General features: G+C 39.2%; 1 protein-coding gene across 1 annotated transcript; it reads left to right on the top strand.

The window, feature by feature from the left end:
* The first annotated feature begins 19,865 nt into the window (after nt 1–19,865).
* DNAJC12 (DnaJ heat shock protein family (Hsp40) member C12) lies at nt 19,866–54,929 on the top strand. Its single transcript, XM_003409288.4, has 5 exons — nt 19,866–20,477; nt 28,319–28,397; nt 36,085–36,224; nt 49,064–49,268; nt 54,409–54,929. Exons 1-5 carry the CDS (start codon nt 20,400–20,402, stop codon nt 54,501–54,503), a joined length of 597 nt encoding a protein of 198 aa, XP_003409336.1. The 5' UTR covers nt 19,866–20,399; the 3' UTR covers nt 54,504–54,929.
* Nucleotides 54,930–72,089: the final 17,160 nt, after the last annotated feature.

Below are 72,089 nucleotides of genomic sequence, written 5' to 3'. Positions count from 1 at the left end.
ATCCACAATGAACACCCATGGAAGCAGCAGTCAAGAAATCAAACAACATATTGCATTGGGCAAATCTGCTGCAAAAGATCTCTTTCAAGTGTTGAAAAGCAAAGATGTTACTTTGAGGACTAAGGTGCTCCTCATATGCATGCAAAAGCTGAACAATAAATAAGGAAAACAGAAGAATTGATGCCTTTGAATTATGGTGTTGGCAAAGAATATTGAATATACCATGGACTGCCAGAATGAACAAATCTGTCTTGGAGGAAGTACAATTAGAATGCTCCTTAGAAGTAAGGATGGCAAGAGTTTGTCTCATGTACTTTGGATGTGCTATCAGGAGGAACCAGTACCTGGAGAAGGACATCATGCTTGGTAAAGCAGAGGGTCAGCGAAAAAGAGGAAGACCCTCAATGAGATGGACTGACACAGTGGCTGTAACAGTGGGCTTAAGCATAGCAATGATTGTGAGGATGGTGCAAGACCGGGCAGTGTTTTGTTCTCTTGTACATAAGGTCACTATGAGTCAGAACTGACTCAATGGCACCTAATAATAATTACAATTAGTAATTATATGTGTGTTTATTTTCTACTTAAAAATTGTGAGTTTCCCGTTTTGCCCTTTCTACTTTAAAATTGTGAGTTTCCCCTGTTTTGCCCATGAGTATAGAGGCCATGTCTGTTTTGTTCATAACCATATTCCTATGCCATAGCACAGAACCTGAAACATACTAACCCATTGCTGTTGAGTGGATTCCGACTCATACTGACCCCATAGGACAGATTAGAACTGCCTCGAAGGGTTTCTAAGACTATAAATTTTCATGGAAGCAGACTTCCACATCTTTCTCCCATGGAGCAGCTGCTGGGTTCGAACTGCCAACCTTTCGGTTAGCAACCAAGAGTTTAACCACTGCACCACCAGTCTCCTTGAAACATATTCTCTCATTGCCATCAAGTTGATTCTGACTCATAGCAACCCTATAGGACAGGGTAGAACTGCCTCATAGGGCTTCCAAGGCTGTAAATCTTTACAGAGGCAGGCTGCCACATCTTTCTCCCATTGAAATATATTAGGTGTCCAGTAAATATTTGTTTAAATAAATGGATGAAAATGGTTTAAGTCATTGTGCTGCAAAGTGGGAAAGAAGGCATAGAGAAGAAAGGCAGGAAAGATATGGGTAGGTATGGGTGGCATTCCAATGAAAAACTTCCTCTCCTTTACCCTTGGGTAATGAGAGAAATATAGTCACTATGAGTTAGAATTGACTGTTGGGAACAGGTTTGGTTAATGAGAGCAAAGCCCAAGCCCACTGCCGCCAAGTCGATTCTGACTCAAGCGACCCTATAGGACAGAGTAGAACTGCCCCATAGAATTTCCAAGGACCGCCTGGCGGATTTGAACTGCTGACCTCTTGGGTAGTAGCCATAGTACTTAACCACTATGCCACCAAGGTTTCCAATGAGAGCCAAGAACAAGTGTTATATATAACAATGGAAAGAGCACTAGGTGGCATCTCTGGAACCCAGTTTTTTCTTCTATAAATGCAGGAGTTGGACTAGAAGATTTCATGCAGCATTTGAATAGGGGGGGCAGTTTCAGCAGTCACATTGACTGGGGACCACTATGGGCATTTAATATATGTTCAACACCAGGAGTACTAGAAGTTCTGTGAGATATATGAGATAGTCCTACACATCGTGTCACCCAAAGTGCCGTTGTTGAGAAACATGATGATAATATGATTCTATGAAATCTACCAGGCATGGCCTGAAATCCACTATTTTGTCATACTTCCTAAGCTACCTTCCACACAAATGCTCGTTGCATTTAAGTTAGCATAGTCTAAGACAATCTGCTTGATTTATAATAAGAACTTCAGAGTCTAGATGATAAAAAATACCACGGCATAATTGATATTTGGGGCATATATTTCACAGGAACGATGTGGAGAAGCATTGTATTTCTTTATTTGTTGGCTTCTTCTCTTCCTTCTTTGAGAGGGCAGTAGTTTTAAATGAATTGGCAAGCATTTCTCCAAGAAATTCAGAGTTCTGTTATTCTTCTCTAGTAGATGTGCTGCTATGAGTCGGAATTGACTTGACAGCAATGGGTTTTCTTTTTGGTTTTTTAATAGATGTGTAGGTAGATGTCAGTTAACATCTGGGAAACTAAGGCTAAAAGCAGAGAAACATCAGGATTACACAGAGAATTCTTCTTTGGGTAATATTGGTAATTTTTTTTTTTTCCTAGCCTAATGTTTTACCCACCAGTTTTGACTACCTAGTTATAGTAATTAATAAGACTGTATTTGCTCGGTAGTCTGAGCTTCACAACTAAGGTTCTTTCCTGCTCTACAATTCTATGTTGTTTAACAAAAAAAGGGTAGAAACAACCCAAATGTCCAGCAACTGGTGAATGGATGAACGAAGTGTGATATATCCATACAATGGAGTATCATTTGGCCATAAAAAAGAATGAGGTACTGATACACGCTACAACATGCATGAACCTTGAAAACATTCTGCTAAGTGAAAGAAGCCAGCCACAACAGACCACACATTATATGATTTCATTTACATGAAATGTCCAGGAAAAGCAGACCTATAGAGAAAGTAGCTTAGTTAGTGGTTGCTTAAGGCAGGGAGTGATGGGGGAGGTAGGGCAAAGGAATGATAGCTACAGGGTATGAGGGTTATTTTTTTTCGAGGTAATGAAAATGTTCTAAAATTGACTGAGGTGATGGTAGTACATATCTGTGAATATATTAAAAACTATTGAATTGTCTCTTTAAATGGGTGAATTGTGTGATATGTGAATTATATCTCAATAAAAGTGTTTTTAAAAATATGAAATGGTATTCGACATCATTTATAATTAGAGAAATAAAATCAGCAGCAAACAACTATTTTCACCCATTAGATTGGCAAATATTTAAAAGTCTGAGAATAACTTAACATGGTCAGAGTCTGAAGAGGTTGGTGCTCTTGTATACTGTTGACAGGAGTATGAATTGAGACATCTTTCTTGGAGGGAAGCTTGGCAAGATCTTTCATGATTCAATAAACTTATACCTTTTGAGTTAGCCATTCCACTTCCAGGAATTTATTCTACTGTATTTTATACAAGTATGAAAATAATTATTGCAACATTGTATACAATAAGAAAAACTGAAGACAACCAAAAAGTTAATCAATATAAAAGATTGAGTAAAATAAATTGTAAGCCAACGCTCCTTGGAAACCCTATGGGGCAGTTCTACTCTGTCCTATAGGGTCGCTATGAGTTGGAATCGACTTGACGGCACTGAGTTTTTTTAATGATGGAATACCCTGCAGCTATTAAAGGAGTGAAGAAAAGTACAGAAGTGTATATATAACATGCTGATTGTGCAAAAAAAAAAAAAAATTTTGCACATGCATATATATTTTTTCATTTTCATAAAGAAGTATACACTAAAAACTAATACAAATGGCTACTTAGTTGAGTGGGCCAATGAATAAGGAAGACCAAAGAAGAATTGATGCATTTGAATTATGGTTTTGGAGAATCATATTGAATATACTATGGACTGCCAAAAGAATGAACAAATCCGTCCTGGGAGAAGTACAACCAGGATGCTCATTAGAAGCAAGGATGGTGAGACTTTGTCTCACATACTTCAGACATGTTATCAAGAGGGATCGGTCCTTAGAGACCATCATACCTGGTAGAGTAGAAGGTCAGCAAAAAAGAGGAGGACTGTCAACAAGATGGATTGACACAGTGGCTGCAACAATGGGCTCAAGCCTAAGCACGATTGTGAAGATGGTGCAGGACCAGGCAGTGTTTTGTTCCGTTGTCCACAGGGTTGCTATGAGTTGGAACCTAGTAACAGTTGAGTGGGAGCTAGATGGATGGGAGATAGAAGTGGATGTGAGACTTTTCACAGAATATCTATTTATTTACTGAGCCATGTGAATGTCTACCTAAAGAAACTTAATTAAAAAAATTAAGAATATGATTGCAATAAAATAACAAGGCTTATTCACATATGCTAAAATATAACATGTAGAAGATATATCAAGTGAAAAAAACAAGTTGTAGAACAGTATTTGCAGCATTCCTTCATTTATTTATTCAATTAAACAAATACCTTTGAACCTCTGTTATGTGTTCTAGACCCTAAGGATATGGAAGAGAACAAGGCAGCCCAGATTCCTGCTCTCATGGAACCTATATTTAGTAATGAATAAGTGGGTAAGTAAATACATGAACAAGGTAATTTCAAACAGGGATAGAAGAAAGAAGAAAATAAACAATGGTGATGGTGACTTAGGTTGGAGAATAGTTGTTCGATGTGGGTCACGAAAGGCCTCTCTGAGGAAGTGACATATGTGGTGACACTGGAGTGAGGAGAAGTAACAAGTGGTGGGAAGACCTGGGAGAGGAGAGTAGTCCAGGAAGACACAGTAGCAAGTGCAAAGGTTCTGAGGTTGGAGGAAACTGGGCAAGTTTGAAAATCTGGGATACAGTCTGAATGGCGGACAAAGAGTAGTAGGAGATGAAGTAAGAGTGGTAGGTAGGAGCCAAATCATTAAATCATGGCTTTAAATAAAAGAAAAGATATATATATATGTTTATATATAAGTTGAAAATATCTGGAAGAATACATAGACTCTTATTAAAACCAAACCCACTGCCATCAAGTCTCTCCTAGCTCATAGTGACCCCCCTAGGGTTTCCAAGGCTGTAAATCTCTAGGAAAGCAGGCTGCCACATCTTTCTCCTGCACAGCCGCTGGTGGCTTTGAACTGCCAACCTTCTGGTTAGCAGTCAAGCACTTTAACCACTGCACCACCAGGGCTCCCTAATCTTAATTAGAATCTTGCTAACAGTGGTTATTTTGTGTGTGGGAATCGGCTATGGGGGTCAGTACAATTCTTTCATTTCCTATCTTGGAGTATAATTTGGATTTTTAGTGTATTTTAAAATGCATAAGATAAGAAAAATGTCCCTAAAGAAAATATATATATATATTTTTAATACCAAGTGCAGAGCAAGAATCAAAGGAAAGTGAATAGCTCACCCAAAACGGTTGATGATTCCTTTGGTTGTAGTCCCTCTAGTGGCGAGCATCAGGTAATGCCGGTGACCGTGTCCAAGGCAAGTATGCTACGCTGAGAACTAAAATGTCTTTAATAAAACTCTGCAACATTCAGCAAAGTTTGAATTCCCCTTGAAATTGTGTAATCTGATCTAGGAAATAAGACTGGAGGCATTATTCCCTGTTCTTCATCATAGAGAATGTGACCCAGATGGAGCTGGGCTCACAAGGACTCACAAGGACACATCAGTTGGGCCCTGAGATATAAAGACAATAGCTAGGACAGTCTTGGAAAATATCTTTTAGGGAAACTTTCTCATAAACCAAACAGAACACAAAAGACTTTCCACTCTTATCTTTTTCTATTAGCATTTAGTGAATAAAAAATGTGTTGGACCAATGAAGACCCTCTTGTCGTTACTGAAACCTATACCAATGATTATCAAGAAAGATGATTCAAAATGTAGAATCGCGTTGATCTAGCAGTTTTTAGCCAATCGGTGAAACGATGAAGCTGTCAGTGATTTTGCCCATTTGCCATGTTACTATATCCTGATGATTCCGAAATGTTCCTCAGATTCAGGCAGACTTTAGCTCTGGCACCATGCTTGTCTGCTTCCCCCTTTTGCCTTTTTGAATATATGCCTAATAAAAATTTCTTTTTGCATTACTAAACTTAGTGATGTGTTTTCCCTACAACAAATCCTTGCCAAACGGTGGATGGGGAAAACCCCCAAATCACTACAGTGATCACTACAGTCACGTATAGTACACCATGAACAAAGTCTTTAGTTTTTAAAATTAAAACATGAGGAAAACTTCCAGTGTGATTGTCTTGCCACTGCATGGCTTAAATATCCAGGCTGTAGTCACCATCTCTTCTGAGCCTTTACTCAGGCCGGTACCACCCTGTCGTCTCTCCCTCTGGACAAAGCCACCTCCTCTTCCCCTCCTATAAGGCTTCCCTAACTACAGCTTGTGGTACCCACTCCTTAACTCAGCTTCCTAGCACTTCCTGACCAGGATAATAATACCAAACCTGTTGCCGTGGAGTTGATTCTGACTCAAAGTGACCCTATAGGACAGAGTAGAACTGCCCCATAGGGTTTCCAAGGAGTGGCTAATGGATTTGAACTGCTGATCTTTTGGTTAGCAGCCGAGCTCTTTTACCACTGCAACTCCAGGGCTCCAATAACAATATTAGCTAACATTTATGGGGCTTTTACTAGGTACCAGATACCAGGTTAATTCATGGTATCTTGTTCAATCCTCAAATCAGACTGAGGGAAGCGCTATTATTATCTCCCTTGCTAGGTGGCAAAAATAATTTGCACTTAACTATTACCCTAAAGGTTGGCGGTTTGAATCCACTGGCACTGCCATGAAAGAAAGGCCTGCCCATCTGCTTCTGTAAAGATTACAGCCAATATAGCCCTAAGGGGCAGTTCTACTCTGTAACACAGGGGTCAACATGACTTGGAATTGACAGCAACGGGTGTACTGAGGAAGAAGGGTAACCTGAGGCATAGAGCCATTAAGTCTGATTACTGGGCTGGTAAGTGGTAGCTTGGATTTGAACCCGTCTGTCTCTAGACCACATACATTTAACCATTAAGCTATACTTGAATGGACTGTTTTCTATTTGGATGGATAATGAATATATATTTAATGAGTGTGGATCACAGATCATAAACTCAGGTGTTTATAGGGGCCAAGACACGAGTGAAGAGAACTTGATATAATATTTTTTATTTTCTCAAAGAAAGATATTTGCTCGAAACATGGAGTCTTTTTTTTATTTGCTAAAAATATGGATCAAGAAATGTTTCCTTTTCCTTTTAACTCTATCTTAAAAATATAAGTGAAATTATGATAATGCCTGGCAACTGACACTTGGCCTCTCAGTATCAGCAAACAAAAGGGAGTTGGGCGACTGTGACAAATTCAATGTCACCAAAAAAAAAAAAAAAAAACCCGTTGCCGTTGAGTCAATTCAGACTCATTGTGACCCTACTGTACAGAGTAGAACGGCTCCATAGGGTTTCCAAGGAGCACCTGGTGGGTTCAAACTGCCAACCTTTTGGTTAGCAGCCGTAGCACTTAACCACTATATCACCACGGTTTCCTCAATAGCACAGGCTCCATCAAAAGGTAGTATTCTCAGCTTAAAAAAAAAAACAAAACACCTTAGCTCTAGCCAAATATCACCACTGGGAATGGCATGTATCAGAGCTTCCAATTTTTCCAAAGGAGGTAGAAGTCTGTAATTTTATGTAAAATATCTTTAAGTGTTGGCAACTAATTCACAATCTTTTAGGAACATGGTTTGGGAGTTCTTTGATCTGTGGGTCATGGGTTCAATTTTGTCTCTTTAACTGCAATGGAAGTTCCTTGTAGGAGTCGCTAGAGTTCATTCCTTTTATAAGTCCCATGACACTAGGCATGTAATATGCACTGAAGGAACTTTTGCTGAGCCATCAATCTGCTTATGAGTATTATTCTATATCTAGATTTCACTTCCTTTTGGCAAGCATTGATTTGGCAAGCTTTCACACAATCAAATGGTTTTGATGAGTTTGTCACTGAACCAAATGATTCTGTGGAGGAAACCTAGGACATAGAAAGCATTTGTTAAAAGTTTCTTGTTTTTAGCCCATCAGTATTTTCTGAGTATCAGATGAATATTCTTGGTCAGGTCACACCTTGCTGTATGTTAGAATTACTGGGAGAACTTTAAAAAAAATAGCCATGACCCACCCCCAGAGAATCCATTTTAATTGGTCTGCATGAGGACCTTAGCATTGGTGTACAGTTTTTTTAAGTTCACCAAATTGTTCTAATATGTAGCCAGGCTAGAGGACCACTTATCTAGGTTCTGGGAATCAGGACGCAGGATCAGAGAATCACCTCATATCTTATTTATCTACTGTATTACTAAATACTCAATTGCAATTCTATTTGAGGAGAGGAATAAACTGAAAACGTTTCCTGGACATACTTAAGTCTCTTTTCAAGAAATTTTGTTCTAATTGTTTAAAATATATCTGTTATGGAATAGAAGACTCAAAGTAATAATTTGGTGAGTTCTTCTGTTAGTAACAAATGGCATATCAATCACTTTTCTGTATTTATTAAAAATGAGTTACTTTTTAAAAAATAGGGAATACATACACGGCAAAAACTTAAAAGCTATGAAAGTATGCAGTAAAGTTTTCCTCCCATTCCTGTACCAGCCATCCAGGAGGCAACTACTGTGATGAATTTCTTGTATATCTTTCTAGAGACATTATTATGATAGTTCTAATAGTTCTTTTTGTGGGGCGAGAGCTTCAAATAGAGGATAGGTATCTTGGATCACTCCCCTTCTTTTTGACAGACTGTTGAATATTTCCTTTAGAGTAAAGGTGCTAAGGTCAGAGCTAAAGAATGATCTAGTCTGAGTTACAGAGCTTGAAGGAGTCTGAGGTCACTTGCTATTCCAAGTGTGGCCCATGGATCAGAATCTACCTTACTTGGGAGCTTGCTAGAAATGCAGAGTCTCAGGCCTCACCCAGCTCTCCTGAAGCAAAAGTTGCAGCTTAACCAGATCCTCAGGTGATTCGTGTATACACTGAAGTTTGAGAATCTGGTCCAATCTCCTTCCTTCACAAATCAAGGAAGTGTGGCTCAGCAAAGACCTCATAGAAAATCGGGTCTCTAATTCCTTGTCCAGTTCATGTTCTAATATGTCAAAATTATGGCCAATTTGATGTAGTGTTTTATGCATTTTCTTCATCATGGGCTTTGGAGTCAGATATACAAGATTCAAATCCCAACTTTACACGGTACATAGTACTACCTTTTTTTAGTAGTACCTTACTCAGAGCTACTCATAGCGACCCTATAGGACAGAGTAGAACTGCCCCATGGAGTTTCCAAGGAGCAGCTGGTGGATTAGAACAGCCAACCTGTGGGTTAGCTGCCAAGAGTCGCAATCTACTGGACGGCAGCAAGTTAGGCAGTGGTTAGTAGTACATAGTAGTAGCTCAATAATGGTTATTGTATTTCCTGTTCCTATTATTTTTAACAATGGGATTAATAGCATTTGTCACTGTGCCTGATTATAACCACAAAGCAGTATCTCAATAGCCTTTAAAGAATCATTTACACATTCTGTTCTACTCTGACTTAACAGAAAGACCCTTTTTAAAATATATCCTGGCTCTCGTGTCAGAATGCACTTTTGCAGGCTTGCTGCTGGCATTGTGCAGCACTGACTCATATATTCAGGCATATTTAGAATGTTCGTAAAAAGTATTTCAATTATCTGGGTTAAATGAAGATGACCAGTACCTTGGAGAATAATTTAAAAATAACATGATGTAGAACAAAGGTTTTTTTTTATTGTACTTTAGATGAAGGTTTATGGAACAAACTAGCTTCTCATTGGTACACATATTATTTTATGACACTGGTTAACAACCTCACGACATGTCAACACTCTCCCTTCTCGACCTTGGATTCCCTATTACCAGCTTTCCTGTCCCCTCCTGTCTTCTAGTCCTTGCCCCTGGGCTGGTGTGCCCCTTTAGTCACGCTTTTTTTTTTAATGGGCCCATCTAATCCCTGGATGAAGTGACTTCGTTACTGAGTTAAAAGGGTGTCTGGGGGCCATATTCTCGGGGTTTCTCCAGTCTCTGTCAGGCCAGTAAGTCTGGTCTTTTTTTGTGAGTTAGAATTTTGTTCCACATTTTTCTCCAGCTCTGTCTGGGACCCTCTATTGTGATCCCTGTCAGAACTGTCAGTGGTGGTAGCTGGGTACCACCTAAAGGTACTGGACTCAGTCTGGTGAAGGCCGTGGTAGTTGTGGTCCATTACTCTTTTGGATTAATCATTCCCTTGTATCTTTAGTTTTCATTCTCCCTTGCTCCCAAAGGGGTGAGACCAGTGGAATATCTTAGATTGCCACTCACAGGCTTTTAAGACCCCAGACACTACTCACCAAAGTAGAACATAGAACATTTTCTTTATAAACTATGTTATGCTGATTGAACTAGATGTTCCTCAAGACCATGGTCCCCACAGCCCTCAGCCCAGAATTTGGTCCCTCAGAGAGTCTGGATATGTCTACGGGGCTTCCATTGACCATGTCTCTGACAAGTTGTGCTGGCTTCCCCAGTATTGTGTACTGTCTTACACTTCACCTTTTTTTTTTAATTTTAATTAAAAGAAAAATGGAGATACAAAGTATTTTTAAATGAAAGACAACAGTTTTTGTTTTGTTTTTTAAGACAGTAAGAATCATTCGGTCATTTACCATCTCATCTCTGTGAGGCATCGAGGGAGGAATTGTATTTACTCCTCTCTGTTTTACAAATGAAGAAAACGAAACACAGGGAGGTTAAGGTGCTGGCAGGCTCCACTTTCTTTCCAGTGTATCTTCAGCTGAAATAGATCAACAGATTCTGAGGAGCAGACGCTGAGAGCCCTGAGCTAAGTCGGAATCGAGGCCCTTCTATCAGAGGACACCACTGGGGTCCAGGATCCCAGCATGAGCCGGTAGCAAGGCGCCTACTAGTGCCATCGAGCGCCTACGTTGTGGAAAATCGGGCATGGCCGCAGGCAGTTTCTGGAACTTGCGCTTTGAGTGTTGGAGGCCCGGACAGGAAAAACCGCAAGAAAAGGGGCCAATTGGTTTTGCAAGACAGGATTTTGGCGCGGGATTGGAAGGAAAAGTGAGGTGGAAGAGCGACACCTCTGAGAGCGACGCTAGCGCCCGCCCGGAACCCACCTCTGAATTGGGGCTTCCGGGGCTTGCAGCTTCTCATCTTTCAGCTTTTCTGCTTTCATTTGAGCTGATTTTTAGTTGGTCCCTCCTTCCCACTTCCACACTATTTGACGGATAGGCGCACTTCCGTAGGGTCGTTTCCCTGGAAATCAGAAGTAACTGTGACGTCCACCGTCGCCCGGTTAGCGCCACTCCCCGCGATGCCCTGTGGGAGTTGTAGTCTCTAGGCAGGCCAAGGCTCCCGGCCTGGAGGAGGCGGGGTATTTTTTCTGGGCTCCTTGATAGTGAGTGTGGCCCCTGGCTCTCCGCGCCTTAAAGTCCGAAGAGCTTTAACTCTGTTAAAACAATATACTTCGTGATTTCTTCTGTATAATTTACTGTAGTTTTATGGTTTTCGTCAACGAGCATATGTAAATAAAACAAATATTTGCTCTTAAAACACTAAAAAAGCGTGAAAAAAAATACAATGAACAAAAATGCCAAGTTGACTACACTGATTTTATACAAACATGTAGGAAAGGTATAAAATGAAACAAAAAGGTCTCTCTTTTGCCCCTAACCAGTTCCCTCCCCGAAAAGTAAACAGTTATCTGTTATTTTGGGGTTGTTTTTATACCCAAATTGCAAATATGCATAATATTAAGAAATGCAGAAAAGAGGTAGTACTACACTATTCTACACCTTCCATTTTCATTTGGCAAGGCACCTGGAAGATCTTCCCATACTTGGACATAAGGAGCTATTTTAACCGCTTTTGAATAGTTATGTAATTGTTCTTCTTGCTGATACTGTAATTTATTCATCCGCTGCCCTCTTCTCCACCCCACTGGTGGGCATTTTGGTGGTTTTCACTTTTTTTTTTTTTTCCCTCTGTTGCAAACAATGCTTCAACAATCACCTTGAATATATTTTAGTGTATATCTGCAGGGTAAATTTGCAGAGACAAAATTACCCAGTCAAGGGGATATTTGCTTTATAAAAGTCGATAAATACTACCAAAATTGCCAAATTGTACTAATTTACACCCTCATCAAAATAGTATAAGAAAGTGTTTATTTCCTCACACTTTAGGATTTTTGCTGATCTGAGAGGTGAACAACTTTATCTTTCTTTGATTGATTTGCAGTTTCATAATTATGAGTGAGGCTGGACTCTTGCTCATGTTTATTGGCCATTTGGGGCTCTGGTGGCCGCAGTGGTTAAGTGATAAGGCCTCTAACCAAAAGTTTGGCAGTTCAAATCTATCAGACGCTCCTTGGAAACACTATGGGACAGTTCTGCTCTATTTTCTAGGGTCGCTATGGGTCAGAATTGACGCCACGGCAAAGTTTTTTTTTTTTTAATTGGTCATTTATATTTCTGTAAACTATTCATATTGTTGGTCCGATTTTTAATTGTGCTGTTCATCTTTTTCTTATTGATTTGTCTGAACTTTTTGTAAATTAAGGAAGTTAATTTCACAGATTATTTTCCCTTGAACATTATTTGCCTTCTCATTTTGCCTTTGCAATTTTTAGCCACACAAATGTGTTTAATTTTTCTATAGTCAGATTTATTAATTTTTCTATGCCTTCTGGTTATTAGATTACCTGTAATTTATTTAGGCGAAAGGGAGACGGGCTTTAGCTTTATCATTTCTCCAAAAGATTAACCAGTGGTCTCAATGTGATTTCTATTACTTTTATAATTAAGGGGGAGAACCCAGTAAACATTAAAAATATACTCTACCATGAGATTCTGAGGCAGCTTTTAAAGTTAGTTTTGGGGAAAAGAGCAGAAATTCGTAAGAAGCATTTGCTTTCTCCAAGCACCTGCTCCTCTTGTATTACTACTTTTTTGAAACAAACTAAAAAAGGTTGTTAAAATGTAATTAAAAACCAAACCCCTTGCCCTCAAATCTATTCTGACTCATAGTGACCAGTAATGAAAAGTTTACTAATCAAATGACAACTTAAAACCTAAGAATAATTGAAGTAAAATTCCCAAACTGAAGTATTACGTGTGTCCGTAGATAAGGCAAAATTTTCCCAAAAATCATCCTTTAAAAAAAAGGCAGGTGCCTTATATCTGTTACCTTACAAAATTTCTCATACAATGGGAAAAAGCATTATTCCTAAATTAAAATAATTTTCCATAATATTTTATTTTAAATATGTAGGTTTAATTAAGTTAAATATTATAAGAGGGTATAGAACATTTTATGGGTATATAAATTAAGTTAAATATTATAAGTAGGTATTTGATTATTACATATATACTATATACAGATTATTTTATGTATTGTATACATGGAATATTCTATTATATATAGATTATTATACATTACAGATAAGGTACTATATATACATATAGAGTCATAAAATATATATATGTATATACGGCCCCAAACTTTTTTTATTTAACTCATTGGTGAAATGTAGGGTTCCCTTTTATTCAGATGTGTATAATGTATCCTTGCCATTTTGCTATTGTTCCATCAAGGATTTCGTGTGGAGAGAGCAGTGCAATACTTTACACTTAAAAGAAGTTCTGAAGTATGACGGTTATTTAGAAAAATGATGAAAAGTATCAGAAGAAACAGCTAAATTGTTTTAGTATTTGCCTCTGGGCAGTAGAAGATGTGAGGCAGGACTTCTGCTTTTTTGTTATAAACATTGGAATACTATTTGTCTTTAAAAACAAAACCAAAATTCATGAACTTGTATAACATTGATACAAATAAAAATTATTTTGAAAACTGGAATGTGATGTTTGTATTCGTTTTGATAATAAGAAAAACAAGAGGACTGTTTTTGGGGTGCACTTCCTGTCACTATTTTCTTTCTCTGCAACTATGAAATTGCACTGCAAGTATTTTCATCAAGGGTCTGATCAAACTCAACATGTTTATCAGGGAGACTTCTACTGGCTGGGCAGTCAAAACAATTAAAAAAGAACAAAAACAGAAAGGCTTGAAACAAGATGGGAAGGAGCTTTTCACTGAATTCTGACAGTAAAAATAAATATGGAGCTGGCAGAATGAGGAAAATGGGCAGTAATGATGTGCAAACCTGCAACATAATGTAATCATATAATAAAAATAATATAACGGTCACCTTCACTGGGTGTTTACTGAGTTACCTTTAAGGACCAGAAATATATTTAATATGTCCTGTAATCACCAGTATTGAAATTTATGTGTTTGTGTGTGCCAGCATAGACAGACTCTACTGTATTTCAGGCAACCTCAAATCGAAACTTTTAAATTGCTTTTTTTTCCCGGATATTTCACTCTGATGTCTGATGTGTTTCTCTCAGACTCTTGCAGTTGTCCCAAAGGGTGTTGTAGGTTGGATGGCGCTGAGAAGGAGAAGTCATTCAGTTTGGTAAGTAATATACAGGAATCTCCCTCTTTTCAAAAGTTCGCTTCAGGCTACTTTGCTTTTACAAAAAGATTGACATTTGTACCTGTTTTTGCTAACCGAAAAAACTCTGAAGAGGATTTTCGCTTTTACAAAAAAAGGGGAAAAGTGGAAATAGCGTTCAGCAGTCAGCTGTTAAAGAGGCAGCGCGTCATCCTGTCCCTCCCAGGGCACTCTACTTCTCTGCTGAGTTCGATAATTCATTGCAATGGCCACACAGAACTCACAGACAACTATCTTAATCTCAACGATTAAGAGGTTTACTATGGAAGTAACAGGTTACAATTCAGGTTCATAAATGCTCAGTATACAGTTCTTCCATCAGGAAAGCTCTTTTCAGCTGTGCCCATGCCTCTCTCTTGCCCCTCAGCCTCTACCCTGCTTGGGCAAATGTTACAAAGCTCTTTTAGCTCTCCTGTTAAGTGCCCAGAGGCATGCTATTCCACCAGCAAGCCTCCTGCCCCAAGGCACTCAGCTTTCTTGCTCCATGGGTTGGGAAGCCCACCACACTGTCTCTTGCTTATCTACTGGTTCTGCTGCCTCTGCTGCTGCCATTTCTCTGCCGCTGCTTCTCACCATCTTGCCGTCTTCAGTGTTCCAGCTCTCTCTCTCTCTGCCCCCTGGGTCTAGAAAGGTCTCAGAACAGGCATCCCAGGTTAAAAGGACATGGTCTGCTCCTAGCTCTTGTTCCCTGGTGGTGGTGAGATCCTCTCTTCCTACCCCTGGGATGGCTCATTTCAAGCCTAATGGGATGGCAAAACTGACCAATCCCTTTGGTGGGTCACAATTACCTCATTTGTACAGTCGCATCCAATCACTTGGGTGAAAGTTATAAGGCCATGGCCAGAAAGGCCACACAAAAGTGAGCCACCATACCGCAGTAAGTCTCAGTACTCAGTGAATTTTTCCATACCGGATGTTTTATACCTTAAAAAAAAAAAATTAGACTTTATTTTTAGAACAATTTTAGGTTTACAGAAAAATTGTGCAGAAAGTACAGAGGGTTCTCATTTACCCTTTTTCCCCTGTACTTGTTTCTCCTATTAACATCCTGCATTCCTGTAGTACATTTGTCACAATTGATGATCCAATATTGATTCATTATCATTAACTAAAGTCTATAGTTCATTTTAGGGTTCACTCTTTTTTTCTTTGTGTTATACAGTCCTATGGATTTTGGCAAATGCTTAATGTCACATAAGGAGTCCCTGGGTGGTGTGCAAACTGTTAAGCACTGAGCTGCTAACTGAAAGGTTGGTGGTTTGAACCAATCCAGAGGTGCCTGGAAAGAAAGGCCTGGTGATCTGCTTCTGAAGGATCACATCCATGAAAACACTATGGAGGGCAGTTCTACTCTGCAGCATATGAGGTCACCATAGTCAGGATCGACTGGCTAGTGTCATGTACTCACAGTTATAGTATTATACAGAAAAGCTTCACTGCCCTAAAAATACTTCACCTATTTGTCCCTGCCTTTTTTTTTTTTTTTTTTAACCTACCAGTAGTGTATGAACATTTTTTCAGGCATTGTTTTTCTACATCTTTTACTAGAATGCTACAGTATGTGGATCATTATGTGATGGTGGGACATTTAATTTTTTTTTCTCAAAAATTTCACTATTATAACTGTGTTTTGGTAAATGTAACCATTATTTATTGTTATATCTGTGTGCACATTCTTTTTTTTTTTTTTTTTTAAAGAGCTTAAAACAACACACATCTATTCTTTTACAGTTCTGGAGATCAAAGTTCGAGGTTTTGCTAGGGCTGCATTCATTCTGGAGGCTCCTTGGAAGAATCTGTTTCCTTGCCTTTTTCAGTTCCTAGAAGCCACCCACATTCCTTGGTTTCTGCCCCCCTTCTTCATCTTCAAAGCCAGCAATGGTGGGTCTTTCTCACATGTGGTCACTCTGGCTTTCTCTTCTGCCTCCTCTTCTACTTTTTTTTTTAAATAATTTTTATTGTGCTTTAAGTGAAAGTTTACAAATCAAGTCAGTCTCTCACATATAGTTATATACACCTTACTCCATACTCCCATTTACTCTCGCTCTAATGAGTCAGCCCGCTCCCTCCTTCCAGTCTCTCCTTTCGTGACCATTTTGCCAGTTTCTAACCCTCTCTACCCTCCCATCTCCCCTCCAGACAGGAGTTGCCAACACAGTCCCAAGTGTCCACCGGATACAAGCAGCTCACTCCTCAACAGCATCTGTCTCCAACCCATTGTCCAGTCCCTTCCATGTCTGATGAGTAGTCTTTGGGAATGGTTCCTATCCTGGGCCAACAGGTTTGGGGACCATGACTGCTGGGATTCTTCTAGTCTCAGTCAGACCTTTAAGTCTGGTCTTTTTATGAGAATTTGGGGTCTGCATCCCACTGTTCTCCTGCTCCCTCAGGGGTTCTCCGTTGTGCTCCCTGTCAGGGCAGTCATGGGTTGTGGCCGGGCACCATCTAGTTCTTCTGGTCTCAGGATGATGTACATCTCTAGTTCATGTGGCCTTTTCTGTCTCTTGGGCTCATAATTATCTTGTGGTCTTGGTGTTCTTCCTTCTCCTTTGCTACAGGTGGGTTGAGACCAATTGATGCATCTTAGATGGCTGCTTGTTAGCATTTAAGACCCCAGACTGTGTGCACATTCTTAATTGCATTCTTTGAATAAATTAGTAGGTATAGAATTGCTCAAAGAACGTGAAAATTTTTAGAAAGGTTGTACCAATTTCTTTTTCTGCCAGCACTTTATGACTGTGTCTAGCATTCTTTGCTAACTTTAATATGAGAATATGGTGGTTTGGGAAGAAGAACTTACAAGTTGCATTTAATAAAACATGAATGTTTTACCAGAATTCCTTTCATAATCATCTTCCTTTTTGTTCTTCAGAACAACATTAAAGTGTTGCCCTGTCCTCTTGGTGGAGAGTGAAGGAAAAATACTTCTTTTTTTCTAGTCGGGGTTGTTCAGTCTTTGAAGGACTTCATATATTTTTAAGGCTATTCATCAGTGACCCAGAAGACCTCCAAATACCTCAAGGAATGTGGTAAAATTTCCAAAACGAAATGAATTGTACATTGTTTTAAAATTACATACAGAACTTTTAGTACGAGAGGATATATAACGAAGGATTAGTAAAAATAGTTCTTCAGCGCTTTTTTCTTGCTTCTCTTCAAGAAGAAGCCCTAAATGAGGTTATATATAGGAGGGCTAGATGAAAAAGTATTATTTTTCTCAGGTTGAGTATTTTGTGTGGCATTTTTTTTTTCTAAAGTGTTGTTGGGTGCCATGGAGTGAATTCTGACTTGTAGTGATCCCATGTGACAGAGTAGAACTGCCCCATAGGATTTTCTAGGCTGTAATCTTTTAATCTTTACTGGGGCAGCCACCAGGTCTTTTCTCCCACACAGCAGCTGGTGGGTTAGAACCTCTGACCTTTTGGATAGCAGCGGAGCACTTGCAGATTTGCACCATTAGGGCTCCTTGTGTTAAATCAGTTAAAGTATTGTATTCCTTAAATCATAGAGCTGAGATGCATGGCCTAGGGCCACAGTGAACTGACCCACCCTAGGCCCAGACCACACCCGGACCCACTCTAGGCCCAGACCACACCCCTGAGCCCAGAGAAAGCCAGCTCAGCAGAAATGGCCCAGCGATCCTACAAGGCTCATCATACAGTTCTCGTTCTCTGTCCTATTTTATTCTTTTGTGGACAAATCACTACTTTAAATGATCTTGTTTTTGCGTGTTTCTTGTCTGTCTCTCGGCATCAGAATGTAAGCTCCATAAGAACCGGAACTTTGATTTGTTTACCGTACCTCTCCTTACAACAGTGCTTGTTTGTTGAATGAATAAAGTATGAAAAAAAAAAAAAAACAGAGCAATTTGCTATCTCAGTCTCTTTCTAAGACAGGGAGCAAAGCCCGTGAGATCGGAGGGTGCCTGTTTGAGGAATAGCAAAGAGACTGGTGTGGTTAGAGGAGAAGCAAGTCAAAGAGAGATAGGCTATACTACCAGAGAGGTAATAGGGGGTTGGGTTGGAGCCTAGGGACTTATTAAGACAAGGAACAGAGGGGCTGCCAAGTCTGCAAACAAAGTAACAAGAAATGGGCCAGAGGACAGAATCAAAGCCATTCCCCAGAACAATGGGGCAGGGTATCTAAAAATAGCCTACAGACAGACTTCTTTAAAGTTGCCTTTCAGAAGCAGCTGGAGAAAACCAAACCGAGGGACATGTGCAGAACATCCACCTGTGACTGCTGTGTGACCTTCCACCAGGGGCGGTGAGGGGCTGCAGCCCCAGGTGGGGAATCGAACCCAGGGAGTGAGAGACTGTGCAGGTGTGACACCCCATAATAAGTCCTGCTACGAATCCTAGAGGCCTCCGGGACAGGAGCCACCTTGGAAAGCTGCAGGCACATTAGTTAACATATCCCTGCCTGTGTCTATGAATAAACATGAATCTTTTCCTGCCCAAGAACTTTTAAAAACCCAGGCCAGTCTTCTGTTCTGTGAGACAAGGGTAAGCGTTGCTCTAGGCCCTCCTCATCTCTGCTTGCAAGCCTCTTTGATAAAGCTTTGCTTGTGTGGAAAACTCTATGTGCCTTACCTGCTCATTCTTGACCCGTGACAGGCAAGAACCTTATCCCGGTAACATTTCCATCTACTCTTAAAGTATTTTAAAAATCATGAAATATTTTTAACACTTATAGAAGCACTCACTACTCAATTAATAGATCTTATTGTTTTACCATATTGCTTCAGTTTTTCTCCTGTATCTTAGGAAAAAAGGAAAGAAGGCTAATTTGGGAAGCTTATGGTGGCCTAGTGGTTAAGTACTACGGCTGCTAACCAAAGGGTCGGCAGTTTGAATCTGCCAGGAGCTCTTTGGAAACTCTATGGGGCAGTTCTACTCTGTCCTATAGGGTCGCTATGAGTCGGAATAGACTCGATGGCACTGGGTATAAAAATGGAGAGTCAAAAAGCACAGAAGTTTCCTAGATACATCCAAACACTTTGAGGGACTGAATGGCTGGGGCTGGGGGCTGGGGGCCATAATCTTGGGGATATCTAGGTCAATTGGCATAACATAGTTCGTAAAGAAAATGTTCTACATTCCACTTTGGTGAGTAGCATCTGGGGTCTTAAAAGCTTGCCAGCAGCAGTCTAAAATACATCTATTGGTCTCATCCTGTCCAGAGCAAAGAGAAATGAAGAAAACCAAAGACACAAAGAAAATACTAGCCCAATGGACTAAAGGACCACAAGAACCACAGCCTCGACCAGCCCAAGCCCAGAACTAGATGGTGCCTGGCTACCATCACCAACTGCTCTAATGGGAATCAGAACAGATAGTCCCGGACAGAATGAGAGAAAAATGCAGAACAGGATTCAAATTCACATAAAAGGACTTAAATGGTCTGACAGAGACTAGAGGAACCCCTAAGACTATGCCTCCCAGACACCCTGCTAACTCAGAACTGAAAGCACTCCCGAAGCCCACTTTTCAGCCAAAGATTTGACAGGCCTATAAAATAAATAACACATGTGAGGAGCGTGCTTCTTGGTTCAACCAAACATAATATTAGAGACCAAAAGGGCAACTCCTGTCCAAACGCGAGAGGAGAAGGCAGGAAGGGACAGAAACTGGAGGAATGGACACAGGGAACATGGGGTGGAAATGGGGAGCATGCTGTCACATTGTAGGGATTGCAGCTAGTGTCACAAAACAATATGTGTATAAATTTTTGAATGAGAAATTAACTTGAGCTGTAAACTTTCATGTAAAGTGCACACAAAAACACAGAAAAGAATGAAAATTACTACCCCCCCCCCCCAAAAAAGGAGAATCATTCTTTATTAACTCGCAAGAGAAATGGTTCGTTTGCACTGCTTAAGTAAACTCAAACTACATATCCCAGGCAGCGCTGCAAGTTAGGCACGTGGGCTATTCTTTTCCCCTCTGTAAACAACCAATGAAAGGTAACGTTTGCAAAGGTTTAGGATGACGTCTGGCTGTATTGACTCTGGCCAGCCTTAAATCTGCTTATTGCCGTTTGGAACGTGCAGCTCAACCTGCAATCAGATTTAAAGAGGCTTTTTCTGTTAATTCGCAGCTCATTGTGCTTCTTGTTTCAGAGGGAGGAAAAGCTGAGTTAATCGTCTCAATGGACGCAATACTGAATTACAGTTCGGAAAATAATGAAGATTACTACACGTTACTGGGATGCGATGAACTGTCTTCGGTAAGACAGTGGTAAATGCCGTTCTTTTTCCCAACAGCATTTCAAGTTTTTATTTAAGGTTTAAACTTTGAATTTTTAATTCCGTTGCCTAAGAACCCAATCTTGTATTATTTTCAAGTACTTTTGGCTCAGAGAAAGTTAAGGATTTAAATGTGTGGTGGGACTTTACTTGAATAGTGTCCTGTTGAAGTTTTATGGAAGCTTCTGATTAAATATGTGTATTCTGGCACATGGCCATAGACACTATTTGCCAACATACTAAGAATACACCTTTGAAATTTTATTGTAATTGTTGTTGCTGTGTTCCTTGGTATACAAAGGCTTTATTTTATTTTGGCAATTCATACTATAATTAAGATGAAATATAATTTTCTAGTAGGTAGTGATTTAAAAATGTTTTATTAAAATATGTACTTTTATGTGAACAGTTAAATCACGAGCCAAGAAACATCCTTTTTATGTTAATATCTCAATTTGTGTGACAGAAATTACTTCTTAAAAGTGTGGCTTCTGAAAGAAAACAAGTTTGAGAACTTGTGATTGTTCACTTTATCTATAAAAGAACGATTTTTTAAAAAGTCCCCCCTCAAGCAATTACAAAGTTTGTAGAAAAGTGTAATCCTACCACCCAAGGGTAACATTATTAATATTTTGACATATTGATCTCTATCTTTCTGCCTATATATATTTTAAAGGGATGTTTGGGAGCATATTGTATACACTCTTGATTCCTGCTTTTTTACCCATTAACATTGTAACAAGGATTTCTCCATGCTATTAAATATTCTCCATACACATTTTAATGGTTGCATAATGTTTCATTTTACTGTTGTACCACAATTGAATAATTCTCTTATTATTAAATGTTTAATTTATTTCCAGTGTTTTCAATACTGCTGAAATGGATATGAAATACAAGGACTAATATTTGATTGTTAAATGTCTTATTTTATGTTTTGTCATTATTAAAACATAATTATTAACATTAATATTTAAAAGCAGAATATTTTTATAGTTGCCCTTGTTTCAAAAAGGCAGGAGTTTAGTAATGAAACTTAGTTTTCTTTTGAAAATGGGTTGTGATCTTGGACACAAAGGATTAAAATTTCTATCATCAGTCTTCACCATGCTGAGGAAGGTATCTTAGATACGTTAAAGTTCAAAAAAGCAAAAAACAAAAACCTAGAACAGGTTCTAATCCTCTTTTAGCTGCACATTTCTCCTCTAGAATAAAATGTTACTCTTATTTACTTTGATGGTGATTAGCTTATAGAGTTGAGGTAGGTTATTACTGTTTTTAACATATGTATTATTCACACTTTGGGTTATACTATTGCCAAATATTTTTAATGGAACTATTTAAAATTAGAGGAAAATAATTTAACTTCATAAGTTTCATGATTTGGATTTTTTAAAAATACTGTGATGATATGTTGTAAAGTTAAGGTTGTTATCTTCTCATAATAAATTTCTTGACCCATTTAGTCAATCTTTTTTAGCTAGGTTATTGTCTTTTCAGTCTACAAAGAAGTAGGATTAGTTATGGATAGACTCACAAAAATGATCTCATTGTTTATTTATAATGTTTATAACTGTCATTTCATGGTTACAATTATGGTTATACTTCTCTGAATACACTGTGGCATATATTGAAAGGAAAATGAAAGCATTGTCTCAGTATTGCTTTTTTTTTCTGGACACATTACTGATTCTGTCAATGGCGTGGCATGCCTTGATAAAAATTCTTTATTTAAAATGAAGTGATTTCTGCAATTTTGGCACTCCTTTTTGTGTGTTTCATTCCCTCCTTTTTCTGTGTATCCTTCCCATTTAGAATATTTTAATGCTATGTAATGTGACATTCGTTTTCTCAATTTGTGTTTGAAGACATGTTTGGGAGGATATTGTATTTTACTTTACTTCAAATATCCCTTGATTTGATGCTGTAAAATTCACTGAAACTCTTCATACTTATAAGTGATTTAACAGTTATAACTTCAAAGCAACTCAATATTTTAGTTCTACTTATAACATTAGAATTGAGATGCCCACATAATACTTTTGTTTTGGTGTGAAGTTCTGCAACTTAAAGCTTGCCTTGAAAATTAATTAAATTCAAATTAAAATCGCATATTTTCTAATGGCTCTAGTATACTAATTCTAAAAATTTTTCTTCTTAGAGGCTTTAAAAAAAATCACCCTTCACGAATTGAAAATACCATCATGGGTATAAGGAATGAGACAAATTTCCTACTTTATGTACATGGCATACATAAATCATGGGAGGATTTCCATGCTATTGAGTAGAAAACAACATACTCCCCATTTCAAAATAATTTACCAAAGCTTGATCTGAAGTCACACAGCTTTTTCTCCCTGTATCAGATTGCACACAAAAGGCTACAAAACCCTCTGAAGTCCTTATTGATGCATATGCCATGCACTAGGAGGCTAAGGTATAATCTTCCGTTGTATGGATATTATTTGATTTTTTAATGCTTGGTCACTACTTCAGTAGTAATGATAAGAAAACTTCATGTAAATATTTTGGGCTTGAAAACTGAACACAAACCCAGATAAATGGAAACATCCATTTTTTTCCAGCTCTCACTTTGTTGTAGTTATGGTGGTGGTTTTGGCTTCATGGTGATACTGTTTATTTAGAACTTGGTAAATTTATCATATCCTATAGCTCATGTGCTTTTTATTTTGAAATTATTTTTTAGTTGAAATAATTTTTGACTTTCACAAAAGTTGCAAAAACAGGACAGAGATTCCCTGTATACCCTTCACCCAGCTTCCCCTAATGTTAACATTGTACCTAACTGTAGTACAATGATCAAAATCAGAAAGTTAATGTTGGTACAATCTTATTAACTCAATCAGGGGCTAGCAAATGTTTTCTGTAAAGAGCCAATAGGCTGGGCCAGGAATAGGGTGAGGCAAGTGGGACACCTAGGATGCAAAATTTAAAGAGGCACTTACTCTCAGGTTTCTGCACTTGGACCACACTGCAAGTGAGTGGTTCTTTAAATTTTGTCCCTTAGGTCCCCAGTTTGCTTCATCCCAGTCCTATCCCTGAGATAGTAAATATTTTAGGCTTTGTAGGCCTTTTGGTCTCTGTCACCGCTGTTCAACTTTTGCCTTTGCAAGAAAGCAACCATAGATGCAAACAAATAGCTATGGCTGTGTTCCAATAAAACTTTATTAAAAAAACAGGTTATTGGCTAGATTAGGCCCGTGGGCCAGAGTTTGTTTGTTGACCTCTACTATAGATCTTCCGACTCGACGGCACTGGGTGGTGGTGGATTTACTATAGGTCTTATTCTAATGTCATCAGTTTTTCTTCTAATGTCTTTTCCTGTATGTAATTGTCTTAGTTTTCTAGTGCTGCTATAACAGAAATACCACAAGTGGATGGCTTTAACAAAGAGAAATTTATTCTCTCACAGTTTAGGAGGCTAGAAGTCCAAATTCAGGGTGTCAGTTTTAGAGGAAGGTTTTCTCTCTCTGTCGGTTCTAGGGGAAGGTCATTGTCATCAATCTTCCCTGGTTGAGGAACTTCTCAGCGCAGGGACCCTAGGTACAAAGGATGTGCTATTCTCCTGGCTCTTGTTTCTTGGTGGTATGAAGTTCCCCATTTCTCTGCTTGCTTCTCTCTTTTGTATCTCAAAAGAGAATGATTTAAGGCAGCCTAATCGATGAGTCGGAATCGACTCGATGGCAATGGGTTTTAATCTTATAGATTGAGTCCTGCCTCATTAACATCATAGGTAGGATTTACAATACATAGGAAAATCACATCAGATGACAAAATGGTGGATGGTCACACATTACTGGGAATCATGGCCCAGTCAAGTTGACACACATTTTGGGGGGACACAGTTCAATCCATAACGGGGACAGAGAAATTTTCAAGTTTTAAAATTAAAGTTCTAAAATCATTTCATACTCAAGATAGAAAGTGTGGAGTATGAAGAAAACACAAAGAAAAATGTTAACCCAAATACTTAACATTTTGGAGTATGACATATGTATGTCTTTTATGTATACATCTGTACCATATCCGTGTATGTGTATGTATGTATAAGTGCATTTATATGTATATATTTACATGTCTATTTGTATATGTCTTTGGAGCCAGATTACTTAGATTCAAATCCTAGTTCTGCCACTTACTAGCTGTATGACCCTGGGAAAATTACTTAACCTTCCCATGCCTTGGCTTCCTAATCTGCAAAATGGGAATAAAAATAGTACCCATCTCAAAGAGTTACGGAGATTAAATGAGATGCTACATGTAAAGTGCTTGGAACAGTGCCTGACACATAGTGAGTCTCAATGAATCTTAGCTATTATTATTATCATTATTTTATTATATACAGCTATATATATCTATGTTAAGGAGCTCTAGTGGTACAAAATGGTTAAGCACTTGGCTGCTACCTGAAAGGTTGATGGTTCAATCCCACCCAGTTGATCTGCTGGAGAAAGACCTGGTGATCTGCTTCTGTAAAGATTACAGCCAAGAAAACCTTATGGGGCATTTCTGTTCTGTCACATGGCGTCGCTATGAGTCGAAATCAACTGGATGGCACCTAATCACAACAATAGATATATGTTACATAGTCCCTTTTGAGGTAAAACATTATGGATTTATTTTACATATAATGCTTTGTAGCTTACCTTTTCTCACAGAAATATAGTTGTATAAATTTTCTCATGTTGTTAAAAGTGTTCTACAAGATGATTTTGAATGCCTGCAAAGTGTTCCAGTCTATGACTACATTACAATTAATTCTTAACAAATATTCTATTATTGGACACATAGGTTTTTGTTTCAAATTTATAATACTGTATTCATTGAACCTTCTTATAGCTAAATTATTTTTCCACCTTTAATATCTACTTAGTACAAATTCCTAGGATTGGGATTCTTTTATATCAAAGAATAAGAAAAAATTAAAGAACTTTTCACATATATTGCCCAGTTGCTTTCCAGAAATTGGCACCAAGTTATAGCCTCACCAGGACAGCATGAGAGTATTCGTTTTTGTGCACCCTCAGTAACACTGTTCATTATCATCCTTGGGATGTTTTGATTTATTTGATTACAAGTAAAAGTTGGACATTTTTTGTATGTTTACTGGCGGACAGGATAGGCAATTTTCCAGACCATTGGACGTTGGGTCAGGAAGGTGGGATTCAGTGGACCTTGTTATGGAGGGCCTCAGCTGCCCATGGACTGCTTTTGGCACTGGGCACATGGGGTGGGAAGCCAGAATATAAATAGAACATGCCCAAGACAAACTAACTCACTTTACCAGTTTACCCAGAGCCAGCCTTATATAGGAGGCTTATGATAAACTTTGTGCCAGTAAAGCTATGGAAAGTAACGAACGACTGATATGGACTATTCTTGTGTTTTAAAAAATATTTGCAAATTGGAAAAATACAGAAAATATAAAGAAGAAAGTAACAATCACACATTAGCACTACCAAGAATTAACTGTTTTGGCACATTGGTTTCCATGGACTAACCAGAATATTTCCTAATGTGTTATGAATTAAAAAATAACAGCAATAAAAAAAAAAAAACACCAAACCTGTTTACCTTAGATAGATAGGTATAATTTCATTCATTTATGTAATTATAAAACCCCCATATGTATATAAATGTGCAGATAAGAGTCTTAAAGGATATAAGCTCTTAATCTTGGGGGCAGGGGGCAAAGGGGACTTTACTTTGTATTGATGGAAATTTTTCAAAGAGTGTGAGTATTCATAAATTAATTGTTAATTAAAAATGCATACTACTAGACTTTTTAGACACTATAGAATATTTAATATTTTAAAATTTAGAAGCCAATCTAATTCTCAGTTTTCTTTGTTATGTAAGCAGGTTATAGTGGTGATGGTTAAAGGGATTTCCCAGGAATTACAAACACACAGTTAGTTACAGTTCTTCACAGGAAATCTGTCCCTTCCTATTGTTCTAAGGGGTTCTCAGGAGAAGCTTAAAAATGAAAAGAACAGAGTTATTCGTCTGGGAAGCTTTATACATGTGCATATCCAGAGCAGTCTGACTTTGATTGTAAAAGTCAAGAACATTTTTATGAAAATTAACTAAGGATGACATGGAACTCATAGGAGTGTGTCTCTCAGTGAATTTTATGAAGTTAATATTGAGCTGAGCTGCTCGGGAATTTATTGCTCAAACAAGAAGTAATTTGCTTTCATTAATTAGTGGATTATAAATGTAGAACCTGATAAATGCTCCTGAAACCTGAAGAATTTGGTCGTATGTGACAGTGGTTAAGACGATAGGCTTTGAAGTCTGACTGCTTAGTTTAAAAAACAAAAACAACTCAGTTTTTTTAGTAACTAGCTGAATGACTTTTGGTAAGTTAATTAACCACTGATGTTCAGTAATAGCTACTATTACTATGATCAGGCTTTGTGATAAGTACTCTACATTTATTATTATCCATCTAATGTAAAGACCAGGAAACCAAGGCTCATGGTTATTAAGTAATTTGCCCAAAGCCCTGTAGCTGAACTGGAATTTAGTACCAAATCATATTCCAGAGACACTTAACCACTATTGCCTCCTGCAAATGTCATTGCAATTCTGATTAATAAAAAACCAAACCAAACCCATTGCCATCTAGTCCGTTCCGACTCATAGCTACCCATAGACAGAGTAGAACCGTTTCCAAGGAGTGGTGGGCGAATTCAAACTGCCAGCCTTTCTGGTTTGCAGCTGAGCTCTTACCCACTGAGCCACCAGGGCTGCACGATTAATAAGGGCAAATCTTTTTTTTTTTAATTAAAATTTTTTTATTGTGCTTTAAGTGAAAGTTTACAAATCAATTCAGTCTCTCAAACAAAAATTTACATACACCTTGCTATATACTCCTAGTTGCTGTCCTCCTTGTGAGACAGCACACTCCGCTCTCCATCCTGTATTCCCATGTCCCTTCAGCCAGCTTCTGTCTCCTTCTGCCCTCCCATCCCCCAATAAGGGCAAATCTTAATAATTCATTATAATACGAAGTAGATAACTAAGTAAAGTGAAATCAAATCAAATCATAGATAGCTCTCAAACCTCATCTTAGTTTGGGTTGGAGTTTCTGTTTTCCCAGTCAAAATCTCTAACCGAGCTGCTAAATGTAACAAAACTACCAGTTTGAATTATGTCCTTTTTCTTTCAATTGTGAAATTCTTAATAAAAATTTAAAAGAGCGAAAAGGCAGGGTGAAGGAGCTATGTAATGGATAATTTATAAACCATCACCCCTGAGTAATGACCAGTGGCTACACATCATTTGGAGAGCTCTGAAAAGTAAACACGTTTTTTTAGGGATTCTTAGCCTCGGCTGCTAATCTGAAAAAGTTGGTGCGTTGAATCCACTCAGTGGCACCAATGGCAATCTGCTTCTGTAAAGATTATAACCAAGAAAACTCTATGGAGCAGTAACACAGAGGGTCGCCATGAGTCGGAATCCACATGAAGGCAAGGAGTTTTTGTTTTTTATAGAAGAAAACTATTTGACCATTTTGGGCATTTAAATATATAGAGCCCACAGATGTCTACAGCCGTCATTTAAATACAATAGCACGTTAAATTGTTGGCAGGACCACTAATTGAATAACAGCTTTTATTGAGTGCCTGCTGAATTTCTTTATTGAGGGAAGTATTTCCTAGAGCAAAAAGTCAAAATAGAAGGATAAAAATAAAAACTTGGATTGATCATGGCTGTTTTGGGGAGGACTGCTGCCCAGGTTCTTCCTTCATGCCAAGTTGGACTCGTTTATTTTACATGTTGGTTTTTGTTTTAGGTTGAACAAATCCTGGCAGAATTTAAGATCAGAGCCCTGGAATGCCATCCTGACAAGCATCCTGAAAACTCCAAAGCTGGTAAGTATTCAATAACAATGGCTATTTCTCAAGAAAATAAATAGCCTATGGAACCAAAAACCATTGGATAGTAACTTCATTTTCTTTGAGTCTTAAACCTATTCTTTCCTTCAGTGCTAAAGGGTATTTTTGCAGTACTAGGATGGTGGGGGTAGGGGCAGAGACTGTGAGGTACATGTAGGGTCTTTTTTAATAGCAGTCACTTAACAACCGTTTTCCTTTTCTTATGATGTGCTGCTTCATGGTTTAAAATTTGTTCAGTTCATGCTTCATTTCACCAGCTATTGAGTGTTAATATGAATTGAGAATATTTATAGCAGGTGGTTGTCTTGCTGAGAACCTTGCTGTGTTTACTTCATTTTGGGGGGGGCCTAAATATGTCCATATATAACATGGTAATATATTCATGCTTTTGTTTCTTTCCTTTATTATCATTTACATATGTTTATGTCTTTCCCATCTTGAAACAATATAAACAAACCAAAAATTCCTTTCTTAACCTGACTCCCTTCCGCTCCTCATCTATCTCTCTTCTCTTCAGAAGTAGACTTCTTGAAAAAGAAGTCCACAGTTGTTGTTTATACTTCCCTTCTCCCCAGTTTTCAATTTATCCCACTCTGACTTCTTCCTCCACGTTTCTTAGAAGTGGCTGTTGTAAAAGACACCAGGGATTTCCTTTCTGTCAAATCCAGTAGTTTTTAGCCTTTATCTTCCCTGAGCTTACATCAAAATTTGGCACTGTTTGTGCCCTCCTTCATGTAACACTCGTTTCTCCTAGCTACCACCAGAACACACACTCAGTGTTTTCTTCCACCTCTTGGGCTGCTCTTTTCTCAGCTTCCAGTGTGACTCTTCTGCAGTCCCTGAACTGCAGGCTGCCCTGAGCTCCCTCCTAAACTCTCTTGTTGACTTGCTTCCCACTTTCTCTCTGGAGTCTTGTCTCTTTGGAATCAGTCTCTTCAGTTGGCTTCAATCACCAGCTCTCTGCTGATGACTCCCAAATCTTTCCTTAACCCAGGTCTCGCTCCTCATCTCTTCAGACCTGTAGTTTCCACTGCTTTTTGGAAATCTCCATTTGGAAGCTTTCCAAAATCATACTGTCAAAAACTAGACCCAGTTTCCTCTCATTCCCTCTAAAATCTTGCTCAGTTTTCTGTGTTTCCCCATCTCAGTGAACAGCACCATCATCCACTCAGTTGCTCAAGAAGAAACCTAGTCTCCTTCCACTCCTTCAGCCCCCACATCTGGCTGATGACCAAATGCTGTTGGTTTACCTTCCGCAGAGCTCTTCAGCGAGTCCACATGTCCTCCATCCTCACTGCCACCACCGTAGTTGAGTCACCATTATTTCGTGCCTGGATGCCTATAGCAGTTCTTTTATTGGTTCACACTGTAGTCATCTTTCTTTTATTTATGAAAAAATATATAAAAGGTTAAATATGAACAAAAAGGTGTAAAAAACACTTTAACAAACTACCCAGCTTAAAACTTTGCCAGTGGAGCTGAGATCCTTTGTATGTCCCTACCCTGATTTTATCCTCAGGGTAGGTAATGCTAACTTAAATTTGACGATTTTTCTTCCCAGGCATTTCTTCATATGTTTACTATATGGGTATAGTTTGTGTATTTGTATAATGTATGTATATATGTGATTTTCCTATAATAAAAATATTAAGCTTAAGATCTGTCAGTTGTTCCACATTACACAAATGATAAAACTCAAGCTATTTTAAAATATGTTTTTTGGTCTTAAATCTTTTTATTAATTTTCTCTAGAAATCATTGACCCCTTTGATTTTTGTAAGTGGATGATTTTTTAAGGTATGAAATCATCTTTTATTAGATATTTACCTATTAGCTTTTACTCATTTTATTCCCCCCTTTTTACTAAGGTGTAATGTGTTTGTAGTAATGTGCATAAATAATAAGTGTAAGCTGGATAAAATTGTGCATATGTATAGCCAGTTTAACCCAGGTTAAGATCTGGAACGTACACGGTACTGCAGTGATTCCCTTTCATGTTCAGTCTCAAAATCAGCATGCTTCCCCATGTTTTATCTTACCATAGATTAGTTTTGCCTGTAAATGGAATCATAGAGTCTGTACTCCTTTGTGTGTGGCTTATTTTGCTCAATATTATGACTGTGTAAGTCATCTATATGGTATAATTGTACATGTAGTAATAGTTCGTCCTTTGTCCTTGCTGGTCCTTTGGGTACAAGCCCCTTCGTGTTGGGCCTTCCTTATCTGTCCATCCTTGATTTTTCTTCATCACCAGACACCTTCAACTCCTGTTTCAGCCATGCAGAACTACTTTGGTCCCCTGATGTGCCCTGTTCTTTCTGCCCTCCAAACCTTTATGTATGCGTTCTCTGCCTGAAACTCCCCGCGAGGCCTGTACACCTCCCTGCCTTGCTTTGTTTGGCTGGGCCCTGCTTCTGGGTCAGGTGTCAACTTAGCTATCACTTCCTCTGGGAAGTCCTATGTGCTTCAGGTGCCCATAGCATCCTGTATGTCAGGCAGCATACAGTATATCACACTGTCTCCTTGTTGCTATTTGCTTATTATTCATACTGGAGGCTCAGTGAGGCAGACCCCCTGATTGTCTTGTTCACAGTGGTATACCCTGCACCTAGCATAGTGCCTGCCACAGGATACCAACTCTGTGTAAATGATTTTGCGAATGAATGAATGCATAAACATTTCTTTTGGAGACCTATTAGTTACCTCTCTAAACTGGGAGTTAAGATAGGTGCCCTAGTATAAAAGTATACAAATTTGATAAAAACTTAAAAACAACCAGCACCTCAGGTTATTCTTTAACTGGGTTCTTTTTCAGGGAAGTATGACTTTGAGTTGTTCCTCTGTCCCTGAGAAACAATTTCTAGTTGGAATACATGATGAATCACTGTGCAATCATTGCCGATTCTCGTTGCCATGGTGATGGGGTTTTTCACGTAAGGGTAACCTCAAGGCTTCTTGTTCAGAGAAACACTAGACTGTGTAAATATTGTTTAAAATGAAAAGGTACACAGACATCAATATCATCTCTTGTCAGGCTTGCAGTTGATAGATGAGTCAGCCTTTGGGTAAGAATTATTGTTTCCAAACCTATTTAAGCATTCATTTATTCAATTTGGTATTGATATGAATTTCTGAAAATGTAAGTGGTTCTTTACATACCCCTTAGTTGGAGTGGGATTAAGGTTACTAATAAAACTATTTAATAAAAAAATAAAACATTCCCACAGATACTGAATTTTAGTTTGACAGAAATTCAGAATATAATGAACAGATTTTGAAACAGATTTCATTAAGGTGAAAGGTGTAGCTTGTAGAGGAGCTGCAGGTTGTTGTTGAGTGCGTTCAAATCGATTCCAACTCATAATGATGCTATAGGTCAGAGTAGAACTGCCTCGTGGGGTTTCCAAGACTGTAATCTTTACAGAAGCAGACTGCCACATCTTTGTCCCGTGGAGCGGCTGATGGGTTTGAACCACTGACCTTTTGGTTGGCAGTCAAGTGCTTAACCACTGCACCATCAGGGCTGTAGGTAGGAGGAGAAGTTAAATTTGTATATATACATTTTGGTCCACTAAGGTTGGTTTGGTCTCAACCTTTGCTATTGAAATTGCTGATTTGTTAGCAGGTTGGAAGAGTAGATACGAGCACAGACTTTTCTGTCTGGGTTGTAAGTTGATCTTGGGCAACCTCTCTGAACCTCTGAACCTCAGCATTCTCATAGGTAAAATAGGTAGATTTATTATGTAGATCTGCTGTGAAGATTAAATGAGGTGACTTGCATGCAGGAAGTACTCAGTGGATGTTGACAATTACGATTTTAAGTGGACTCTCTTTTTTTGCTTTTATGCACCACTCCAAGATAAAAATTTAAGAAAACCGAATAGTATTTTTTTTGGGTAAATTGCCATTAGATCATTTTTTCATGTTTTTCTAAATTCTAAATTTCAGGCCTTTAAATGAGTTCCTGGGTGGTGCAGATGGTTAACATACTTAACTACTAACTCAGAGGTTGGAGTTGCGAGTCTACCCAGAGGCACCTCGGAAGAGAGGTCAGGCTGTCTACTTCTAACAAATCAGTCATTGAAAACCCTGTGGAGCAGAGTTCTACTCTGACCCACATGGGGTTACCATTGGATGGCAACTGGTGCTTTGGTCTTGAGGCCTTTAAAAAAATCCCTTTCTCTCTCTCGGTGGGGCTGACATAAATAGGACTGGTTGCGCTATTGTGTCACTGAGCACAAAAGCTCCTTTCATTCTCTTGCATGTGACAGTAACTGTTTCAGGCCGATACTTTATTAACTCCTCTTTGACATTAATAAAGGAGGTTTTAGACTAAATTAAAACAAAAAAAACCAAATCTGTTGCCTTCAAGTTGATTCTGACTTATAGCGACCCTTTTTTTTTTTTTTTATAGGACAGAGTAGAACTGCCCCATAGGATTTCCAAGGAGTGGCTGATGGATTCGAACTGCCAGCCTTTTGGCTAGCAGCTGTAGCTCTTAACCACTGTGCCACCAGGACTCCTAGACTGAGGATCTGTGAAATGATATAATTGTTGCTATATGCAAATTTCAAACACATTTAGACATTTGAAGAAGGGGAGATGATTTTTGTCCCTTGCTAACCGATATCTTTCAACATCTCAGTGTTTTCCTACTTTAAAAAACCTTTATTGCCTTTTTCCCTTAGAATGAAAATAATTTAACAGTAACAAAAAATGTGGAAAGTGAAAGTCTACTCTAATTTCTCCCTGCCAGAGAACCACTATTAACAGTTGGTATATTTTCCACCAGACTTTTTTCAAAACATGTTCTGGCATCAGATAATAATATGATTATTTCTCAAGTAATTGCAAATGGCATAAATTTAAAATGTGGCTACATCAATACAAATTCTATTGTGAAATATGAACTTAAAGGAACCTCTGTATTTTCAAAGTAGACCTAGGAGTTAAATCAGAATGTCTGTCAAAGGTTCCAACAGCATTTGCTTATGTAGCCTGTAAAATGAGATCCCTATTTCTAGAACTGGTAAATGTTTATCTTGCATGATTCATTTGATTAGCTGATATATTAAAAGACAAATAAAAACCCGAAGTCATTTTTATTAGATATTGTGAAGAGAATGGAACAAGAAAACGGCCGCATAATAGGGAAAGACAAGGTCTCTTTTGCTTTCAGCTTATCAGCTGTTGTTGAGACATTGACATCGGAATAATTTTAAGCAGGCTTCTTAGTTCTGGGAACCCTGGAAAGTGAAGCCAACCGTAATGTGCAAAGGGAAGGTGACTCCCAGATAAAAATGTAAATTTTTACAACCACTATGCTAGTGGTAACTGGCAAATACATCCATGGGGGTAACTTAACGAGCTTTTTATTATTCCTGTTGGAAAAAGTGACATCTCATCTATGCAATGGGATGTTTACATTGTTGTCAGCAACAGAAAAAATTGCTCACTAGACCAAGTTGCTATGAGTAGATGCTTTTATTTGTTTGTTTTCCCAACTGTTCAGCAAGGAGCTCTGGTGGCACAGTGGTTAAGCACTCGGCTGCTAACCGGAAGGTTGATGGTTTGAACCCACCAGCTACTCTGTGGGAGAAAGATGTGGCAGTCTGTTTCCATAAAGATTACAGCCTTGGAAACCCTATGGGGCAGTTCTGCTCTATCCTTTAAGGTTGCTATGAGTCAGAATCAACTCAAGGCTTAGGGAGAATGCTGTCACAGTGTGGAGATTGCAACCAGTGTTACAAAATAGTATGCATATAGATTTTTGAATGAAAACCGAGAGGTATAAACTTTCACCTAAATCCCAATAAAATTAAAATAAGTAAATTTGTCTATTTTTTTTCTTCTGTTGCTTGTGCTTTTGGTGTCATCTAAGGATCCGTTAAAAAAAAAATTTTTTTTTTTTTTAAAGATCCGTTGGAACCCTGGTAACGCAGTGGTTCAAAGCTTGGCTGCTAACCAAAAGGTCCTCAGTTTGAATTCACCAGCTGCTCCTTGGAAGCCCTATGGGGCAATTCTATTCTGTCCTATAGGGTCGCTATGAGTCGGAATCCACTTGACGACAGTGGGTTTTTGGTTTGGTTTAAGGATCCCTTGCCTAATTCAAGGTCACAAAGATTTATTCTTTTTTTCCTCTAAAAGTTTTATGGTTTTAACTCTTACATTATTTCTATAGGCCATTTTGAGTTAATTTTTCTATATGGTGTGAGGTGGGGTCCAATTTCATTCTTTTGCATGAAATATCCAGTTATCCCAGCACCATTTGTCGAAAAGACTATTCTCTCTCTATTGAATTGTCTTGGGATGTTGTCAACAATCAATTGGCCATAGACAAATGTGTTTATTTTTGAACTCTCAATTCTGTTTCATTGATCTGTCTATTCTTGTGCCAGTACCACACTGCCTTGATTAGTGTAACTTGGTAGTAAGTTTTGAAATCAGGAAATATGAGTCCTCTAACTTTGTTCTTCTTTTTCAAGATTCTTTTGGTTATTTGGGGTCCTTTGCATTTGAGTATGAATTGTAGGATCGGTTTGTCAATTTCTGCAAAAAAGTCCACTGAGATTTTCATAGAGATTGCATTGAATCTATTGATTGCTTAGGAGAGTACTGCCATCTTAGCAATATTAAGTTTTTGATACATGAACAGGGGATGTCTTTCTATTATTGAAGTCTTCTGTAATATTTTTCAGCACTTTTTTGTAATTTTCAATGCACAAGTGTTGGACTTCTTTTGTTACATTTATTCCAAAGTATTTTATTCTTTTCGATGCTATTGTAAATGGGATCTTTTTTCTTTATTTCATTTTTGGATTGTTCATTGGTAGTATATAAACATACACTTGATTTTTGTATATTGATCTATATCCTGCCCTACAGAAAGTTTTAACTTCAGTGACAGGCAGAAAAGACTTCGAAACTGTTTCCATCAGGGCCATAAAAGATTACATTGTATGACATTTGGTAAAAAAGATTAGTGACAAAAGCTAACATTTATTGAGCACCTACCATGCTACTTCCTTGTACTTGAAACCTCCCAGTGGCTTTCCATTGCTTTTACAACAGGAAAACAGACCAAAATTCATAGCATGACCCCTAAGACCCTGGATGATTAGATCCATCCCTACTCTGCAGTCCTATCCTTCTTTATTTTTCTCTTTGCCCTGTGTCCTCCAGCCACGTTGGCATCCTTAACTTTCTCCATGCTGCTTCCTGTTTTAGAATTTTCATTTCCACTGTTCGTCTTGCCTGGTTGCTACCAACTCCCTGTGCCATCCTCCCTCCACAATTACCACTAGAAAAGGCTGCACTGTACTTCTTCCTAGTAGACAAAATTGCAGTTTTTTCAATGTCTGTCTCTCCTACTAAATTGAACGTGTGTATTGTCCACATCTGTGTCACTGGTATCCTGCACAGCACCTGGCACATAACTGGAGCTCAATAAAGGGAGTAGATAAGCTGTGTACCAGATATTTCACATACATTATCTCGCTTATTCTTACGGTACATGTTGCAAATGAGGAAACTAAAACATAAAGAGGTAAACTGGCCCAGTCACATGGCAGAGTCATGATTCTGGTAAGAGCAGTTTGATTGTTTTAGAGTTTAAAATAACCCCTCCTGAAGAGACGTGTTTATCTCTTGATTTGTCTTCCAGTGGAGACTTTCCAGAAACTGCAGAAGGCAAAAGAGGTTCTGACAAATGAAGAGAGTCGAGCCCGCTATGACCATTGGCGAAGGAGCCAGGTGTCAATGCCCTTCCAGCAGTGGGAAGCTTTGAGTGACTCAGTGAAAACGGTGGGTTTCTCTGTGGTGATAATGGGAATTAGTGAAGCTCAGGCAGCCCAGGGGTTAGACAAATGTAGTAGCTTAAAGGGTCAGTAGGCAATAGGGAGAAGTCCAAGAAGCTGGTAAAGCCTGGATATAACTCAGTGTCCACAAAATCTTATGAAGAGAAATTTACCATCATAAAGGCAGTGAATTGATGCCAAAAGAGCCGGTGACCACAGTTTTCAGTAGCTTTGGCTGTTTATTTCGGTACAGACCCTCTCCATTATCATTTACTGTTTTATGCGTTTTGATAAATGTGCTTCTCAAGTTTGCTCATATACTGTACTGTTGAATTCTGAACCATTGCATATTTATCTCCTCTGTGTTTCATAAGGAAAATGTAACTTTAGAGGTTTCTACATTCTTAGGCATGATTTATTACCCAGATTCTTTCCAAAGGAACACTCTTTTATGACATGAGACTTAGAATACTGAAGTTGCCTTATAGGCAAGTTTTCATGGACATTTGTTAGACTTATTGTGTAAAGTTACTCACATCTCTTAAATTACAGGCCTACAGGTTTGTAGTTTTTTTTAATTTAGATTTTCTTCTTAACAGTTTCTATTTTAAGAAGACTTGAGCAAATTATTTTTTCACCAATAAAAGGTGTGTAGGAGGCAGGGAGGGAGGGCCTTTGAAGAGATAAGGAAGAGCAATGCAAAACTTTCAAAGTATATGATTAAAGCCACTGTACCTAAAATAATTTTCTTTCATCTCATTTGGGAATGAAGAATATATTCATATGTGTTTGTTTAAAGTGGGTTAATTCTTTGTGTGAGACTAACCATATGATTATTGTATATATGCGCACACATATACAGAAAAAAAAGCAAGAGGAAATCTTTCTAAAAATAATGACTTTACATACTCAAAAGTGGATTTTTTTTCCTTTTCCATTGTGTGTACTGAAAATTCCTTGTTGACATTGACTGAATAAGCATTGTTCTGTTCCAGAACCTCTGCATGAGTGTATTTCCATTCTCCGAAGCATGACACACTATGACTGCAACTAAATTAGTGATCCTTGCTATTCTAATGCCTTTTTGATTAATATGTCATTTTTCCTGATGATCTGCTCAACTCTGTCACTTAATTTTTAACAGCTAATATCAAGTTAGCTATAGATTTTGCAAACACTCTTCTCCAAATCCCTGTTCTGATTTCTATTGCCAACGTCTTTCTACTAAATACTAATTTCCTGTCTCCAGTCACATCATTTCTGTTTTGAATTTAGCTTAACTATGACTTGTTCGAGGTCTTAAAATAATTACATTCTAAATCTTACTGGCCGCATCATTTATCTTATCAGCAAAGTGGAAGTAGTGTGCTGGGCTAGCATTTGGTTTTGGATTTATTTTTATTTGTAGTACAAAAATGAAGAGATGCTTGTCTTTCTGCTTTAAATCAGCAGTGATTTTTTTTCTCACATAGTTTTGTTTGGGCTAAATCTTATTGTTTCTGACCTGCTTTTGTTTCCTTTCCTTAGTGGTCTTTGACTCCCCTATACCAAGTTTCGCATGTTTTGTACCTCATTGGATAGATATTCCATAATTTTCCTTATTCCTTTCTGTTCTGTGCCTACAGTGATTTCTGCACAGTGAAAGCTTCACATGTCTCTATAACATTTTTAAAAAATATTTTATTGTGGTTTAGGTGAAAGTTTACAGAGCAAATTAGTTTCTCATTCAACAAATTGTACACAAAAGTGTTCCATGACACTGGTTGTAATCGCCACACTGTGTCAACACTCTCCTCATTTCCGCCCTGTATTCCCTGTTCCCTTTCGTCTAGTTTTTCTACCCTTTTCTGCCTTCTTACCTTTACTTTTGGGCAAATGTTGCCCTTTTGGTCTCGTATAATTGTTTATTCTATGGAGCACATTCTTTTTGAGTGTTATTGCTTATTTTATAGCCCTGTCTGTTGCTTGGCTCAAAGGTGGTTTCCAGAAATGGCTGCAGTTTCAAGTCAGAGTGGTGCCTTAGGGCCATAGTCTTGGGGGTTCCTCTAGTCTCTATCAGGCCAGTAAATCTAGTCTTTTTTTTTTTTTTTTTTTATGAATTTGATTTTTTGTTCTAAATTTTTCTCCTGCTCTGTCCAGCACCCTCTATTGTGATATAGTCAGAGTGGTCCAGTGGTAGCTGGGCACCATCTATACTTTGGGTTTCGGGGTCATGTAGGTTGTAGTGTGTATGGTCCATTAGTCCTTTGGACTAATTGCTCCCTTGAATCTTTGGTTTTCTTCACTATTCTTTACTCCTGAGAGGAACAGACCACTAGCATTTCAGATGGCTGCTTATGAGCTTTTAAGACCTCAGACACCTATCTCCAACGTAGGATGTAGAACATTGTTTTTATGTGCTGTGTTATGCCAATTGACGTAGACGTCCCCTGAGTCTATGGTCCTTAGCCTTCAAGCCTAGTACGTTCATCCTGGGAGCTGTTTTTTGTGCATAAGAAGTTTCCATGACTGTGCCTCTTGTGTCTACAAATACGTGTGTAGAGATCCCTACAACCTAACCTATTATCTGCAGGTGGGTCCCCTCCCTTACACCGTCTCATGCCTTTTTAGCATACCTTTATCTACCTGTGTACTGTTTGTTAATACTATTGTTGCAGGATTGTCTATGTTATAGTAATTGCTGTAGTTGCCCTTTGTTCTTATGTTCCTTTCGGTGTCTTCCTTTGCCTTTGTCTGGTTGTACTGACCCCTATATAGTGTATTGCCTTTCCATTCACCAGTATAACCATGTGTCTTCTATTTATTTACTAATTTACCTTCCATCTCCCTTCCTTCCCTGGTAGCTATCAAAGAATTTTTTTTTCTGTGTGTACAACATATTGTTACTTTCTGTGTGCATTTATTTAATCACTTCATTCTTTTGCATTCACTACTTGAGATAAATTAATAACAATTTTATCTACTATTGTTCATCACCTAATAGATCATTGTTTATCCTTCTCTGTAGATAAAGACCATTCTGAGAATATTTGGGTTAGGTATTTTACATGTGCCATTCTGACAGTAAAATAAATATAACTTTAGGATTTGAATTGCAGGTGACATTTATCTGAAACATACCTGCATGCTCACTTGCCCCACATGTTTATAGGCAGTTAAATCTGATAAAATCCCTACCCTTCACATCATCAATGCTGTATTTCTCCTTTTCGTTTTTGCAGTATAATCCCTCTAAGGAGCCCTGGTGGTGCAACGGTTAATCACTTAGTTGCCAACTGAAAGGTTGGCAGTTTGAACCCACCCAGTGGCTCCGTAGGAAAAAGACCTGGCGATCTGCTCCCATAACGATTGCAGCCTGGAAAACCCTATGGGGCAGTTATGCTGTGTCAAGTAGGGTTGCTGTGAGTCGAAATCAACTCAATGGCACCTAATAACAACAACATAATCCCTTTGGAGTCTCTGGGTGGTCAAGTAGTTAATGTGCTGGGCTGCTAACTGAAAGATTAGTGGTTTGAGTCTACCCAGAGGTGCGTTGAAAGAAAGATCTGGTGATCTACTTCTGAAAAATCAGCCATTGAAAACCCTGTGGAGCACAGTTCCACTCACACGTGAAGTTGCCATGAGTAGGAGTCGAGGGGATTACCTTTTTTTTTTTTCAAATAATTCCTCTGGGAGGAAAAGCATTGGTTGGAAGCATTGTTAGTTCCATCACATTCAAGGCAAGAAAATTCACAGTGAGCTTTCGCAGCGCTACATACAGGATCAATTTGCAGGTAGTCTCCTTTGGGAGAACTCCTCAACTGAGCCTCGGCTTTGGAGGTGACATTTCTGTCATGCATGAGTGATGAAACTGTAACTGATATTTGTTCCCACACCAATGCTCTGTCACTTTACTGGCTATTTCTTTTTAGAAATTCCTCCTCTACTCTGTCCTTTAGGGTCACTATGAGTCGGAATTGACTCAACAGCAATGGGTTTGGGTTTTTTTTTTCCCCGTTAGTTTACTTTGTAAAAATATTTGAAAAATTCCTCCAGTTTGGTGAATAGGTTGGAAATTTAAGTTTGGACACTTGGTACTGGCTTAAACAAAGGGGTATAAGGTAAGGGTTTCAGTATCCATGGCCTTTGAGATCCTGGGATAAGTTACTTAAAAACAGAGACCTTTCAAGCACAAAGAATCTTAAAGAAATTCATCATGGTCATTCTAAATGGCTTTATCCCAAGGGATCCAGGGCCTGGAAGACTCTCCCTCTAGCTCCAAAATACACGGCAGAAAGGGTTTAGGATGGCTGGAGGAAAATGGTTGCAACAAAACCACAGCCAAAATCAAATGTTGAAAACAGTTCTTATAAATTGTTAAAACTGTCCTATGCCACATCAATTGCTATACATTTTAAAAACAGTTAATATAGTTGGCAAATTGATTGCTTCTGGGAGGGCTTGTTGGGGCTGCCAGCTACCCCTGTGTGGACCTGCCTGTCTATTGTTTGTTTCTGGGTTCCTGGACTGGGCAAGACATCCTTGGGTTGTGTCCAGTTTGCCAGTGATTACCGAGGAAGCTTCTACTATGCCTGCGTGGCCACAGTTTCCCTGGCCAGATGGAAAACAGTGTGTAATTCAACACCTTCTGGACCTGTGCAAAAGGCAATCTGTCCCAATTGGATATTATCCAAAAGCGAGTCAGAAATCACCAGGCAAGTAAAAAATTCACAGAGATCCAGGATAAAAATAACCAGTCAATTCTATGTAGTAGTTCAGCTGATCGTGGCTCATCTGAGTTGACTGATGTTTTTTTCAAGTGTCCCAATGTTTATTGGCATATAGACACGATTTTCTTTATCCCAATGCTGACCAAGGTCCAGAATTTAAGAAAATGGCTTTCAAGGGGAAAAAAAACCCTCAAAGAAAGATGGTAAACAAGTTTACCGAGTAGGCAGAATACAGACACACCAATTTTATAGCCCATGGGATCAGTGGTCTTTGAACCTGGGCTAGGTGTCTGGTTAGCATAGTTCACTCTCTACTGATTTTCTGTCTTGGGAAGTTCATTATTTTGCTACAAGGACTCTTTCCTTCCTCGTTTCCCTTTTAGTCTCTATAAACTTCTATCATTTGCTGTTTTTATTGACATTCATTCAATAGAAATGAGTCATTCTTACCATGGACTAGATTGCTTGATGTTAAGTGTTCTGTGCAACCAGTACTCAGGTGGAGCTAGGAAATATGTTCTGTGAATGCAGAAGTGAGTGATTTGCAGGTTGCAGACCAGGCTGCTTAGCACCTCTCCTATGTTAGCCATCTGATGGAACCACAGAGCATGACAGGCACCTGTATACAAGGACAGATTTAAAAACAAACAAGCCTGTTCCTGTGCAGTTGATTTCAACTCATAACTACCCTATAGGACAGAGTAGAACTGCCCTACAGAGTTTCCAAGGAGCGGCTGGTGGATTTGAACTGCTGACCTTTCGGTTAGCAACCAAGCTCTTAACCATTGTGCCACCAGGGCTTCCAAAGATAGATACAGTTTAGGTTTTTCCCTTGCTCATGGGGCAAACGGTTAAGTGCTCGACTACCTTAGCTGAAAGGCTGGGAGTTCAATCCCGTCCAGAGGCACCTCGGGCAACAGGCCTGGCAACCTGCTTCTGAAAGGTCACAGCCTTGAACTCCTATGGAGCAGTTCTACTCGGAACACACGGAGTCATCATGAGTTGGAATTGACTCGCCTGGCAACTAAAAGCAACAAGAACAATTTCTTTAATAGGGATCGCAGATAGGAGGTCTAATAATAAAATACTTTATTCTGGTTCACTTATAAAGGGGTTGGATGAGTAAGACCACAATCTCAGAATATCTTTTCACAGAGGCTTTCAAAATTTTTATTGTAGGTGAGTTGTTAATCCTCACCACGTGTCTAAGGCAGACTGTAAACCCATTGCTGCTGAGACACTTCCGACTCATAGTGACCCTGTAAGACAGAGTAGAACTACCCCATAGGGTTTCCAAGGCGGTAAATCTTTATGGAAGGAGACTGCCACATCTTTCCCTCGGAGAGTACTCGGTGGGTTCAAACCTTCAACCTGGTGCTTGACCACTGCACCACCAGGGCTTCTATGGCAGACCGTAGGCACTTTTATTCCAAGAGAGAAGAACTGAGGCACAGAGGTCAATATGTCATGTACAGTCCACCTAGCTGACTTGTGCCACCTAAGAGTTTACATTTTCAGCTCTCTGGGCTCTGGATTCTTGAATTTTTTATGCTCTGTTTTCCACCAACCTTTCCTAACATCTTTTCCTCTCCTTAGAGGAAGTCTATATGCATGAAAAAAACTTGAATCAAACCAACTGGCACCCCAGAAGCTTGCCCCTTATATATTTTGCAACCATAACCATATCTAATTTTTCCAATTGTATGTATGTATAATATTGTCATGGAAAATTTAGAAAATGAAAAAAAAAACATAAAAAACTATAATTGTGCCATGCATAAATAACCAGTTAACATTGTGATGCATTTTCTTCCAATTTTTTTCTCTTTATTTGTTAGTGTGAGTGCTGGCTATATTGAATGGGGGCAGTGATTATGTTATAGGGGTGGTTTTTGAATCCTGGAGGCGATTGGGTTGACTAGCCTGTTGATTGGTTATATTTGAGGAAGAGGATTCAGGGGAGAGAGAGGATGAAAGTGGGAATAAGTGAGTTTCCTGATTGGATTAGGGCAGAGGGCTTGACTCTATCTGTGGTTTTTAGATGACAGGTAGGGCTATCTGTCTGGGCTATCTGTATCTATTTTATGTATATATGGAGTTCCTGGGTGGCCCAAATAGTTCAGCACTCGACTCTTAGCTGAAAGGTTGGCAGTTTGAACCCACCCAGAAGTGCGTCGGAAGACAGGACTCGCAGTCTGCTTCCCAAAGGTCACAGCCTTGAAAACCCTACTCTGCACACATGGGGTTGCTATGAGTTGGAATAGACTCCATGGCAACAAACAATTTACATATATACTTACATGTCTTTATTGAATGTATCTATCAGTATAGTTGCTGAGATCATGCATCTTGTGACCATTGTGGTCATTATTCATTAACATCATACCATTTTTACCCCCCATTTTTGTAGAAAGTTGTCATGAGTAGTTTATTTAAAGGATTCTAAGACAATTTTTCACCCTTTGCAATTTTCTTTCTCCTTGGCAAGTTGTTTCTCATGGCCTCAGCTTGTGAGGCCAGTGCGAATGCTGCCAAGAGAGGGGGGTAAGGAGCTTTGGGGTCGCTTTTAAGCTATTTAAGATGTTGATAAACACCCCTTCCCCCACTGGTTGTCACTGTCACTTACCGGCGATGTTCAGCCTCCTTCTCTTTATGCTGCTTTGTTTAAACTGGTAAATAAAGTGGCGCCCTCAGGCAAGAGTTGGCAGCCCTAGAATTGTAAGACAGCTGAGACTTCCAGGAAAGAAGTGAGCCGCAGATGAGAAGCAAGATATCCTTTCTGTCGCAGAGCACATGTGAACAGAGATGGCAGCCTCTTCCCTTGTCCCTGGCACCGTTTTCAGATGTCACAATGTTTGAGCTTGTTCAATACGCTTTGAACTTCAGAAAATCAATGTTTTATTCTGGTTTTTCTTTGCTTTTTAATCTCTGTTTTTTTTCCTGTCTTTTTTTTGTAGCTCAAGAAAACGATATTTCAGATATCAGAAGAATAGTTTATTCTAGGTTTTAAACGTCCCCAAATGAGTAACTTGTCATTTTTCTTGGCATTTTGAGTAACAGAGGTGCTGTGTCACTGTTGAGTAGAGCCTCAGGAATGTTGTTGTTGTGTGCCATCGACTGGATTCAGACTCATAGCAACCCTATAGGACAGAGTAGAACTGGCCCACAGGGTTTCCTAGGCTGTAACCTTACTAGAGCAGATCTCCAGGTCTTTTCTCCCTCATAACCACTCGTGGGTTAGAACCCCCTACCTTTTGGTTTGGAGCCGCGTGCTTAACCGTTGTGCCCCAGAGCTCCTTGCCTCGGGAATAGCTTCCCACAATATCTAGATGAGTTTTCAAGAAATGTATATGTTCATTATTTTGGTTGATTCCAGAGCTAATTATTCTACTTGAAATATTCTTGACACACCAAAAGCTTAATCTTTCTTTCCCACTTTGTATCCATCCATCCATCCATCCACCCATCCACCCATCCACACATCCATTCATCCACTTTTAAATTTTTTAATAGGTAATGTATAGGCAAGACACAAAATTAAAACTGTACAAAAGAGTATATGGTGAAAAGTAAGTCTCTTTGTTCCTAAGTTCTGACCTAACAAACTTTTGTTTTGAAGGTACGTATTTGATCTCTCTCTCACTTCCCATTTTATCACAGACAGCCAGAGCTATTTATATAAATTATGTAATTAAATCACTGGATGAAGGACCCCTGCCAAGCATATCGGACACAATTATAGGATACCACGTGTTTAGGGAGTGCTTTTTCAAGAGTTTGGGCTCCCATTTTTACCTAGAAGTATAAAAGTTTACCAGAAGTCAATGGGCACATGCCCAACACTGTTAATATATGGTCTTTAATTTTTTTAAAAGATTCTAAGTTAAAAATACAATAGAACGATTGCTTAAAAAAATTTTCCTCTCCTCTCTCAATCGGATTTATAATGAAAAGTGAGTCTATCCAGATTCCAGACCCCAGGTGTATCCTCCTCTCCCAGAAATTGTCTCCATTATAGTTTCTTGTGATTCCTTCCAGAAAATTTCCATACAGTGTACACGTATACATTATCCTTTTTTAAGAAACATAAATGGAAAGATACTTGTAAAGTTTTTATTATCTGAGGATAGCTATATTTAAAAAACTCACCTAAAATGAATCATCTTAAAATTAGGTCAAATATTTCATATAGTAAATTGTGAAAAAAAAATTTGAGTGCTAGTTTACCTTGAAAAAGGAAACTAGTTTTTATGACAATATATTTACTTTATATTATGTTTCACAAAATGTAGGTTACAATTGCAACCATACACTAATTCATAGCATGAACAAAGAATATATCCAACCATTGATTGCAGTGTTTTTTGGTGTAGTTTTTTGACAAGTAGCACATTATCTCATCCTTCCTTCATGTTTACTTTCACAGCCAGATGATCAGAGAATAATTTTTGCAAAAAAAAAAACTTGATTACTTCTTGAATATTCCCAAAAGTCTCTCTTAATTCTTTAATACTCAGATAGTTTGTTTTTAGAGCTGACATGCTGATATGTGCTGTATTTATTTATTCTTTACTTTTTATTTTGAAATAATTTCAAACTCCTCCCAAACAAATTGCAAGAATAGTATAAAAAATACCTAAATACCCTTGACCCAGATTTACCACCGTTTGTTGCATTTCACCACATTTTCTTTATCACGCCCTTGTCATCATGTGTGCATGTTAACTTTTCTCTTACACCATTTGAGAGTTTCTTTGTCACTTTACACCTTTATTTTCTAAGAACAAAGGTATTCTCTTCCATAAACACCCTATAATTTTCAAATCTAGGAAATCCAGCATTGATTCCATACTATTATCTAATAAGCAATTCATACTCAGTTTTTGCCAATTGTCCCTATAATGTCATTTATGGCATTCCACCTCCCTCATTCTGGATCCAGTTCAGAATTATGAATTATATTTAGTTGTCATGACTTCTTAGATTACTTTAATCTGGAGAAGTTCATTAGTCTTCCTATGTCTTTTACGACATTGCCTTTTTTGTTTTTAAACTGCCCCATGGGATTTCCAAGGCTGTAAAGAAGTTTTTTTTTTAAATGATATTTTGGTGAAAGTTTACATAGCATATTAGGCTCCCATTTAACAATTACTACACAGATCGTTCAGTGACATTGGTTGCATTTTTCACAATGTGTTAACATTATCATTCATTCCATTCTGATTGTTTCATTTCCAGTAATCTGGTTTCCCTGTCCCCTTACCCTTTCATCTTTGCTTTAGAGTAATTGATGACCACTTGGACTCATATATTTTTTTTTTTTTTTGGACTCATATAGATGATTTTTTAAAGGTGTGCAGTACTCACTGGTAATATTCTTTATTTTATGAGCCAGTCTGTAATTTAGCTAAAAGATGACCTCAGGGGATAGTTTTGGTTCAAGGTATATGGAGTATCTCAGGGCGATAGTCTCTTGGAGTCCTCTAGTCTCAGCCAGTCCAGTTAAGACATTGCCATTTTTAAGGAGTTCAGTTGTTTTGTAGAAATGTCCCTCAATTTAAACCTAATATTTCCTTATGATTAGATTGAGATTATCTTCTTTGGGCAAGAATACTTCTGAAGTGATGTTGTGTTCTTCTCAGTGCATCACACCGGGAGGTGTATGATGCCAGTCTCATTATTGGTGATGTTAACTTTGATCAGGCAGTTGAGGTAGTATGTCCACCAGGTTTCTCCACTCTAAAGTTTCCATTTTTGCTCTTAATAATTTATCTGTGGGGAGGAACTTTGAGACTATGCGATTATCCTGTTTGTCCTGACACTTTCACCCAGTAGTGTCTGTACCCTTTGATAATGCTTACCTGAATCTGTAATTACGATGCTTCCAAAGTGGAGATTTTTCTACCTCTATCATTCTTTCTACATTTATTAGTTGGCATTCTACTCTAAGGAAGAGCTTTCCCTTCTCCCTTATTAATTCTTTTACTTACTTTTTATCAGTATGAACTCATGGATTTGTATTTGTGCAATGTAATCCATTAATGTCATCCTGATACTTGCAATTTTCCTGATTCGTTTAGTGAGAACCCTTTTAAGCTGGCTCCTTTGTCTGTTTGGACATGTCCCCATCATTTTTTAAACAGTTCCTCAATTTGTGGTATAACAGGATATTCTATGTTCATCTTGTACTTTCCATACTCAGGTACTGACTGGAATTAGCCATTTTTCAAAGAGTCCTGATTCCTTTTAGTGGAGAATAGTATTAGAAACCAAGATCTGAGTTCTCCATGTGCTCATTGCTACTGAGGTGCTGTTGTTTGTAGGCCTTTTCAGCAAGCAGAGCTGAGGGAAAGAATTACAGTTTCATATGTATATATTTTTAAAATCATGAATTCATACTAATACCTCTAATTCCAGTCCAATGCCGGTAGATTCTTCCTTGTCTTCCCCTGTCCCGTATTTGTATTTACCTTCTGCTGCATCTCAGTAACATCAGTTTGTACTCATTTGCTCAATCCTAATATACCCAAAATAGTTTCAGAATGGGTACATCCATACCACTGTGAAAAACACACCTACAAATGAGTTCAAAGTTTGTTTGTAGTTCTTTTTGTGTTTAGATTGAAGATACATCATCAAAGTAGCAAATTCAAAAGTTATTTAAATTGGCTCTTTTTTTTTTTTCCCTTCAGAAAGGTTGTGTTATTCATTTGAAATATAATTAGGTTCATTTATTTCTGTTCACATTCAATTTAAAGGGTTTCCTCCATTCTTTATTTTAAACATACAAAATATTAATATGGTTCTAAAAGTAAAAACTAGATAAAAATCTATACTCAGAGAGGTGTCACTTCTTCCCCTAGTCCCTTCTATCAGTCCTCACACTTTTTTTTTGGAGAGCCCATTTCATCATGATTCTTGTTGGTGTTTCTTTTTCACTTTTCTCTTGTTTGTCAGTATAACTCTGCCAGCTTTACTGAGTCAAAGATTATGAACAGTTAACATTTTGATTGATATTGTCACATTTCCCTCATAAAATTGTATGATGTATGAGAGTACATGTGTCTCCATCCTCTCACTAACATTCTACATTACCAGAAGCGTATTCAACAAATAATATATTGATCGGATCCCTGCGTTGTGCTCTGAGTGTACTTAAAATATGTATAATCTAGAATTCTAGTATTTATCAACTCTGCATTGACCGTTGCTGGGAGGGAAGAGTTATCATCACAGTAGTAGTTGGTTTAATCTCTGGCATGGCTCAAGGCACACACTCTCCATTTTCTAAAGTTTCCTTTTTTTTTGGAAATTGTGGTAAAATATACATAAAGTAAAATTTACTATTTTAACCATTTTAAAGTGTACAATTCAATGGTATTAAGTACATTCACACCTTTGTATATCCATCACCACTACCTGGTTTTAGAACTTTTTCATCACCTCAAAAGGAAACTCCTTTCTCATTAAGCGGTCACTCCCTATTGCCTTTTCTCAGCCCTTGCCAACTACTACTCTGCTTTCTGTCTCTGAATTTGCCTGTTGTAGATATTTCATATGAATGGAATCATACAGTATGTCGTCTTTTGTGCCTAGCTTCTTTCACTTAGCAGAATATTTTCAAGGTTCATCTGTGTCATAGGATGTGTCAGTACTTCATTCCTTTTTATGGCTGAATAATATTCCATTGTATGTATATACCACATTTTGTTTATTCATTCTTTAGCTGATGACATTTGGGTTGTTTCTACCTTTTGGCTATTGTGAATAGTGCTGCTGTGAACACTTGTATACAAGTTTTTGTTTGAATCCAGTTCTTTTGGGTATATAGGTAGGATTGGAATTGTTGGGTCTGTGGTAGTTCTGTGTTTAATTTTTGAGGAACCAACAACCTCATTCTTTAAACCTCTCTAATGCTGGTCCCGTTGCTCCATACCCGTGAGATAGATTTCCTTTTATACTATTAGTCTTCAAATCAGTGAAGAGTAATTAATTAATATCTGGTTAATAGTCAAATCTAATATTCTGGTAGTCAGTGCTATAATAGTGGGTCAGGAGCTACCACATATTGAACTTAAAATATAGGAAACTACAAGTATTGATTTGGTATCTATGTGCTTGCTTTTAATGAATTTAGTCAATGCATTGGGCTGTCAGAGGTAAAAAAGACCTGATGCTGGAAGAATCCGATCATACTCATACCAACAAGATTGAAAACGAGGACCGGAACGAGCAAAGAGAAATAAACAAAGAGGAGATGGGTTCAAACACAGAGAAAACAGAGGAAAAAGACTCAGAATCCCTGGAGAAGTCATTCTCCCCACAAAATCCAGATTCCCCAGGTAAGTCGTGTCATTTGGCTTTGCAGACAGATAAGGTCTGAAATTAAAGGGTTTGGTTCATATTGCATTTATTCTTAACTCTTTCCAGTCTGCACAGTAGTAAATTTAAGGATTGGTTTACCATCTTAAAAGACTTGCTTAACATTGACATGGAAACTAGAAGATACGTTCCTTAATACGCTTCTTTCCAGGGCAACCTTGAGACATTTCTGATGGTCTGTTCCACTCCATGTAAAGTGCTTAGCTCAGCGCTTGGCCTGTAGCAGGCTCTGGGTAACTTTTAACTATTATTATCATTTCTTTGTTTGTTTATCTAGCCATCTGTCTACCATCTGGAGGTGCAGTGGTTAAGAACTACGACGAGCTACAGCTGCTAACCAAAAAGTCAGCAGTTTGGATCCACCAGCCACTCCTTGGAAACCCTATGGGGCAGTTCTACTCTTTACTATATAGGGCCTCTATGAGTTGGAATTGACTTGACGGCAATGGGTTTATCTACCATCCAGCTGTGTTTGCCTAGTATGGGTGTGTTTATACACCTATACGGATAACTGTCCTTCAGATTCTTATTTGAAGTGACTGTCTCATTATCTTCTTTTTAAAAACAAGCATTCAAGGATGTTGAGAAACCTTCTGCTTAAAGGTTAAATTCTAATGGAGTGTTGAGTCTCACAATCCTGAAAATCAACACAGTCACTTAAAATCTTTGAGAAAAACTTTAACATGCTCAGCCCTTGCTGAGAATAAAGGTTCTTGAAGCTTGATTTAGGGGTCTCTGCTTGTTACCCAAGAGATCCTTCTATAGAGTCGGCACTTGGGTTGCATCAGCTGTATAACTGGAAATGGTTATAACAAACTTATCAAAGCAGAAGCCAGAATTTGAGAAAAACAGTGTTTTTCTCAAACACACACATACATGCACCCACTTAACACACCCCGTCCCCAGGCAAACATGCAAATATTTCTCCTTTCAGCCCTGGAATGTTCTGATCTCTGTTCCCTAAGCTCCCCTGGTCTTCCTGTGGTTTTCTGTTTCAATCAGAATCAGGGATGGTCTAAGTTCACCGGAACTGGGGAGTCTTGAACACTTCAAGACGAACCAGACGTGACGCTGGGACCCCATTTGAGTCCTTCTCACAGGATTCTGTGAAAATTTCTTTTTAAATAATTGGATATTAAAAGGGCACCAGAAGTAATACGATTTTATTGTTAAAAAAAAATCATATATAGACAATGGAGCCCTGGTGGTGCAGTGGCTCAGTTGCTAACCAAAAGGGTCTGTAGTTCATATCCACCAGCTGCTCCTTGAAAACTCTATGGAGCAGTTCTACTCTGTCCTATAGGGTTGCTATGAGTCAGAATCGACTCGATGCCAATGCATGTTTTTTTTTTTCTTTTTTTATATAGACAGTAACTTAGTGTATACTCCTTCTCCCCATCCTTCTCTGCATCTAGTCCCTGAAGTAACCTATGTGATGCTCAGGCGTGTCTCCTGCCACATGGTTGTTTATGTTAATACAAGCCTATGTCCAAGTAAATGTACTTTTTTTGGAATCTTTAAAAGTAAAGAACAGGTTTACAGAGTGGTTAAAAGTGTAAACATTGGATCCACACTGGGTCCAAAAAAAAAACCAAACCCATTTCCATTGAGTCAATTCTGACTCATAGTGACCGTATAGGACAGAGTAGAACTGCCTGCTTTGCTTCCCAAGGAGTACCTGGTGGATTTGAACTGCCGACCTGTTGGTTAGCAGCCGTAGCTGTTAACCAGTACGCCACCATGGTTTCCAGACTGGGTCCAGATCCCAGCTTTTCCACTTAGGAATTATGTGACCTTGGGTAAGCTAGGTACCCAACCCTGAGGTTTCTTTTTTTATTATGGTAAATATATGTAAATATACATACAACAAGACATTTACCTTTTTAACATGTACAATTCAGTGTCATTAATTACGTTCATCACGTTGTGCAGCCATCACCAGAGTTTTCCATCGTCCTTACAGAAACTCAGTGCCCCCTGGACACTGATTCCTCCTTTCCCCCTCCCTCCTGTCTCAGTTTTTAATGGTAAGAATATTAGTGTCTACCCCCTCAAGTTTTTTGTGAGGAGTAAATAACTTAATAGGCATGAAGTGTTTAGATTAGTGTTGGGCACATTGGAAGCACTTTTTTTACTGTTGGCTTTTATTTATTATTACGGGATTTCTCCCAGATCCTTACATTTAGAACTAACTCGCTCTTTTTTTTTTTTTTTTTTGTGCTTCAAGTGAAAGTTGACAAATCAAGTCAGTCTCTCATACAGAAACTTATACACACCTTGCTATGTACTCCTAGCTGCTCTCCCCGTAATGAGACAGCATACTTCTCGTTTCCACCCTGTATTCCCTGTGTCCATTCAGCCAGCTTCCGTTCGCCTCTGCCTTCTCATTTCACCTCCAGACAGGAGCTGCTCACACAGTCTCCTGTGTCTACCTGAGCCAAGAAGTAGAGCTAACTCATTCTTCGTGACAGTTGATCATATTCTACAGTGTAGATATGTCATAGTTGACTCAGAATAAATTGGGATGCCAGTTTTTGATGCCTTTCCCTTATGAAGTGTATTCTCTCTGAGAAACTGTTGTTGGAGAGTAAGAATTATGAAATTCTGCCAAAGGATGCATTTACCAGTGTTTTCTTAATACCATTTAAGAGATCACTGGCTGTTCTGAGTAGCGCCTTAAATTTGGAGTTTAATATGCCAAAGTGCAGTTGTGTGATTATTTATGATTTCATTTTACTACAGTGCAAATTTTATAATGTCAGCATTTAAGGAGTATCATTCATGTCAGTTTTATAAGCCCTGAGAAGCTTTCCATATATTACTTTTCAGCACATTTGTTAATTCCCTCAAGCAATGCTTGGTATTTTGGAATTCTCCTTTCGATGGCTCTTCTGTTGATGAGCAGCCACATCAAAGAGTCCCCAGTCACATTTCTAACACTTCATTGTAACCAGTAAAATATAAAGCATGGTATCTGAAACCTGGTGTGCAAGGCAATCTCAGTTTTACTTTCTTTCCATTTAAAAATGTAATAAATGCAATTCTAGAATTAAATAATTTTAGGTAGCATTGTAGCATCCTGGAGCAAAAGAAAAAATTCAAATGTAGTAGATGCTGTTGATGGGCCACCATATTCCCTGGGCATCTACCTTTCTGGGCATTGCAAGTCCTATGGTTTCTGCTACAAGCATCATGCCTCTTTGTCAGAGGGTGTTCTCTGACATGGACCCTACTTGGTAGCAGAAGAGGAGGTGGTAAGTGCCAGCGAATAAACTTTGGGAGCAAACTCCCTTTGGGAGCTGCTATCAGCCAGTAAGGAATGGGAGTGGGAGGCTAAATTCCTCAGGTGAGGTAATTCTAAGGGGTTTTTATATTGTCTCCCTGGGTTCCCCAGTGCCATCAAGCCCCAGTTGCCCACAGTGGTAACCTTCTGGATAACATACCATTTATTGACTTCGTTTCCTTTCCCAACCCCTGTCAGTTTCTCCTGGGATCACCTCCAAAATCATTCACTTGTATTCAAATCCTTGTCTGAGTGTCTTTTTCTAGGGGAACCCAAATTAGACAACATTTTAAAAAAACTACAAAAATAACACCTATTTACTGTAGAAATCTGAGGTAATATGATCAAGCAAAAGGAAAAAAATACAACTCATAATATTAGAGAAATAACTATTACTTATATTTTGGTATATTTGATATTTTGATATATTTGAAATATTTTCATATGTGTTAAAACTCATTGCCATCAAGTCAATTCGAATCATAGAGACCCTGTTGGACAGAGTAGAACTCCCCTTTAGGGTTTCCCAGGCTGTAAATCTTTACAGGAGCCAACTTCCACATCTTTGTCCCTCGAAGCAGCTGCTGGTGAATTTGAACCGCTGACCTTTCAGGCAAGCGCTTAACCACTGTGCCACCAGGGCTCCTTCATATATGTTAGTATACCTAAAATGAGATCATACTACACATATTTTGTGTGCCTGTTTCAATTAAACAGGTAGAATGTCAGAAACAGTTTCTTTTTTGCTTTCTCCCCAAACGAAAATTCTTTAGATTTGTTTTCTCTGATGATTCTAAAAAAAGGTACAAATAGATCCTGTTATCCTGATGTAACCACTGTTAACTAGTCTGTGTATATTTTTCCAGGCTAGATTTTTAGATAATAGATAATTTTAGATAACCTAAAAATCTAAAAGCATATTTTATATATTGTCTTGTAACCTACTTTTTTATTAGCAATATTATAGACATAAAACAATGACACAAGGAATACTTACTCATTGCAAGAAAATAAGGTATACATCATTTTAGACTTAAATTATTTAAATGTAATTATCCATGGACATAAATGAATTTAGGAATGAGACCATACCATATGAACTGTTTTGTAACTGCTCTTCTCTTAGAAATAGATTATGAGCATTTTTCTACAATAGTAAATATTTAAAAATTATTAAATTTTGACAATGTAACCAACTTTCTATTGTTTAGGTTTCTTGACTTTTTAACATTTATAAATTGTCACATGATAAACATCCTTACAGTTAAATCCTTGGGCACATCCATGATTATTTCCTTAGGAAAATTTCCAGAAGTAGAATTATTGGGTCAAAGGTTATATTCGTTTTAATGAGCTTGATAAGTATTGTCGAAATTTCCTGCCAGGAGAGTTTTGCCAACTTACACTTCCTCCAGGAGAGAAGGAAGATGACCTTTTCTCTAGTATTCAACAATGTTGTTTATTCTAATTAAAACGAATCTTACTACCATGGAATTGAATTACTGATATTTCCAGGGGCCCTTTACCATTGACCTCCTACACTGGGCAGCTGTTTGAAAGTTGTTTTCCATTTCTTTGGTGGTAAATTGTCAAAATTCCCACCACTAGAAGCATCTGTAAATTTCCATTTATTCTTAAGCATTTAAGGCTGTGAGGTCCTCTCACCTTGTTCATAAGAATTAAAAAATATTAATAATTCATACCAAAGTTTTAGTCATTGCAGTGAAATTGTATCAGTTTATTTACCAAATTGTTTTGCTATTACAGGTTTGACTTTTCCTGCCACTGATTTTAAAATCTTCTCTTCTCTCTTAAAGGTTTTTCAGACGTGAACTGCTGGCACTTTCGTTTCCGCTGGTCTGGAGATGCTCCCTCGGAACTCCTGAGGAAGTTTAGAAACTATGAAATATGAAACATCCCTGCACCATGGAAGATGGAGGGAGTGGACCATCCTCTAGGCTGACAATATACAGTCTCTGTTCATACCTAAAACTGTCATGTTGATACATCCTGTTTGTGAATTGTTTAGCACCAATTGATTTCTCCATTCATGAAATCATTCTCACAATGTATTTTTTAAATGAGAAAACTTTCAGAAGAATAGTTTCTTTCAGTATTTGCATATAGTAAGACTCTTAGATCCAGAGTGGATTGTGTTATGTGTTTTCCCCTGAATGTTATTTATTGAGATCCATTTAAAAATTGATTTCTATATTTAAATGTTCATTGGTATATCATAATCTCTATTAGTGCTGGATGAATAAGAAATGTTTTCTCTTGACTTCAAATGAAATGTGAATTTACTTGTCTAAATCCCATGAAGTGAAATAAATCATTTCTTCAAAATTCATAATGAGTTTATAATTCAGTTATATTTTAAAATTATATAATAGGTATTTCTACTTTAATAATTGAATTTAAAAGGTTATGATTTATTTGAGTAAATAATTTGTTTTTTGGTTATATAAACAAGGGATTAATTTTATAAATTATGTTCTATGAAAATGGGATTATTAGGTAACTTTTCCTCTTTAGGTTGGAATTCTTTTTGGTCATGTTTATTTTGTGGTTACTTTCTAGTTTGTGAACAAAACCAACACCAAACCAAATCTGTTGCCATTGAGTCGGTTCCGACTAATAGTGACCCTATAGGATATAGTAGAACTGCCCCATAGGGTTTCCAAGGAGCAGCCAGTGGATTCGAACTGCTGACCTTTTGGTTAGCAGCTGTAGCACTTAACCACTGGCTCCAGCTTGTGAACACGTGAAAGAAAAACAAAAAAGAAAAAAAAATTTAGAGCAAGGTTTCCATAGTCAAGGACAGAGTTTTTACTAGCCTTGGCAGAATGAGAAAAATATGAATATAGAAAGTTCTTGGGGGAAGCTGTGAAGTCCCTGCGTGGTGCAAATGGTTAATGGCCTTAGCTACTAACAGAAAGGTTGGAGGTTCAAGTCCACCCAGAGGTGCCTTGGAAGAAAGGTCTGGCTATCTACTTCTGAAAAATCAGCCACTGAAAACCTGTTGGAGCACAGTTCTACTCTGATTAAAAAAAAACCAAACCCAGTGCTGTGGAGTCGATTCTGACTCATAGTGACTCTGTAGGACAGAGTAGAACTGCCCCATAGAGTTTCCAAGAAGCGCCTGGCAGATTTGAACTGCCGGCCCTGTGGTTAGCAGCCATAGCACTTAGCCACTGCACCACCAGGGTTTCCTCTACACAGGGGTAACTCATGGGTCACCAGGAGGCGGAATTGACTGAAAGGCAACTGGTTTGTATGAGAACTCCAAAACCGAGGCGATTAACTTGGTCAAAGTGACTGGCCTGGCTCTAACCTCCAACTCCATTTTAGCCTTTGCCTACTCCTCAGCAACAGTTAACCTTGAGCAGATTTAATCCTGCAACTAAGAAGATGTTTTTTTTCTGCTGTTAAGCTCAGGGACCCTGGTTAAGAGCTTGGCTGCTAACCAAAAGGTTGGCAGTTTGAATCCACCAGCTGTTCCTTGGAAACCCTATGGGGCAGTTCAACTCTACCCTATAGGGTCACTCTCAGTTGGAATCCACTTGATGGCAAAGGCTTTTTTGGTTAAGCTAAGGATATGGAAACATCGTCTCTAAAACGAAGGTCTTAACATAAGTCCCTTATCAGAAATCTACACAAGTAACTCTCTGAGAATGTTTGCTAGGGATGCTATCTTAGCAGAACATTCTCAGAAAGGAATGTTACCACCCTGTAAACTCCCTCTTTAGTCACAAACGTCTGCAATTATCTAAGGTAACCCATCTAAGAAGCCCCACGTATACACTTTGAACCGATCCCTATCCCCTGCTTTGAGTTATCCCATCTCCTGCCTCCTTACATTACTGAACACCAATCAGAAATTTGCCATTAATTCCTGATTTAAGCATATAAATTTGTCTTTGTAACCTCATCACCTCCAAGCATTCTAATTTCACTTTGTAAACTGAATGTTTTCCTGGTTCAAACTGTATTGAACCTTCAGTAAATCTCTTTGCTTTTAGTTTAACAGAGTATGAGTTTTTACTCTTAGACAAGTTTGAAAAGTTAAATTTATTCAGTATAAAGGGCTCCCCTTTATTCAGAAATCATGTCCGTTTTACCTTTGTGGTTTAAAATGTGCTGCTTTTTATGAAATAGAATCAAAGCAGATAAAGACTTTTTCTTTTTTAATACAACACTGTGTTGATTCTCTCAACTTTATTTGAAACTTTACTGTTTCATCAAATCCAAAAGACAGGGCCACCAGTTTAGGGAATTATTTCTATATTATATTTTACTATTTCAGTAAAATGTAGTTTGGCATTGTTAACATAATCGCAAATTTTATTTCAAAAAGTTGGAATATAAGTGCAAAACAACATAAAACCAAAACCAAACCTGTTGCCCTTGTGGTGATTCTGACTCATAGCAACCCTGTAGCACAGAGTAGAGCTGCCCCATAGAGTTTCCAAGGAGTGCCTGGTGGATTCAAATTGCCGACCTTTAGGTTAGCAGCTATGGCACTTCACCACTACACCACCAGGGTTTCCTCAAAGCAACGTAGTATATTAAATTCATAAAATGAGCTTTTGAACCACAGAAAGTAATAGACTGAAGTCACAGTTTCCTATCAAAATGCCTGGCCCAGTCTAGGAACTCAACGAGATTGAATAAATGAATTTTTGAATCTAAGAATCAGAAATTTAATTTTTTTCTTTTTCCCCCGGTCTGTCTCGTTTCCAGCACTGGTAACTTTTAATGACTTGTCCAGGGAAAAACATACCCATGGTCCACTCTGTTTTCATTACAGACTCATTTCCCAGTGGCTGTGGACAAGATTGAGCACTAGCTCTTGTTTACTTTTCTCTCCCATGATGCCTGATGCCTCCAAATAAGAAGTGAGAAATAGCTCCCCTTTAATGCGGATTTAGGTCCCTGGGTGGCACAAATAGTTAAGCGCTTGACTACTAACTGAAAGGTTGGCGATTTGAACCTTGGGAGACAGGCTGGCGATCTGCTTCATAAAAGGTGTTGAAAATCCTATGGAGCAGTTGAAAAGCCTATGAAAACCCCATGGAGCAATTCTACTCGGCAACACGTGGGGTCACCACGAAGTGGAATTGGCTGCACAGCAACCGCCAACAACAGTGTTTAGGGTGGGTTTATGGGGGTTTATGATGGGTCAGGCTGGCGCTAGGCACTTTATATACTTGATCCCATTCAACTTAGCAGGAGACCTTTTACACTAATACTTCCCCGAACTCAAAAGTACGATTTAAAAAGGGAGAGGACTGTGCTTTTGATACTGCAGTCTTTCCCCTTTGAATGGAAGATAAGGGGGAAGCTGGACGACTTTTATTCATTAATTTGTTTAAATTCTCAGTATCCCCCAAAACCAAGGTCCCTGGATGCTCTGCTAACCTAGAACTGAAACCATTCCTGAAGCCCACTTTACAGGCAAAGATGAGACAGGCCTATAAAACAAAACACACGCGAGGAACGTGCCTCTTAGTTCAATCAAATATACGAGACCAGATGGGCAGCTTCCGTCCAAAAGCAGGACAAGAAGGCAGGAAGGGACAGGAACTGGGCGAATTGACACAGGGAACCCAGAGTGAAAAGGGGGAGCGTGCTGTCACTTTGTGGGAACTGCAACCAGTGTCACAAAACAATAGGTGTATAAATTTTTGAATGAGAAATTGAGCTATAAACTTTCACCTAAAGTACAACAAAAAGTAAGTAAATTCCCAGTATGTCTGGCACAGCCACAATCAGATATACATATAACTGCACATTTTCAAAGCCACTGACTTTTGGATTATGACTTGCCTTCATGGCAAAGCAAACTGATTGTAAAAAGATTATTTTACGTAAAGACTATTATCAAGCTCTTAAGTCAGCTGTAAGTGGTGAAGATCGTTTCTCTCATCTTTGATGATGAATGAATGAATGAGGCACATATTTCTTGAGAACATTATTATGTGATAAATGTTATAATAGTGTTTCTGTAGATACAAAAATGTTTACGTCATGTTTTCGCTCTCAAGGATTTAATAAATTAATGAAATAAGATAGGTATATGAATATCTATAATTGAAAAGGAGTATATTAAATTAGTTAAAAGTATGTAAAGTGCTTAGAACATGCTTGGTGTGTATAAGCATTATGTGTGTGAGGCTATTATGTGATAAGTCTCATGATGTTCGATAGGCAGAATTGTGGCTTCCCTCCTCCCTCTCTTCACCCTCTTCCCTCAGTTCTTCGTCTCAGAGGCACCATTTCTTGCATACCTTTTCTTAGCTATCCCATGAGTTGACACACATATGTATTTGTATTCTTTATTTTCTAACACAAATGATAACATACTATATAAGCTGTTCTACATCATCCATTTATTCAGTTAATATATCTTGGACATTTTTGCATTTTAGTACAGCCGTCCGTTGGTATGGTATTCACAGGGGACTGGTTCCAGGACCCCCTCGGATACCAAAATCTGAGGATACCCATTGCCATCCAGTCGATTCTGACTCATGGCAACCCTATAGGACAGTAGAACTGCCCCATACAGTTTCCAAGGAGCACCTGGTGGATTCAAACTGTTGACCCTTTGGTTAGCAGCCGTAGCTCTTAACCACTATGCCGCCAGGGTTTCCAAATCCAAGGATAGTCAATATAAAATGGCATACATAGTATTTGGATATAACCTGTACACATCCTCCCATATACTTTAAATCATCTCTAGATTACTTATAGTATCTAATACAATGGAAATGCTATGTAAATAGTTGTTATACAGTACTGTATCATTTAGGGAATAATGACAAGACTGGAGGTGAACAATGCTCAAAACAACGAGAGTTGGTGAGAGACTGAGGATTTGTGAAGTGGGGGGAGGCTACAGCTGGGGATGCCCATTTGCGTGGATTACGCATAGTGCTAGGCACATGCAGGAAACCCTGGTGGCGTAGTGGCTAAGCGCTATAGCTGCTAACCAAGAGGTCGGCAGTTTGAATCCGCCAGGTGCTCCTTGGAAACTCTATCGGGCTGTTCTACTCTGTCCTATAGGGTCACTCTGAGTTGGAATTGACTCCACGGCAGTGGGTTTTTTTGGGTTTAGGCACATGCACAGCAAATTCAAGTGTTGCTTTTTGGTACTCCCCCCACCCCAGTATTTTCAATTCTTGGTTGAATCCGCAGATGTGGAACCCGAAGATATGGAGGGCCAATGGTACATAAATATTGCTTCATTCTTTTTCCTTGCTGCATAGCATTCCATTGTGTGGATGAACCACAATTTATTTAATGTGTTCTCTATGGATGCCTTTTAAGGTTATGTAAAATGTTTTGCAATCACAAATGGCACTGTAAGGCATAGCTTTGTATATAATATTTCTTTTTGTGAAGAATACCTGTAGGGTAAATACCTAGCACTGGAATTGCTGGATCAAAGTATATGTCTGCATTTAGAATTTGATTACCATATTCTTAAGCAAACAACAGATGCAGTTTGGCAAGGTTTAGAGATCTTAGGGCCGCTGATGGAAAAACCCAGAAAACAGTACTTGTTCATTGGACTTCTTGGCTAAATATAAAAGCTGGTCCTTTAGTTTTTTTCTCACTCTCGGCTAGACTTTGTGTGGCCCAGTCTGAAGCACTGTGTTTATGGAACAATTTACCCTGCGCCTCCCCAACCTCTGGAACCCTGGTGGTGCAGTGGTTAAGAGCTACAGCTGTTAACCAAAAGGTTGGCAGTTCAAATCTATCAGCTGTTCCTTGGAAACCCTATGTGGCAGTTCTAGTCTGTCTTACAGGGAATCGACTCCACAGCAATGGGTTTGTTTTGGCTTTGGTTCCCTAACCGCTAGTACCAGGGAGTGCCCAAGACATAAAGTAATAATGAAACCAGAGTACACATTTCTTCTAGCACTTTCCACAGAACCAGGAAGAGCACAGGGCCTTTTTTCAGTATTACGGTTACTTGCCTTCTGGGTGTCCTGAAATGTTGAAATACAAATCGGAAACATTTTTGCTCTCTTAAGTAAAAGGCAACCCAACAGAGCAACTCCGGAAAACCTGGATAGAATTCACAATTTCCTGTGAAGCCATATAGTTTCCAGTCCGCAATGGCCATATTCTCAGCCTGTCAAAAATATGCCACCTGATGAGCAAATCAGAAATGCAAAAAAGTCTTTGCAGATATTTCTTATAAAGGGAGAGCTGGATAAGGAAAAGATAAGGTTGTTTTCCTGCTTAAGAATTTTCATATCCTTTCCCTGCAGATCTGATGGTGGTTACAAGATCAATCATAGCAGCGAGTGTCGAGGACTAATGCAGTTATTGAGAGGGGTCTTTAATTTCCTGAAGGCAAACACCATTACCCTCCGCCTCCACATCACAAATGAGGAGATGCCAGGAATACTAGGGAGTCAGTGATGGAAGAAATTATAAAACTGATACAATGATGGAGAAAATGATAAAAAGTCTCACAATGTGAGGCTTCAATTCCTTCAGTTTCAGCTTTTGTGATATGCATCAGTGTGGCTGTCTTCAGCATTATTACTTCTCGGCCCTCTGTGTCGTCTCAGCCTCATCATGGGGGGATGTTTTACAGCGAGGGTTCATTCTCATCCTTTCTCCTCCCACCTGGGCTCTTTTGTTTCTTCCAGTGTTTTTGCTCTATTAGCTGACAAGAGTGAATCTTTTCACAGAGGAATCTAGGTTAGGTTTACGGAGAACTGAATCTTTCTCTGGTTATAACCTCTGTGGGACTTCAGGCAAATAACTCAAGCTCTCTGATTAAGATTTTTCTACCTGTGGCTGGAAAAATAAAAACAAAAAAACTCCCCTTATGGGACACAGGATCTCGGTGGAGAACCAGCCCCAGAGTTGGTCTGTTCAGGGCCTCTGGTAGGAATCAGGACAGTGTGGGAACTAGCCAGGAGGGTGTAGACCAGAAGTTGAAGTGAGGGCTGGGGAGGCATGTCTTCTCCATCATCTCTTTCTTAGAAGTCTTCCTTCCTTACTGCTGTTTTTAATAGAAGGGCAGAAACAGAAAGGGAGAGAATATAATTAAGTAGGAATATATATATATACATAATATATACACCCTTCTGACCCCTCCAAAAAAACCCCAAACAACCAAACCTGTTGCTATTGAGTTGTGACTCCATGTGTTACAGAGTGGAACTGCTCCATAGGGTTTTCTTGGCTGTGATCTCCATGGAAGTAGATTGCCAGGCCTTTCTTCAGCAGTGCCACTGGGGGGGTTCCAACTGCCAACCTGTTCACCCTCTCCGGGACCCATATATACATGCACCAGCCCCAAACACCTCAATTATCTTTTGACTTTTAGCTGAGTCTGATGCCACTCTTGGTAGCGTTCCACCTCTGAATACAGTGGTGAAATTTCTATACTGAATACTTTCCAACTCATTGGACTATTAGTGGGTGCTCTGAAACAGGGACTAATGATAATAACACTTAAAACAAAAACAAAAACCAGTAGTTTCCAAAACATGTTCTCACGTATCTTGCTTGAACCTCACAACTATGCTCATTTTCTTTTTGAATTTGCAGCTTTTGTTACATTCTTAGGAGCCCTGGTGATGCAGAGGTTAAAGCGCTTGGGCTGCTGATCTTTAACCCAAAGGTTGGCTGTTTGTACTCACCAGCCACCCTGAGGTAGAAAGATACGGCAGCCTTGGAAACCCTATGGTGCAGCTCTACTCCACTCTGCCCGCTAGGGTCGCTATGAGTCGGAATCAAGGCACCAGGAGTGGGTTTGGTTTGGTCTGATTCCGACTCATAGCGACAGAGTAGAACTGCCCCATACAGTTTCCAAGGAGCACCTCGCGGATTCGAACTGCTGACTCTTTGGTTAGCAGCCTTATTACTTAACCACTACGCCACCTGGTTTGGGTTACACGCTAAAAACCACAATAAAATGGAAACAGATTGTTCATTTTATTATTTTTTTCTTTAACCATTGGCTTTCAACTTTGTAATCACCAAGGGAACGTCAAAAACTCCACATGCTTCAGTCTGAACCTTGAGGTTCTGATTTAATGGATTTGGGTGCGCCCCCAAGTAACTCTAATGTGCAGCTGAGGTTGAGGACCACCTGGCTTAAACGACGGTAGATTGTAGGTGAAATGGTTAATGTCTTGATAGCTCTACCCACATATAAGAAGCCCGGAGTTCCCCTTCAGTGCCACTAGTTATTTTTAAGGGCCCCCCTGGCCCAAGGGCCACTCTTTTTGGGCGCCCAAGCAGGTCCATCTGCAGCAGCCCACCCGCTCGGCTCCGGCTCGCTCTCGTCCTTACCTGCAGCTCTCCAGGCCGCTTGCAGGAGTGCCCCCTGCTGCCGTTGCTTGCACCAAGAACGCCACTACCGAGCCCCTGCTGGCAGGAAGAAGGGCCTCCACCTCTCTCTGCAGCATCTCTTCTCACCAGCCTTCTCCTCTCCTCTTCTTAGAACAGTTTTCCAGCGTCTGGGACTCATCCCTAACCACGTAATCACACACCCTGACCTGGAGCGCGGTCCTAGCTCTCCTGCTCTGTCCTGCTCGCTCACCTTGGCTCTGCCCGAACGCCTCTCCTCTGGAACGGCCCAAAGGGGAACACCTGTGCAGATGAAGGACAAAAGAGTCTGGTGTGTGTAGAGAGGGCAAGGTGGTAGGTCTCCATTAGCAGCAGCTAGCTGAAAATGCTCAGTTTTAGAAATTCCACCAATGTTCAAAAAATAAAAACGTGGCATGGGAAATTTTGGAAATAGAAGCTGCCAATCATATGATCTGAAGGTTATTCACCAGATAATACTTAAAGAGAAATGATTAGCAGTGCGACCTCAGGCAAGTACATAAACTTCTCTATGCCTCAGTCTCCTCCTCTATACAATGGGGATAATAATAGTATCTACTTTATGTAGGGCCCAAATGTTAGGTATTAATAGTAGTAATTGGGGGAAAAAATGACTACAGTTATTTTGTTCATCATCTCCCATTCTCTAGATGGTGCTCCAGCATCATCCAGGAGCCTGTTACAAATGCATACTCTTGGGCCACACCCCAGACCTACTGAATCAGAATCTGTGGGGGATGAGGCCTAGGAATCTGGTTTAACAGGCTCTCCAGGAGATTCTTACACTTGCTAAGGTTTGAGAGGCACTGTTCTAGAAGCTTGCTCCTTGAAGTGTGGCCCAAAGACCAGCATCATCAGCATCACCTGGGAATTTATTAGACGTATCGAATCTGGGGCCCTACTCTATATACATTATCATCTGTGTTTTTAACAAGATCCCAGGTGTCTGAATGCACATTACATTTTTAGAAGCACTGCTCTAGAACTACACTTTCTAACATGGTAGCCACTAGCTGTATACGGCTATTAAAATTAAATTAGAAATTCAGTTCCTCAGTGACACTAGCCAGATTCCAAGTGATAAATAGTCACGTGTGGTTACTGGATGGAGCAGACTGGGATAAGGATAGCAAACTAATGTTTACAAGAGTTAGGCAGGTGGAGCAAATGATTGAGGCAGTCTAATTACAAAAAAAACCCAAAGGCACAAGCACAATGGTAAATGGCCAGTGATACACAACCTCCATGCGGGGCCACAATAGGGAGTGGTGAGGACTGTGGTAACCCGGAGAGAGAATGTTCAGATCCAGCCAATGACTACCATGCAGGAGGTTAGGATCGGAGTTTGCTAGCTAGCCTTTTTTTTTTTTTTTAAAGCAGCTGGAAATCTGAATTTTTGTGATTCTTAAATTTTGGTTACTAAACCAAAAATGCTGTGTTGGCCAAGGAAACATTTCTGAATGCCTGATTTGCCCACATGTTGTATCTGTTGCCAAGTTCAGTTGTATGCTGTGTGTAGATCCTCCTTTCCACCCTCCATTTCCTCCTCTCAATCTTTGTTTTCTATTCCTTTTCTTCTTCTCTCCATACTCCTCTAATCTTTGATTTGCTAAGCATTTATTGAGTGTCCCCTACATACCAGGCACTGCGCTAGGGACACAGTACACACAGATAAACCAGACATGGTCCTTCCCCTGGAAAGAGCTCACAGTTTAGAGGGTGTCTTAGTTATCTAGTGCTGCTATAACAGAAATACTGCATGTGGATGGCTTTAACAAAAAAAAATTTATTTTCTCACAGTTTTAACAGGGTAAATATCCAAATTCAGGGCACTGGCTCTAGGCGAAGGTCCTTGTCTCTTCTGAGCTTCTGCTCCTGGGCAATCTTCATGTGGCTTGGCATCTCTCTTCCCCCATCTCTGCTTGCTAACTTGCATTTAATCTCTTTTATATTTCAAAAGAGATTGGCTCAAAATACACCCTACACCAATCCTACCTCATTAATGTAACAAAGACAACCTATTCCCAAATGGGATTATACCCAGAGGCGTGGATTTTAGGATTTACAACACATATTTTTTGGGGGGACACAATTCATTTCAGACAGACGGGGACTCTGACATGAGCACAGATAATGAATGTGCAATTTGAGGAGTGCTGTGTAGCAGAGGTAAGGAACCTTGGTAGTGCAGTGGTTAAGCACTTGGATGCTGACCAAAAGGTTGGCTATTCAAACCCACGAGCCGCTCCTCAGGAGAAAGATGTGGCAGTCTGCTTCTGTAAAGATAACATCCTAGGAAATCCTATGGGGGCAGTTCTGCACAGTCCTTATAGGGTTGCTATGAGTCGGACTCGGCTCAATGGCAGAGGGCTTGGTTTTTTGGTTTGATGAGTTGGAATTGACTCAATGGCAATGGGTTTTAATGGGTAGTAGAGGTATTTGCAAAATGTGTGGTGTTGTAGATAAAGAACTAAGCTAACTTAGTTGGGAGGGATCAGAGTGTTCTCAAAGAGACGTGGTTACTTGAGCTGAGTTTTGAAGGATGTGTAGGAGTTCTTGAGACTTAAGAGCTGGTGTGGGGATGGGAGACGGTATCCTTTGTGGAAGGAATAGCTTGGAGGCTTGACAGACCTTGGTGTTCGGAAAGAAATCTCTGGGTGGCTGGCATGAAGAGCACGTGAAGTTACTTATCAGACCTCCTTGCTCTCAAAGGCCTGTCAGCTAGCCCCTGCTCACCTCTGTGGAGCCACTTATCCCTCCACTCAGGCTCCTCCTGCCACAGCCTTGTGGCTCCTGGATCTACATCTTTCCTCCTGGTTCCTTTCTTCACTTGCTCCTGCCATACACTTTAAATTCTTGTCACTCAGCAGTTCAGCAATCCTTCAACCCCTTCACCCATGCTCAGCTTCAGAATTTAACTATTCAAAACCAATCCGGTGCTCAACCAACCAGAGGGAAAAGAAAGATCCTGAGATTGTGTCCAACCTCCTAGGAGGTGGTTTAAATATCAATGACTCTGAGCACCTTATTTGGGTCCTGATTCAAATAAACTGTTAAAAAACAAAACCAAAAATGATTTATGAGACAATTGGAAATTTGAATGCTGATTGGATATTATCGCTCAACATTTTAGGTACAATACTGGTATTGGGGTCATGTTAAAACAAAGAGGTTTTATCTTTAGAGACGCATTAGATATTTATGGATGAAATGATATGAGGTCTGGGATTTACTTCAAAATAATGTATGAGGTCTGGGATTTGCTTCAAAATAATGGACGGGGTACAGATGAAACAAAAGTGAGCCTGGGTGATAGGTACATAAGGGTTCTTTATACTAGACTGTATATGTTTGTATATGTATTTTAGCAGTTCTCCATTAAAAAAGTTAAAATAATAAATACCAGCTACTTCTCCCCTTAAACTCCTTTTGTACTTTTTTCTCTGCTTCCTCTTCTACCACATCATAATCTAAGTACCTTCACTAGATGTTCACCTTGTGCTTGGTGCTCTGTTACTTCGCAAAAAAGGACCCAGGCCAAACTGAAAATCCAAGAGCAAATGATTGAGGTGAAAGTAAGGAAGGAGCGATTCCCAGAAAGCTAGACAAATGCACAAACCACCTCAGAGATCTACGCAGCCTCAGCAGGCCCCTTGCGTGTTCAGAACAAGCCATGCTCTTCCGGGTCATTAATTCCTCTGGGGGTTATGAGACCTTGTTTTTGGTCCTGGCTCTGCCATTTTTCTAACTCACAGACTTTAAGCAAGTTGTTAAATACAAGTGACTGTTTTCTCCTCAGTAGAGCAGGGCTTTGAGCCCATTTGTTCTGGTTTGACCCCCTGCTGAGAATTTGCATGTCTGCTCCAGATATACTCAATCAGAATCTACATTTTAACAAGATCCCGAGGGGATTCTTAAGTATAATAAATTTTGAGACCCTCTGCTCCGCTAGTGGAGCCCTGGCGGCAAAGTGGTTAAGAGCAACGGCTGCTAATCAAAAGATCAGCAGTTCAAATCCACTCAACCCTCCTTGGAAACCCTGAGGGGAAGTTCCACGGGAGTGTACACTTCAGAATGGTTAAAATGGCAAACGTTTTGTTATGTATATTTACACACACGTATGGTAAAACTTCGCCAGAGAACTAGAGAAGGAGCCATCTGTCTGGGCCTATCTGTTTTAACTCTTTATTTTGGACTCTGCCAGATATAGTTCTTCCCTGGCTGCTATTTGGGGATCAATCTCTGAGAGTCCACCAGCGACTGTGTGCACCCCCAGCCCCGGACCCTCTACCTCCCTGAATTCTGGAGGTGTCTTTTTTACTGGTTATGCCTTTGGTACGATGCTCAAAACGGTGCTGAGGACAACTGAAGTGCTTGTGCAGGGTAGATTCTGTGTGTCAGAACTTCTGTGTTTTTAGTGATGATGTATGCTTTAGGACTGGTTTCAGACAGGAAGCAAGAAAGGGGCGCAGGACTATGGGTGTTTAACAAGGACTCAGAAGGGCCTTCCTTTGCTCAAGGGAAGACATCAGAACTGTAGACGCTCACGTACAGGGAAAGCACTTCAAACAAATGCAGACTGGTTGCCGCAGTGAATATCGAACCAGATCTTTCCTTAGGAGCAAGTCCATTTCAGGAAAAAGGAGAATTTCATAATGCAAAGTTACTGTAAGAAAAATGTTAGTGATTTTAGCAGACTGATAGATCAAAGGAAACCCTGGTGGCGTAGTGGTTAAGAGCTGTGGCTGCTAACCAAAAGATCAGCAGTTCAAAACCACCAGGCGCTCCTTGAAACTCTATGGGGCAGTTCTACTCTGTCCTATAGGGTCACACTATGAGTTGGAATTGACTCCACGGCAATGGGTTTGGTTTGGTTTTGGATACATCAAAACTTCTGCATTTAAAAAAAAAAAATTTTTTTTTTTATTCTAGACTGCAGTGATGTATTTGCTGAGCAGAATTTCCTTATTCTACTTTCAAAATTCTCCCAAGTAGATACTAGCCAAACTAGAAATTAATGAAGGATATGACAACATGAAGATTTTTTTTTTTTTTTCCAGCAGTGTGGGTATCAACTCGACGGCAGTGGGTCGGTTTGGTTTGTATATACATAGTCCCCCTAAGAAAACACGTTCTTCAAAATCTGTAAGCACACAGCACCTTTCCTCAGATGGCCACAGGATGGCAGCATTGGGCTAATAGTCCGAGAAGGGCCCACTCCAAAAAGCATTAGCTAGATCTTGTGAAGGTCCAAAAAGACCTCAGATCTAGTTCTTTCTTTGCCTCTGCACGTATATAGTGTGGTCTGCTAGTATCTTTGCCCAACATAGATATTTCATAAATAGAGCCTAGAGGGGCCTGGAGAAATCTCAAACAATCCAACAAATCTGAAAGTTGCAGATTTTGTTCACAGAGGGGATATATGTGTGTAAGGGTGCATTTGTTATCTGAATCAAATCCAGAGCAAGGACTGTTTTGGCAGCTTAGAGGTACATTTTAGGATGTTAGGAAATGGAGTGTTGGGAGGTGTTATGACACTGAAAATATAATTAAACATCGCTAAATGATGTTATAATGAATTAAGTGTCGCTATTTTTTAGATGGTAGGCGGAGTCCCTGGGTGGTCCAGTTAATGCACTTGGCTACTAATCTAAATGTTGGTGGTTTGAGTCTACCCAGAGGCTCCTTGAAAGAAAGGCTTGGCAGTCTACTTCTGATAAGTCAGTCACTGAAAACACTGTGGGGCATAGATCTACTCTGACACCCATGGAGTCGTTATGAGTTGGAATTGACTCCATGGTAGCTGGTTGGTTGGTTAGATGGTCGTCTTCAATGAAGTAGGGACATGTCTGTTTTGTTGTATCTCTAGCATTCAAAATCTGCCACACATTGACTACCTTCTTTAACCAGTTAAGGTCTACTCTGCACAGTTTCTTCTAAAATGACACTTTTGGAGAAGGGGCTCAGAAGGAGCCATTGCTCAACTCTGTCTCCCTCCTCCCTACTCCCAGCCTCATTTCTGCCCGTATCTTGAGTATTTTCAGTATAGATACATTTCTTATCCTAAGGGTCTATTAAGGGTCTATATATACACAGTGTTTCACAAAGTGTGGTCAGTAGACACCTCTGCATCTTAATCACTTAAAAAAGTGTAGATTCCTGGGCTCACCCCAGATCTACAGAATCAGAATCTCCACCAGCGAGGTCCAAGAATCTTGTTTTTAGTAAACTCTCTGTCATGGATTGAATTATGTTCCCCCAAAAATGTGTGTATTAACTTGGTTAGGCCATGATTCCCAGTATTCTGTGGTTGTCTTCCATTTTGTGATTGTAGTTTTATGTTAAGAGGGTTAGGGTGGGATTGTAACACCACCCTTACTCTGGTCACCTCCCTGATCCAAGGTAAAGGGGGTTTCCCTGGGGTGTGGCCTGTACCATGATAAAAGGAAAGGGAAGCAAGCAGAGAGTAGGGACCTCATACCACCAAGAAAGCGGCACCAGGATCAGAGCACGTCCTTTGGACCCCGGGTTCCTACACCTGAGAAGCTGCTTGACCAGGGGAATATTGAGGGCAAGGACCTTCTTCGAGAGCTGACGAAGAGAGAAAGCCTTCCCCTGGAGAGGACACCCTGAATTTGGACTTGTAACCTACTAGACTGTGAAAGAATAAATTTCTCTTTGTTAAAGCTGTCCACTTGTGGTACTTCTGTTAGAGTAGCACTAGATAACTAAGGTAGTCTCCTAGGTGAGTCGCCCCAAATCCGAGGATCTCTGATGTAAAAGCGGAATTGACTTGACAGCACTGGGCTGGGTCTAATGTAAAGAAGGACCTTCCACGCTCTTGGAGCCTGGTGAGTTAAGGAAAACACTTCCTTAAGTAGCCTGTGAGGTAAAGAGAGAGAGGAGAATGAAAAGTCCAGACCATAACAGACCCACATGTGTCTCAGAGTGAGCCAATGAGCCAGCTGCCCCCAATATCTCCCAATGTGGATGCTGAACCATCATTTCCAACAAGGAACAGAAAGTAACACGAATTAATCACTGTTACTATTCAGGCTGCATTTAGTTTTGCACCAGTTATTTTAAATGCTGCAAAACGGGGAAGGAGGGATAATGGGGGAGGGGAGGATAAATCTTGTAATCTAACAGAGGTATAAATGTTCCAAAAAGTAGATATTAAGCCCATAAACCCTCAGCTTGAAACTCATTAGCCTCTTTCCTTTGAAATTGCTGTCTTACCACCATGGCGCTCAATTGTTTTCAGCAAGGATTTCCCCCAAGGGTCAATTTCAGCAGTAGCTTTCGGGACCAGTAGCTGATGCAGTACAAAGTCAGGAACTGAACAGCAAATACAGCTAGTAAACGAACATATGGTGAACACTGAAACTATTAGTAATCAACAAAAATCAAATTACACAGAAGTGAGGAGCGTGCTTACCTATTAAATTAGAGAAAAAAGTTACAAGCGATAACACCCAACGCAGATAAAGGTTCCACAGTCCTCATTGTCTTGTGCGTTACCGATGATACTCTACACTGGTACGGATATTTAGTGAAACCATTTATGAACATGCATTTAGAGCTAGAATGTTCATACCCTTTGACTCAGTATTCCCATTGCTGGAGATATAGATCCTAACGATAAAACAAAAAACAAACAAAAAAAATGGGAAAAAGGTTGTATCACAGATGTACATCACAACATTATTTAGAGAAAAAAAGAGAGTAACCTAAACGTGCAGCAACTGAGCCCATAATATTTGATGCCGCACCTTCGCAGTCTGTTATAGAGCCATTACGAATCATGCTTACGAAGACAAAGGAGCAGCAAAAAGCTTAGGAAATCATTTTAATGAAAAATATAACAATTTTCTGTGTGTCTCTGCATGTTGGAAATAGTTAATGATTTAACTTTTTAATAGAACTATGTATTAAGTATATAAATACAGGACAGAAAGGTAATGCACCACAGGGATAAGAGTTGGTGGGTTAAGGTGCTGCGATCATAGACAATTATTTTTTTTGTCTGCTTCCCAAGTTGTCTGTAAAGCAGAGTCCCAGCTAGCTATTTGCCCCTGCAGACCCAAGTTCTGCCGTCTTCTCAGCTGCGGGCCATTTGAGTTTGGTCAATGGGGAGGCCCAGCCAGAGACCAGAGGGAGGGAGGAGAGTGAGATGGTGTATTATTACCCCAGCTCCTTCCCTGTAGGATCACTTTGAGTCTTTGTATTCCTCATGGGGGCAGCTCTCAGAACTTTCTTCTCTGGGTTCCAGTGGCCACTCCTTCCCCTCTTATGGGTGATGATAGTTCCACCATCCGCGGTGGCTTCTCTACACCCATCAAAGGATGGATTATCCAATAAGCAAGGTAAACACAGGCTTTCTTACTACACATCAAAGGTGTGGTGATACCCATGTAAAAAACTGTGCACTACAGATTCGTAAGTAAACACAATTAAGCTTATATATACCTTGCTTGCTTATAGGTCTAGAGCTATGGCTACCAACCAAAAGGTTGGCAGTTCAAATCCACCAGCTGATCCTTGGAAACCCGATGGGGCAGTTCTACTCTGTACTATAGGGTCACTATGAGTCAGAATCACTTTGATAGCAATGGGCATTTTTTTGGGGGGTATATCTTGCTTACTGGTTAATCCGCCCCCTGGAAGCACCCCAGACATTTGTAAATAGTCTGTTTATTAAACCCACATAGAATTGTTCTAAATTGGAGTGTGCCTTCAGTTTTCTGCTGAGCAATTTGATACCTTTATCATTTTTTTCAAAAGTGGACAGCATCCACCAGAACCTGTGTCATGACAACCTGAGAGAGTCATAACCAGGAAATGTTACAATGGTGGGTTTTGGTTGGAAAAATGAGAATCCCACTTTATTTCTTCAATAGCCAAACATGTCCCCCAGTGAGAAATTCTCAAATGTTGTAGTGATAATAATAATAAAAGAACTAAAGAATTGAAATATGAAGATACAGCTTATTCAGTAGCAGGCTGGGTGTTTTATAGAGACAATCTTGAGAAAAATGGTTAGAAGGTTATTTTTTTAAATGAAGCTTAAAAACCAGTGGGGGAAAAAAACTCAAAGAATAATTCAGAAAGACGTACTACTTCAAAGTAGTGCTGA

The sequence above is a fragment of the Loxodonta africana genome, chromosome 16 (assembly GCF_030014295.1).
Source record: "Loxodonta africana isolate mLoxAfr1 chromosome 16, mLoxAfr1.hap2, whole genome shotgun sequence".
NCBI classification, from domain to species: Eukaryota; Metazoa; Chordata; class Mammalia; order Proboscidea; family Elephantidae; genus Loxodonta; species Loxodonta africana.
This window is presented reverse-complemented; position numbering and strand designations above follow the sequence as displayed.

Coding starts and splice junctions, on each gene's coding strand:
- DNAJC12 (XM_003409288.4), top strand. CDS start 20,400: ATGGACGCAATACTGAATTACAGTTCGGAAAATAATGAAGATTACTAC. Junction 20,478..28,318: donor GATGCGATGAACTGTCTTCG/GTAAGACAGTGG, acceptor TTTTTGTTTTAG/GTTGAACAAATCCTGGCAGA. Junction 36,225..49,063: donor TGAGTGACTCAGTGAAAACG/GTGGGTTTCTCT, acceptor TAATGAATTTAG/TCAATGCATTGGGCTGTCAG.